The sequence below is a fragment of the Apium graveolens genome, unplaced genomic scaffold (genome assembly GCF_009905375.1).
Source record: "Apium graveolens cultivar Ventura unplaced genomic scaffold, ASM990537v1 ctg9065, whole genome shotgun sequence".
Lineage (NCBI taxonomy): Eukaryota > Viridiplantae > Streptophyta > Magnoliopsida > Apiales > Apiaceae > Apium > Apium graveolens.
In genome coordinates, this window is record NW_027421706.1 from 74,405 (window position 1) to 142,443 (window position 68,039).

The 68,039-nt window shown below is 36.6% G+C and overlaps 3 protein-coding genes across 3 annotated transcripts; all 3 read left to right on the forward strand.

The window, feature by feature from the left end:
- The first annotated feature begins 34,769 nt into the window (after window positions 1–34,769).
- LOC141705585 (uncharacterized) lies at window positions 34,770–36,035 on the forward strand. The gene is made up of 2 exons (XM_074508483.1): window positions 34,770–35,019; window positions 35,167–36,035. Exons 1-2 carry the CDS (start codon window positions 34,770–34,772, stop codon window positions 36,033–36,035), a joined length of 1,119 nt encoding a protein of 372 aa, XP_074364584.1.
- Window positions 36,036–43,274: 7,239 nt separating this feature from the next.
- LOC141705586 (F-box protein CPR1-like) lies at window positions 43,275–44,474 on the forward strand. The gene has a single exon (XM_074508484.1). The coding sequence runs from the start codon at window positions 43,275–43,277 to the stop codon at window positions 44,472–44,474; it is 1,200 nt and encodes a 399-aa protein (XP_074364585.1).
- An 11,751-nt stretch (window positions 44,475–56,225) lies between these two features.
- Window positions 56,226–58,060, forward strand: LOC141705582 (F-box protein CPR1-like). Its single transcript, XM_074508480.1, has 2 exons — window positions 56,226–56,650; window positions 57,995–58,060. Exons 1-2 carry the CDS (start codon window positions 56,257–56,259, stop codon window positions 58,045–58,047), a joined length of 447 nt encoding a protein of 148 aa, XP_074364581.1. The 5' UTR covers window positions 56,226–56,256; the 3' UTR covers window positions 58,048–58,060.
- The last annotated feature ends 9,979 nt before the right edge of the window (window positions 58,061–68,039 follow it).

Below are 68,039 nucleotides of genomic sequence, written 5' to 3' on the forward strand. Positions count from 1 at the left end.
GGTGACAATCGTGTGAAAAAAGTGCTAAGGAATGGACGAGATAGAAGTAGGAATGGACGAGATATAAAGTGATCATTGAAAGCTGTGAACCAATATGCCTGTTGTCCAGGATGGATGAAATAACATGGTTATGGCATTCACGCCTTCATCATGTTAATTTTCGGGCTATGAATGTAGTGTCAAGACAACATGACTAAAGGCTTGCCAAAAATTATCCAACCGAGGGAGATATGCTCGGGATGTCTGATGTCGAAGCAGACCAGGAAAAGATTTCCAGCACAATCAAATTACAGAGCAGAACAAGTGTTGGATTTGATTCATGGAGATTTTTGTGGGCCAATCTTGCCAGAGACTTCAGGTGGTAATAAATATTTTCTTCTACTTGTCGATGATTATAGCAGAGCTATGTGGGTGTATTTCTTGAAGACGAAGGATGAGGCTTTTGATGCATTTAAAAAATTTAGAGCCCAGGTTGAGAGAGATCCAGATAAAAGGGTGAAAAATTTCCGCACAAACAGAGAAGGTGAGTTCTGCTCAAATAATTTTATTTCATATTATGAAAATTTTGGCATATATCGACAGTTTACAGCTTCATATATGCCACAACAAATCGGCATAGTCGAGAGACATAATCCTATAGTAGTTGCTATAGAGAGGAGTTTAATAAACACTATGCAGTTGGCTTCATTTTTGTGAGGAGAAGTAGTTAGGCATTCAGTTTAAATATTGAATTGGCTGCTAAATATGTGCTTTGTCAGATTAACCCGCTTACGAGGTCTGGACAGGGTTAAAGCCAAATCTGGAACACATCAAGGTGTTTGGGTGTGTATGTCACAAGAAAATGCAAGTTTTTAGACAACTAGGTCGGAAGATCGTAGTAAAATTGTTGTTAACGTCGGGAAGGATCCGAGAACAAAAGCTTATCGATTGTTTGATCCAGTGTCAAAAAAAGTATTTGTGAGCCACGATGTTTTCTTCTAAGAGACAAAGACCTGGGAGTGGGAACATTGTGAGAAGCAAGGTACATATCAGTCAAATTAATTTACTATTTCTGGTTTTGAATTTGGTGAAACTAACATAAGTGAAGAAGGAAAAAGTCAAGCCACAATACAAAGTGATAACACTAATTAAAGTTTCAGAGGCACAAGCTCCTGTTACAAGTTAAAGCTCATCAATTTCATCCCAAGCCTCGAGTGTGAGGAGTTCTGCTGGTTCTGGGCAAAGTAGTGAGCCAAGAAACTTTAGATTAATCAGTGAAATATACGATGATACAGAGGAAGTCGAAGCTGTAGATGAACTAATGCTTATGTGGGTGGATGAACCAATAAATTACAGTCAGAGTTGGAGGGAACTGAAAGAAATGGGACGTGAACATTGACACCTTTACCATCAGAGATAAAGGTAATTGGTCTGAAATGGGTGTTTAAACTAAAAAAAGGATACTAAAGGAGAGATAGTGAAGCACAAAGCTTGAATTATAGCAAAAGGTTATGGTCAACAATGTGGAGTTGATTTCAAAGAGATTTTTACACTAGTAACACGCTTGGAAACAGTGTGTCTTCTCCTGGAATTGTCACCAAAAAATGGGTGGATGGTTCATTATCTAGACGTCAAGTCAGCATTTCTAAACGGGGATTTAGAGGAAGACGTCTACGTGTCACGGCCTGAGGGTTTGAAAAATCAGGGCAAGAGCATTTGGTTTATAAGTTGTCAAAAGTACTGTACGGACTCTGTCAGGCTCCTAAAGCTTGGTATTTGAAGCTAAGAAAGTGTCTGGAAAGCATGGGTTTGTCACGGTGTCCTTATGAACATTAAGTATACACGAAAAGATAGGGAGAAGAAGCATTCATAGTGGTAGTGTACCTCAATGATCTTTTGGTGATAGGTACAAGTGGAGATGTCATACATGACTTTAATGAAAAAATGAACAAGCACTTTGAAATGAGTGATTTGGGAAAGCTTTCTTATTATCTTGGCATAGAGGTTGATTCATGGAAAGGCCAACGGTGATGCACATGAATGCTGCTAGGAGAATAATGTGTTATATTAAAAGAACGTTAGGTTATGGTTTGAGTTATTCAAAGGACAGTGGAAATTATTTTTTAACAGGTTCCCAGAAAGTGATTTGGACGGGCATATTGATGATAGGAGGAGCACTAGTGGGATAATATTCTACTAAAATATGAGTGTGATAATTTGGGTCTTGCAGAAACAGAAGTGTGTTGCGCTATCCTCGTGTGAAGCTACAGCAGTAGCTTGCCAATATATACGGTTAAGAAAATTGCCAGGTGAAGTTACTGATAGTTATATTGGACCAGTGGTGTTGTATCGACAACAAATCAGCTATAGACTTAGCAAAAATCCTGTTTTTCATGGGAGTTCTAAGCATATCAATATACGTTATCACTTTATAAGGGAATGCGTGGAGCGAGGCGAAATTATTATAAGGCACGTACAAATTGAAGAGCAACGCGCATATGTGCTCACAGAAGCATTGTCAATTGTCAAGTTTGAGCGAATGCGTCAGTTTCTTGGTGTGAAGAACCTGAAAAAATAAGTTTAGATTAAGGGGGTATTTGTTGGATTTAATCAAAACTTCTATTATGTTTTAAGTCTTGTCTGAGTCCTCTGAATGTGGTTTACCCGTTTTTTATGGTTTATAATGTTCATGAGATTTTGTAGGAGTGTTTTGAATAAGTTTCGGCTATGTGGAGTAATAGGGTTTATATAGGATTCATTCAGTACTTAATTCCTTATTTTTAGCTTAGATAAGTGGTGTTCTCTTTCATAATATTATTTAATCTATCTTGTACTCTTTTGCAAGAATAAGATCAACTTGAATACTTTGTGTTTCTCTTGTTTTACATTGCAAACACATATCTATATATATTACTGAAACCAGGACTGCAGAAGGTGTACACTTTCTTCACAAACACACCCACTAATGGCCCGGTTAAAGTTTAACGTTAATATTGATGATTCTATGAGTCAAATTTGTAACCAATGACCTACTTGAGTCATTTGGCTGTAATGAGTCATCTAATTGATATTTAACCCAAATAATAAATAATATTCATGCACACTAATATATAATATATAATTGAGTTAAAATAAAATTAAAGCTATTAAACCATAAAGACACCGTGCTACACCGTGCATAGCACCGATTCTAAACTAGTAAATTTTAAAGAATGAATTATTATAAACATCTTTTAGTACTTCTAATATAGTATATACATATCCCTCTGCAGGGATGTCTTTTTTGTTTAGGAGGGATAAAAAAACTTCTTATATTATGTAATTTCTTACGTAAATAGATAATTACTTTATTAATCTTTTATATAAATATTTTATAAATATATAATTTTTCTATGAAATTATCTAAATATGTAATTCCAATATAGATATTGGCTCTTGTAATCAATTATCCATTGATATTTGAATGATTTTAAGATACAAAATAAGTGTGATTTGCAAAAGTATTTTTAATTTCACAAATCAATGAACAAAAAGAAACAAAAAAAATATAGAAATTAAATTAAAAAATGATCCTTACTATTATCGAAAAACTTAACAAAATCACTTGCTTATCACTTCTTCGTAAAAGTAATGTTTTCTCTCATTTTCAAGTCATTTGTTCATATTACACGCATTCACAATATATATATGCCTCATTAACATGCGTTTTTATGATTTTTTTTATTTCTTTAAAACTAATATTTTAATTTACATAAAGTGTAATGTATATGCAATATCCGGGATATAACGTGTAATTATTTTTACTATTAAATAATTAATATGTGTGTTCAGTATCTATTCTATGAGTTAATTGTTAAGTGATATATGTACTTGAATATTCAAAAATAATATTAATTGAGTATTTTAATTTTTATATGTCCAAAATAAAATATAGATAATTGTCATATCTTCCTAATTATTTTTATGTTGATTTATAGATTTATAGATTTATAAGAATCATATGAAATTTTTAAAATCTTTTTCCGGGTAATTAAAATTTATTTTATAAAAACGGGAACCAACCGACGTCAACCGTTGTTACGTTTTTGGAACCCGAAACTCTTTCGAGAACTCCTTCCTAACCTAATTGTAATATTCCGAGCATTTTCCATGTTTCGACTTTTTCGATCCGGCGTACGGTTTGTCCTGCGCGAGTCCCGGCACAACATTTTCGATACAATATTCATTTTGGTAAATTAATAAAACCCGTATTTTCGATAAACGGGAGCTTTTTATTAAACTATCCCAATTATCACTTCGTAGTACGTGTAACTGGGTGCTGAGACCAAGACCGCAGTACAAGCTGTACTGATTTGGATAATTATTCCGAAAACCGATACCGTTTGGATCAGTTTTTATAAATAAACGTACCATTTTATATCCGGAATGATCCAACGGGATACTAATTTTCTGTAATTATAAATAGCCTTTTACCGTATTTTATTTCGTATAAAAATCATTTGCAGACAGATAATTATATAATTTTACAAAGAAAAATCTTATATTCATAAACTGTTCTAAGAATCAAACAGCAAAACGAAGGCGTTACCGATCTCTGTTTTCAAAGCTTGAGTAACCAAAACGAAGGATTTGAGGTGTTCTATCAGATTCTGAGCTTTGTTTCACTGCAGAATCAAAGGTTTAATTTCTAAAAATTTATTTATTTTCGAATTTATTTTATTAAAAATATGAATTTTTGTTCGGATGATTATTTGTATGATTTGATGATTGCATGTTGTAGAGCTTGTTTTCCTGATGATTTTCATATGTCATACGTCTGATTTGGAGTTCAATAACATGTTCAAATTCTGAAAAATAGTTTCGAGCTTTAAAATATTATTCTAAATTATTTTCAAGGCTCGATAACTATTCTAAAATTGTTTCGGAGCCAGAATTGGCCAACCGAACCCTGTTTATTAACCCGAAATTGATCCAACGACCCGTTTTAATTCCGAAAAATGTTTTAAAAATTATTTTAAATACCCGAAAGCACATTTATGACCCGAGACTTCTTTATAAATGATATGTCATTGATTACGTGATGTATTATGTGTTATACGTGACCTATTGTTTGACTATCGGTCTATATATTCGGTGTTTACTTCGTTATTGCATAGATTTCAATCCGTTAATCGGATTTGGATAAAACGAAGGGTAGATAGAAGTGTGTGTTGAATATAACTCTATGAGTTGATAATTGATAGATGCTTATGATATGTGAACAGAAAAGGCAAGACGTAGGAAAGGAAAACAGATAGTTGAAGAGTAAGACGGTTGTGATTGGAAGTCAGTGCAGAGTAGTAAGCTAATACCAGGCAAGTGTTCTGAACTTTCTCGAGATATTGTAATTCTTGATAGTCTTGTTGACGTTGCAAGTGCTTTGAAGCACGAAAACCTAAACCCTGATTTCAGTTATTGTTCTTGAGCTATGAACCATTGATTATTGTAAACCCAAACTCGAACCTCAAGTATACGATACTATTCCATAAATACATGCAGACAAAATCCCAAACACTGAACTGAATTACTTGTACATTCAACCATTGTATCCTATGCTTTGAGAGCCCAAATATTTGAAACCCTGAAATATTGATTCTTTTGTTATCCAATTCTTTCATTACCCAGCGTTCAAGCTTTTAAACTACTTTGTTGATCCTTACAAAGATTGAAAACCTTTCATTGTTAAACACTCATTGTTGTTAATGATTTTGGTTATTGTTTATTATTGCATATTCTGTTATTATGTTAGAATTGGATTGTTTTTATAAAATTGTGGACCAGATTCGTGGTCAGACCATATAATGGTCAAGTTAGGCCAATGTGTGCCTTGGATCCAGTAGTTAGAGCAATGCTGTGTGCCTTGCTCGGGGTTAGTGCGTGACTGATCAGCAGCCTAACCTTGGTTTTTAAATTTAAAAGTATAATATCCAATTCTAAATCATAATCCAATGTTCACTTGATATCATAATCATAGTCACTTGATGATCATTATTCTCAGTTTTGTCATTGTGACTTGCTGAGCTAGTTAGCTCATTTGTGCGATGTTGTTTATATTCTTTCCAGTTAAAAAGGAACCAGTTGGTAGTGAGGATCCCCAGTCCAGCGTGAGAGCTAGGGGTTCAGGTTGAGGAAGCTGAGCTAGTAGGCTTCTTTTGGGATAATTTAAGTTTGTAAAAATTTGTAATAATGTTTGATAGTCAGTGTGAGTTTGAAATAGTGGGGATTTGAACGGTTTGTAATATATTAGTGTGTTTGGCTTGTGTGCATACTTTAACCTGTTGCGGTCGGTGGTGGTTGATAAGTAGGGTCACTGCATATATTATTATTATCTTTATTATTATAATAAGCAGGTTATAATTAAGGTGTGTGTGTGGACCCCAAACTTCTGACCCGGGTTTGGAGGGCGCCACAGGTTTGGTATCAGAGCTACAGGTTATAAGTCACTGACATAAGCCTAGGTTAACGGGAATGGGTAGAGGGTTAAGATTAGAAGTAAGGCATAGGATGAGAGAACGTTGAGAGGTTGAGTGCTTCGGTATATCAGGTATTAGTATAGTTTGCGTTATGGAACGAGATTCTTATATTGCGATATGATTTCAGATAGCAGAGATGGCCGACTCTTTTATTCCCGTATCAGCTGATCACTCAGAGCCTTCAGTTGGAGTGCCGTTTTCGCATCCACGTCCTGTTGTTCCACCAGCATTGGCTATTCTACCTCCACCGGTGTTGCAGCCCGTGCCATTGCAGGCTATTCCACCTCCAGGCATGAGGCCACCTGTTAGAGGACCCCCACCAGCTGATTCAGATTCCACTGGGCATTCAGCTGCGAGTGCCCCATTCCAGTCTACATTGCCCCCAGTTCCTTATTACCGGTATGAGGCTCTTCTGTTGGAGCGTGATTACTTGTTGGCTCAGATCAGAGAGTTACAGCATATCATCAGGACTACAGATGTTGATCGTGGTGTGAGGGAGCTTCGAGAGGAGATTCATGTGACACGGAGGGTTCTTGAGGCTAGGCTACATGGAGCTACACTACCTGGCAGAGGCCCTGATGCACTGATGGGCTGGGCTACTGAGGTGATGGAGGACTTTGAGAGGCTGGCAGGACCAGAGTTTCCTTGGAAGCTGAGTTAGAGATTCAGAGATGGAGATGCGGAGCAGTGTTGTATGGTTATATAGCATGTACAGTAGTGTGTAGTGTGTATCAGTAGACTTTTAAGTTGTATTTATAGACTAGCTATGTTGACTAGTGAGTAGGTTGTTGTACCCTTTTTGCTTTTACTTTCGAAGCGTCTTTACGCTTGTACTACCCTAAAACTTTTGATCTATATATATCAGTACCTGTTTCCTTTCCAGCACTGTCATTTATTTTATTGCACCTGTTTTACCTTACCTTATTTATTGCACCAGTTATACCCTGTGATGCCATGTACCCTGTTTTCCATAACTGTTTATATTCTGTAAAAAAGCATGCAATTTACTTAATTACCACTGTTTTCAAAAAGAGATATTCCTATTTTACAAAACTTTTCTTTTATGCAAATATTTGATTCAAAAGCTAAATAAATTGATTGATTCTTTACAGAAAATGCCTCCCAAAAGAAATACCCGCACCAACACCCGAAATGAAAAAAAAAACCAACAACAACAACAATCAAGATGATACAAACCCGAATGTGAACCCAGGACCTATGGACCCAGCAATAGCCCAGATTCTTCAAATCTTGGCCCAACAAACAGTTCACCTAGCACAACAACAACAAAGACAGACCAATCCCCAGGTAACTTTCAAAACTTTTCAGGCAATAAACCCACCAGAATTCAAGGGTTCCTTAGAGCCAATTGAAGCAAATGTTTGGTTAAAGGAAATAGAGAAGGCATTTGCCTTAGTGAAAGTAAAGGAAGAACAGAAGGTTGAGTTTGCAAGTTACTATCTGAAGAATGAAGCCACCTATTGGTGGGAGATGGTGAAGACATTGGAAGGTACAGATGTTATTACTTGGGAAAAGTTCAAGGAATTGTTTCTAGAAAAGTATTTTCCTCAGTTTGTTCAGGATCAAATGGAGCTGAAGTTTTTAGAGTTAAAGCAAGGGAATATGTCGGTAACAGATTATGAGGGGAAGTTTGAGGAATTGTCAAGGTATGTGCCGTCGTATGTTGATACTGATAGAAAGAAAGCTAAGAGATTCCAGCAAGGCTTGAAGCCATGGATCAGAGGGAAGGTAGCTATTTTTGAATTGGATACCTATGCCGGGGTTGTACAGAAGGCTATGATCGCAGAGACAGAGAGTGAGATGTTCCAAAAAGATAAGGAAAGCAAGAAAAGGAAAGTTGAGGGAAGTGAGGGTCAGTCACAAACAGGGAAGTTTCCAAATTTTAAGAAGGGCAAGTTTTAGCCAGGGAGAAATTTTAATTTCAGGAGACAAAATGCAGGAGACGGAGGCCAGGGCAATCGTCCAGCTAATGTGAATCAGCCGAATCAGTTGAGATTAACTTTTCCATATTGTCAAGTTTATGGGAAGAAGCATGGAGGAGTTTGTAATAAGTTGAATGTGGTATGTTTTAAATGCAACCAGAAAGGGTACTATTCAATGGAGTGCCGAAATCAGCCAGCAAATAAGGATCAGCCTATCCGGAATCCAGCAGTGAAGGTTCCAGTCATTGGATTTACATGCTTTAAATGTGGGAAGCCAGGATATATGGCCAGGGATTGCAAGACACCAGCCCCAGTCAGTAATGCATTGAGGATTATGGGATCTACCCCAACAGTGAATGAGACTTCAAGGGCTAAAGTTTTTGACATGTCGGTGAAGGATGCGATCCAGGATACGGATGTTGTGGCAGGTACGCTTAATGTGAATTCTTTATATGCCAAAGTGTTAATAGACTCGGGAGCAACTCGATCGTTTGTTTCACAAGATTTTGTTAGTAAATTAAACTGTCCAGTTGAGTGTTTAAATGAAATAATGACTGTGGAATTAGCAAATCAAGAACGTGTAACTGTAAACCAAGTTTGTGGAAATTGTGAGATTGAGATTTCTGGTAGTAAGTTTTGTGTAGATTTGATACCATTTAAGTTAGGAGAATTTAATGTGATATTAGGGATGGATTGGTTATCTAAGCATGATGCTCAGATAGATTGTCGAAATAAGAAAGTAATAGTGAAAATGCCAGACGAAAGAATAATAACGTTCAAAGGTCAGAAACAAGTAAAGAAGTTCTTAACAATGATTCGAGCCAAGAAGTTACTATGACAAGGATGTGAGCATTTCATAGCATATGTAATCGACAGAAGTCAGGAGCCAGCAAAACTTGAAGATATTCCAGTAGTGAATGAATTTCCAGACGTATTTCCTGACGAGTTACCAGGACTTCCTCCAGATAGAGAAATTGAATTTGCGATCGACTTAGAACCTGGAACAGAACCGGTGTCCAAAGCCCCGTACAGAATGGCGCCTGTTGAGATGAAAGAGCTAGCAAGGCAATTGCAAGAATTGTTAGAGAAAAGAGTAATTAGACCCAGTGTATCCCCGTGGGGAGCCCCGGTATTATTTGTCAAGAAGAAAGATGGAAGCATGAGACTGTGTATTGACTATAGGGAGCTCAACAAGCTGACAATCAAGAACAAGTATCCGTTACCCAGAATCGATGATCTGTTTGACCAATTGAAGGGAGCCAAGTACTTCTCCAAAATTGATTTAAGATCGGGATATCATCAACTAAAGATCAAGCCAGAAGATATACCAAAGACAGCTTTCAGAACAAGGTATGGGCATTATGAATTTCTAGTGATGTCTTTTGGATTGACCAATGCCCCAGCAACGTTTATGGACCTGATGAATAGAATTTTTAAGGAGTATTTGGATAAGTTTGTTATTGTGTTTATAGACGATATTTTAATCTATTCCAAGACGGAAGAGGATCATGCGGAACATGTGAGAACGACTTTGGAGATTTTAAGGAAAAAGAAGTTATATGCTAAACTGTCGAAGTGTAAGTTTTGGCTACAGGAAGTTCAGTTCTTAGGACACATAGTCAGTAACGAAGGGATCAAAGTGGACCCGGCAAAGATCGAAGCAATTACGAATTGGGAGAGACCGAGAACACCCACTGAGGTAAGAAGTTTCCTAGGATTGGCGGGATATTATCGTCGATTTGTTCAGAATTTCTCAAGGATTGCCACATCATTAACAAAGCTTACACGAAAGAATGAAAAGTTTATATAGAACGACAAGTGCGAAGAAAGTTTTCAGGAGTTGAAGCGAAGATTAATCACGGACACCTGTTTTGTCACTTCCAGACGATCAAGGGAATTTCGTAATTTATAGCGATGCTTCTCATAAAGGATTAGGATGTGTTCTTATGCAGCACGACAAGGTGATTGCTTATGCGTCAAGGCAATTGAAACCACACGAACAGAAATATCCTACTCATGACTTGGAGCTAGCAGCTATAGTTTTTGCTTTGAAGATTTGGAGACATTATTTGTATGGAGAAAAGTGTGAGATTTTCACGGATCACAAAAGTTTGAAATATATATTTACCCAGAAGGAACTTAATATGAAGCAAAGGAGATGGTTAGAATTGATCAAGGATTATGATTGCTCGATTAATTATCATCCCGGTAAGGCGAACGTTGTAGCATATGCGTTAAGTCGAAAGGAAAGGTTAAATGTGTTATTTGTACCTGAAGAAATATATAAAGAATTTCAGAAATTAGAATTGGAGGTTAGAATTTGCAAGCCTGAGGAAGCAAAAGTGTACAGTATGATTTTCCAACCGGAGTTATTGGAGAAAATAAAGAAATGCCAGAAAGAGGTAATGGATCAAGATATAAATAGTTTGGTAGGTGAGGAATTATGCACGCAACAAGATGATCAAGGTATTCTTAGGTTTTCTTCAAGAGTTTGGATTCCACCAGTGACGGAGTTAAAGAATGAAATTTTACAAGAGGCACATAGTTCAAGATATTCCATCCATCCAGGGAGTACCAAAATGTACAGAGATTTAAAGAAGAATTATTGGTGGCCAAATATGAAGAGGGAAATTGCGGAATGGGTTAGAAAATGTTATACCTGTCAGAGAGTTAAAGCAGAGCATCAGAGACCAAGCGGATTGCTACAGCCATTGGAGATTCCAGAATGGAAGTGGGAACATATTACCATGGATTTCATAGTTGGATTACCAAGGACAAGGGCTAATCATGATGCCATTTGGGTTATAGTGGATAGACTTACCAAGTCAGCTCATTTTCTGCCTATAAATGAAAGATTTTCGCTCGACAAGTTAGTCCATATGTACCTAAAAGAAATTGTAGTTCGTCATGGAGTTCCAGTGTCTATCGTATCTGATCGAGATCCAAGGTTTAATTCAAGATTTTGGAAGAGTTTTCAAGAATGTTTGGGAACAAAATTGAATATGAGTACGGCCTATCACCCGCAGACGGACAGCCAAAGTGAAAGAACAATCCAGACAATCGAGGACATGCTACGTGTTTGTGCTATTGATTTCAAAGGAAGTTGGGACGAGCATTTACCCCTGGTAGAATTTGCTTATAACAACAGTTATCACGCCAGCATTGGGATGCCACCTTATGAAGCCTTTTATGGACGCAAATGTAGATCTCCATTATATTGGAATGAAGTAGGAGAACGCAAAATACTTGGACCTGAATTGGTGCAACAGACAAAGGAAGTTGTTGAAATTATCCAGAAGAGATTAATAGCCGCACAAAATCGTCAGAGGAGATATGCAGACTAGTCAAGGAAAGACATGGAATTTGAAGAAGGGAGCTTGGTATTATTGAAAGTATCACCGTGGAAAGGACTAACGAGGTTTGGGAAGAAAGGGAAGCTAAGCCCAAGATATGTCGGACCTTTTGAGATCCTAAAGAGCGTTGGCAAAGTCGCTTACGAATTGGCGTTACCTCCGCACATGGGGCACATTCACAATGTTTTTCATGTATCGATGCTCAAGAAATATAATCCAGACTCCAGGCATGTAATAGAATATGAGCCAATAGAGCTTCAGGCAGATTTATCATATGTAGAGAATCCAATAGAGATTTTAGAGGAGAGAGAGAAAGTATTGAGGAATAAAGTGATAAAGTTAGTAAGAGTATTGTGGAGAAACCCAAAGGTTGAAGAGTCAACCTGGGAGTTAGAAAGTGATATGAGAGAAAAGTATCCTCATTTGTTTTCTTAGGAGATTCTGAGGACAGAATCCTTTTAAGGGGGGAAGGATGTAATATCCGGGATATAACGTGTAATTATTTTTACTATTAAATAATTAATATGTGTGTTCAGTATCTATTCTGTGAGTTAATTGTTAAGTGATATATGTACTTGAATATTCAAAAATAATATTAATTGAGTATTTTAATTTTTATATGTCCAAAATAAAATATAGATAATTGTCATATCTTTCTAATTATTTTTATGTTGATTTATAGATTTATAAGAATCATATGAAATTTTTAAAATCTTTTTCCGGGTAATTAAAATTTATTTTATAAAAACGGGAACCAACCGACGTCAACCGTTGTTACGTTTTTGGAACCCGAAACTCTTCCGAGAACTCCTTCCTAACCTAATTGTAATATTCTGAGCATTTTCCATGTTTCGACTTTTTCGATCCGGCGTACGGTTTGTCATGCGCGAGTCCCGACACAACATTTTCGATACAATATTCGTTTTGGTAAATTAATAAAACCCGTATTTTCGATAAACGGGAGCTTTTTATTAAACTATCCCAATTATCACTTCGTAGTACGTGTAACTGGGTGCTGAGACCAAGACCGCAGTACAAGCTGTACTGATTTGGATAATTATTCCGAAAACCGATACTGTTTGGATCAGTTTTTATAAATAAACGTACCATTTTATATCCGGAATGATCCAACGGGATACTAATTTTCTGTAATTATAAATAGCCTTTTACTGTATTTTATTTCGTATAAAAATCATTTGCAGACAGATAATTATATAATTTTACAGAGAAAAATCTTATATTCATAAACTGTTCTAAGAATCAAACAGCAAAACGAAGGCGTTACCGATCTCTGTTTTCAAAGCTTGAGTAACCAAAATGAAGGATTTGAGGTGTTCTATCAGATTCCGAGCTTTGTTTCACTGCAGAATCAAAGGTTTAATTTCTAAAAATTTATTTATTTTCGAATTTATTTTATTAAAAATATGAATTTTTGTTCGGATGATTGTTTGTATGATTTGATGATTGCATGTTGTAGAGCTTGTTTTCCTGATGATTTTCATATGTCATACGTCTGATTTGGAGTTCAATAACATGTTCAAATTTGAGTTTGATTTTTCAAATTTTAAAATTAGGGTTTATAACCCGTATGAATGTTCTTAATTGAAATTTGGGGGTTTCTTATTCTGTGATAGATTGATGTTGTGTTATAGTGGGTTGTGTTCTCTGTGAAATTAGCAATCCAGTCATATAAGTTTCATGAACCAACGAGGTCTGTAGAGAAGGGAGTTGTGTTTTGAATATTTTCGATTTTCGCCGGAAACCGGCGATGTTCTTGGCCAATTTCCGGCCAAAACATGAATGATTATAATGATTTGATTGCATGAATATGTTCCTGGTGAGGTGTAGTTGTGATCTGGACAGTTTGGTGGCCTGAGGTGGCCGGAATCGTGTTCTCCGGCCACACTCCGGCGAAGTCGACGGCGGGGTTGGTAAAATTGCAAACAGACCCCTGTAGTTTTAAAAACGATGCAGTTAGGTCCCTGAAGTTTCCAGACTTTGCAAAAATAGGATTCCTGTTTTAAAAATGTTTAAAAATCATATTTCCCATTTATTTTTATTATAAAAATTAGTTTTTAATTTCTGAAAATTCTAAAAATTATTATTTTAATTCCGAAAATTATTTTTAATTCACAAATAAATCTGAATTAATTAGTTAATTAATTTCAGTTAATTTTTAATTGATTAATTAGTCAATTAATTCGAAAATTAATTGATTAATTGATTTAATTAATTATTAATTGATTTTTAATTAATTATTTAATTAGATTTAATTATTAAAAATGATTTAAAAATTCTGAAAAATAGTTTCGAGCTTTAAAATATTATTCTAAATTATTTTCAAGGCTCGATAACTATTCTAAAATTGTTTCGGAGCCAGAATTGGCCAACCGAACCCTGTTTATTAACCCGAAATTGATCCAACGACCCGTTTTAATTCCGAAAAATGTTTTAAAAATTATTTTAAATACCCGAAAGCACATTTATGACCCGAGACTTCTTTATAAATGATATGTCATTGATTACGTGATGTATTATGTGTTATACGTGACCTGTTGTTTGACTATCGGTCTATATATTCGGTGTTTACTTCGTTATTGCATAGATTTCAATCCGTTAATCGGATTTGGATAAAACGAAGGGTAGATAGAAGTGTGTGTTGAATATAACTCTATGAGTTGATAATTGATAGATGCTTATGATATGTGAGCAGAAAAGGCAAGACGTAGGAAAGGAAAACAGATAGTTGAAGAGTAAGACGGTTGTGATTGGAAGTCAGTGCAGAGTAGTAAGCTAATACCAGGAAAGTGTTCTGAACTTTCTCGAGATATTGTAATTCTTGATAGTCTTGTTGACATTGCAAGTGCTTTGAAGCACGTAAACCTAAACCCTGATTTCAGTTATTGTTCTTGAGCTATGAACCATATTCTTTCTAAACCATTGATTATTGTAAACCCAAACTCGAACCTCAAGTATACGATACTATTCCATAAATACATGCAAACAAAATCCCAAACACTGAACTGAATTACTTGTACATTCAACCATTGTATCCTATGCTTTGAGAGCCCAAGTCTTTGAAACCCTGAAATATTGATTCTTTTGTTATCCAATTCTTTCATTACCCAGTGTTCAAGCTTTTAAACTACTTTGTTGATCCTTACAAAGATTGAAAACCTTTCATTGTTAAACACTCATTGTTGTTAATGATTTTGGTTATTGTTTATTATTGCATATTCTGTTATTATGTTAGAATTGGATTGTTTTTATAAAATTGTGGACCAGATTCATGGTCAGACCATATAATGGTCAAGTTAGGCCAATATGTGCCTTGGATCCAGTAGTTAGAGCAATGCTGTGTGCCTTGCTCGGGGTTAGTGCGTGACTGATCAGCAGCCTAACCTTGGTTTTTAAATTTAAAAGTATAATATCCAATTCTAAATCATAATCCAATGTTCACTTGATATCATAATCATAGTCACTTGATGATCATTATTCTCAGTTTTGTCATTGTGACTTGCTGAGCTAGTTAGCTCATTTGGGCGATGTTGTTTATATTCTTTCCAGTTAAAAAGGAACCAGTTGGTAGCGAGGATCCCCATTCCAGCGTGAGAGCTAGGGGTTCAGGTTGAGGAAGCTGAGCTAGTAGGCTTCTTTTGGGATAATTTAAGTTTGTAAAAATTTGTAATAATGTTTGATAGTCAGTGTGAGTTTGAAATAGTTGAAATAGTCAGTGTGAGCTAGTAGGCTTCTTGTGTGCATACTTTAACCTGTTGCAGTCCGTGGTGGTTGATAAGTAGGGTCACTGCATATATTATTATTATCTTTATTATTGTTATAAGTAGGTTATAATTAAGGTGTGTGTGTGGACCCCAAACTTCTGACCCGGGTTTGGAGGGCGCCACAGGTTTGGTATCAGAGCTACAGGTTATAAGTCACTGACACAAGCCTAGGTTAACGGGAATGGGTAGAGGGTTAAGATTAGAAGTAAGGCATAGGATGAGAGAACGTTGAGAGGTTGAGTGATTCGGTATATCAGGTATTAGTATAGTTTGCGTTATGGAACGAGATTCTTATATTGCGATATGATTTCAGATAGCAGAGATGGCCGACTCTTTTATTCCCGTATCAGCTGATCACTCAGAGCCTTCAGTTGGAGTGCCGTTTTCGCATCCACGTCCTGTTGTTCCACCAGCATTGGCTATTCTACCTCCACCGGTGTTGCAGCCCGTGCCACTGCAGGCTATTCCACCTCCAGGCATGAGGCCACCTGTTAGAGGACCCCCACTAGCTGATTCAGATTCCACTGGGCATTCAGCTGCGAGTGCCCCATTCCAGTCTACATTGCCCCCAGTTCCTTATTACCGGTATAAGGCTCTTCTATTGGAGCGTGATTCCTTGTTGGCTCAGATCAGAGAGTTACAGCATATCATCAGGACTACAGATGTTGATCAGTGGTGTGAGGGAGCTTCGAGAGGAGATTTATGTGACACGGAGGGTTCTTGAGGCTAGGCTACATGTAGCTACACTACCTGGCAGAGGCCCTGATGCACTGATGGGCTGGGCTACTGAGGTGATGGAGGACTTTGAGAGGCTGGCAGGACCAGAGTTTCCTTGGAAGCTGAGTTAGAGATTCAGAGATGGAGATGCAGAGCAGTGTTGTATGTTTATATAGCATGTACAGTAGTGTGTAGTGTGTATCAGTAGACTTTTAAGTTGTATTTATAGACTAGCTATGTTGACTAGTGAGTAGGTTGTTGTACCCTTTTTGCTTTTACTTTCGAAGCGTCTTTACGCTTGTACTACCCTAAAACTTTTGATCTATATATATCAGTACCTTTTTCCTTTCCAGCACTGTCATTTATTTTATTGCACCTGTTTTACCTTACCTTATTTATTGCACCAGTTATACCCTGTGATGCCATGTACCCTGTTTTCCATAACTGTTTATATTCTGTAAAGAAGCATGCAATTTACTTAATTACCACTATTTTCAAAAAGAGATATTCCTGTTTTACAAAACTTTTCTTTTATGCAAATATTTGATTCAAAAGCTAAATAAATTGATTGATTCTTTACAGAAAATGCCTCCCAAAAGAAATATCCGCACCAACACCCGAAATGAAAAAAAAACCAACAACAACACAATCAAGATGATACAAACCCGAATGTGAACCCAGGACCTATGGACCCAGCAATAGCCCAAATTCTTCAAATCTTGGCCCAACAAACAGTTCACCTAGCACAACAACAACAAAGACAGACCAATCCCCAGGTAACTTTCAAAACTTTTCAGGCAATAAACCCACCAGAATTCAAGGGTTCCTTAGAGCCAATTGAAGCAAATGTTTGGTTAAAGGAAATAGAGAAGGCATTTGCCTTAGTGAAAGTAAAGGAAGAACAGAAGGTTGAGTTTGCAAGTTACTATCTGAAGAATGAAGCCACCTATTGGTGGGAGATGGTGAAGACATTGGAAGGTACGAATGTTATTACTTGGGAAAGGTTCAAGGAATTGTTTCTAGAAAAGTATTTTCCTCAGTTTGTTCAGGATCAAATGGAGCTGAAGTTTTTAGAGTTAAAGCAAGGGAATATGTCGGTAACAGATTATGAGGGGAAGTTTGAGGAATTCTCAAGGTATGTGCCGTCGTATGTTGATACTGATAGAAAGAAAGCTAAGAGATTCCAGCAAGGCTTGAAGCCATGGATCAGAGGGAAGGTAGCTATTTTTGAATTGGATACCTATGCCGGGGTTGTACAGAAGGCTATGATCGCAGAGACAGAGAGTGAGATGTTCCAGAAAGATAAGGAAAGCAAGAAAAGGAAAGTTGAGGGAAGTGAGGGTCAGTCACAAACAGGGAAGTTTCCAAATTTTAAGAAGGGCAAGTTTTAGCCAGGGAGAAATTTTAATTTCAGGAGACAAAATGCAGGAGACGGAGGCCAGGGTAATCGTCCAGCTAATGTGAATCAGCCGAATCAGTTGAGATTAACTTTTCCAGATTGTCAAGTTTGTGGGAAGAAGCATGGAGGAGTTTGTAATAAGTTGAATGTGGTATGTTTTAAATGCAACCAGAAAGGGTACTATTCAAGGGAGTGCCGAAATCAGCCAGCAAATAAGGATCAGCCTATCCGGAATCCAGCAGTGAAGGTTCCAGTCATTGGATTTACATGCTTTAAATGTGGGAAGCCAGGATATATAGCCAGGGATTGCAAGACACCAGCCCCAGTCAGTAATGCATTGAGGATTGTGGGATCTACCCCAACAGTGAATGAGACTTCAAGGGCTAAAGTTTTTGACATATCGGTGAAGGATGCGATCCAGGATACGAATGTTGTGGCAGGTACGCTTAATGTGAATTCTTTATGTGCCAAAGTGTTAATAGACTCGGGAGCAACTCGATCGTTTATTTCATAAGATTTTGTTAGTAAATTAAACTGTCCAGTTGAGTGTTTAAATGAAATAATGACTGTGGAATTAGCAAATCAAGAACGTGTAACTGTAAACCAAGTTTGTGGAAATTGTGAGATTGAGATTTCTGGTAGTAAGTTTTGTGTAGATTTGATACCATTTAAGTTAGGAGAATTTAATGTGATATTAGGGATGGATTGGTTATCTAAGCATGATGCTCAGATAGATTGTCGAAATAAGAAAGTAATAGTGAAAATGCCAGACGAAAGAATAATAACGTTCAAAGGTCAGAAACAAGTAAAGAAGTTCTTAACAATGATTCGAGCCAAGAAGTTACTACGACAAGGATGTGAGCATTTCATAGCATATGTAATCGACAGAAGTCAGGAGCCAGCAAAACTTGAAGATATTCCAGTAGTGAATGAATTTCCAGACGTATTTCCTGACGAGTTACCAGGACTTCCTCCAGATAGAGAAATTGAATTTGCGATCGACTTAGAACCTGGAACAGAACCGGTGTCCAAAGCCCCGTACAGAATGGCGCCTGTTGAGATGAAAGAGCTAGCAAGGCAATTGCAAGAATTGTTAGAGAAAAGAGTAATTAGACCCAGTGTATCCCCGTGGGGAGCCCCGGTATTATTTGTCAAGAAGAAAGATGGAAGCATGAGACTGTGTATTGACTATAGGGAGCTCAACAAGCTGACAATCAAGAACAAGTATCCGTTACCCAGAATCGATGATCTGTTTGACCAATTGAAGGGAGCCAAGTACTTCTCCAAAATTGATTTAAGATCGGGATATCATCAACTAAAGATCAAGCCAGAAGATATACCAAAGACAGCTTTCAGAACAAGGTATGGGCATTATGAATTTCTAGTGATGTCTTTTGGATTGACCAATGCCCCAGCAGCGTTTATGGACCTGATGAATAGAATTTTTAAGGAGTATTTGGATAAGTTTGTTATTGTGTTTATAGATGATATTTTAATCTATTCCAAGACGGAAGAGGATCATGCGGAACATGTGAGAACGACTTTGGAGATTTTAAGGAAAAAGAAGTTATATGCTAAACTGTCGAAGTGTAAGTTTTGGCTACAGGAAGTTCAGTTCTTAGGACACATAGTCAGTAACGAAGGGATCAAAGTGGACCCGGCAAAGATCGAAGCAATTACGAATTGGGAGAGACCGAGAACACCCACTGAGGTAAGAAGTTTCCTAGGATTGGCGGGATATTATCGTCGATTTGTTCAGAATTTCTCAAGGATTGCCACATCATTAACAAAGCTTACACGAAAGAATGAAAAGTTTATATAGAATGACAAGTGCGAAGAAAGTTTTCAGGAGTTGAAGCGAAGATTAATCACGGCACCTGTTTTGTCACTTCCAGACGATCAAGGGAATTTCGTAATTTATAGCGATGCTTCTCATAAAGGATTAGGATGTGTTCTTATGCAGCACGACAAGGTGATTGCTTATGCGTCAAGGCAATTGAAACCACACGAACGGAAATATCCTACTCATGACTTGGAGCTAGCAGCTATAGTTTTTGCTTTGAAGATTTGGAGACATTATTTGTATGGAGAAAAGTGTGAGATTTTCACGGATCACAAAAGTTTGAAATATATATTTACCCAGAAGGAACTTAATATGAGGCAAAGGAGATGGTTAGAATTGATCAAAGATTATGATTGCTCGATTAATTATCATCCCGGTAAGGCGAACGTTGTAGCAGATGCGTTAAGTCGAAAGGAAAGGTTAAATGTGTTATTTGTACCTGAAGAAATATATAAAGAATTTCAGAAATTAGAATTGGAGGTTAGAATTTGCAAGCCTGAGGAAGCAAAAGTGTACAGTATGATTTTCCAACCGGAGTTATTGGAGAAAATAAAGAAATGCCAGAAAGAGGTAATGGATCAAGATATAAATAGTTTGGTAGGTGAGGAATTATGCACGCAACAAGATGATTAAGGTATTCTTAGGTTTTCTTCAAGAGTTTGGATTCCACCAGTGACGGAGTTAAAGAATGAAATTTTACAAGAGGCACATAGTTCAAGATATTCCATCCATCCAGGGAGTACCAAAATGTACAGAGATTTAAAGAAGAATTATTGGTGGCCAAATATGAAGAGGGAAATTGCGGAATGGGTTAGAAAATGTTATACCTGTCAGAGAGTTAAAGCAGAGCATCAGAGACCAAGCGGATTGCTACAGCCATTGGAGATTCCAGAATGGAAGTGGGAACATATTACCATGGATTTCATAGTTGGATTACCAAGGACAAGGGCTAATCATGATGCCATTTGGGTTATAGTGGATAGACTTACCAAGTCAGCTCATTTTCTGCCTATAAATGAAAGATTTTCGCTCGACAAGTTAGTCCATATGTACCTAAAAGAAATTGTAGTTCGTCATGGAGTTCCAGTGTCTATCGTATCTGATCGAGATCCATGGTTTAATTCAAGATTTTGGAAGAGTTTTCAAGAATGTTTGGGAACAAAATTGAATATGAGTACGGCCTATCACCCGCAGACGGACGGCCAAAGTGAAAGAACAATCCAGACAATCGAGGACATGCTACGTATTTGTGCTATTGATTTCAAAGGAAGTTGGGACGAGCATTTACCCCTGGTAGAATTTGCTTATAACAACAGTTATCACGCCAGCATTGGGATGCCACCTTATGAAGCCTTTTATGGACGCAAATGTAGATCTCCATTATATTGGAATGAAGTAGGAGAACGCAAAATACTTGGACCTGAATTGGTGCAACAGACAAAGGAAGTTGTTGAAATTATCCAGAAGAGATTAATAGCCGCACAAAATCGTCAGAGGAGATATGCAGACTAGTCAAGGAAAGACATGGAATTTGAAGAAGGGAGCTTGGTATTATTGAAAGTATCACCGTGGAAAGGACTAACGAGGTTTGGGAAGAAAGGGAAGCTAAGCCCAAGATATGTCGGACCTTTTGAGATCCTAAAGAGCGTTGGTAAAGTCGCTTACGAATTGGCGTTACCTCCGCACATGGGGCACATTCACAATGTTTTTCATGTATCGATGCTCAAGAAATATAATCCAGACTCCAGGCATGTAATAGAATATGAGCCAATAGAGCTTCAGGCAGATTTATTATATGTAGAGAATCCAATAGAGATTTTAGAGGAGAGAGAGAAAGTATTGAGGAATAAAGTGATAAAGTTAGTAAGAGTATTGTGGAGAAACCCAAAGGTTGAAGAGTCAACCTGGGAGTTAGAAAGGGATATGAGAGAAAAGTATCCTCATTTGTTTTCTTAGGAGATTCTGAGGATAGAATCCTTTTAAGGGGGGAAGGATGTAATATTCGGGATATAACGTGTAATTATTTTTACTATTAAATAATTAATATGTGTGTTCAGTATCTATTCTGTGAGTTAATTGTTAAGTGATATATGTACTTGAATATTCAAAAATAATATTAATTGAGTATTTTAATTTTTATATGTCCAAAATAAAATATAGATAACTGTCATATCTTCCTAATAATTTTTATGTTGATTTATAGATTTATAAGAATCATATGAAATTTTTAAAATCTTTTTCCGGGTAATTAAAATTTATTTTATAAAAACGGGAACCAACCGACGTCAACCGTTGTTACGTTTTTGGAACCCGAAACTCTTCCGAGAACTCCTTCCTAACCTAATTGTAATATTCCGAGCATTTTCCATGTTTCGACTTTTTCGATCCGGCGTACGGTTTGTCCTGCGCGAGTCCCGGCACAGCATTTTCGATACAATATTCGTTTTGGTAAATTAATAAAACCCGTATTTTCGTTAAACGGGAGCTTTTTATTAAACTATCCCAATTATCACTTCGTAGTACGTGTAACTGGGTGCTGAGACCAAGACCGCAGTACAAGCTGTACTGATTTGGATAATTATTTCGAAAACCGATACCGTTTGGATCAGTTTTTATAAATAAACGTACCGTTTTATATCCGGAATGATCCAACGGGATACTAATTTTCTGTAATTATAAATAGCCTTTTACTGTATTTTATTTCGTATAAAAATCATTTGCAGACAGATAATTATATAATTTTACAGAGAAAAATCTTATATTCATAAACTGTTCTAAGAATCAAACAGCAAAACGAAGGCGTTACCGATCTCTGTTTTCAAAGCTTGAGTAACCAAAATGAAGGATTTGAGGTGTTCTATCAGATTCTGAGCTTTGTTTCACTGCAGAATCAAAGGTTTAATTTCTAAAAATTTATTTATTTTCGAATTTATTTTATTAAAAATATGAATTTTTGTTCGGATGATTGTTTGTATGATTTGATGATTGCATGTTGTAGAGCTTGTTTTCCTGATGATTTTCATATGTCATACGTCTGATTTGGAGTTCAATAACATGTTCAAATTTGAGTTTGATTTTTCAAATTTTAAAATTAGGGTTTATAACCCGTATGAATGTTCTTAATTGAAATTTGGGGGTTTCTTATTCTGTGATAGATTGATGTTGTGTTATAGTGGGTTGTGTTCTCTGTGAAATTAGCAATCCAGTCATATAAGTTTCATGAACCAACGTGGTCTGTAGAGAAGGGAGTTGTGTTTTGAATATTTTCGATTTTCGCCGGAAACCGGCGATGTTCTTGGCCAATTTCCGGCCAAAACATGAATGATTATAATGATTTGATTGCATGAATATGTTCCTGGTGAGGTGTAGTTGTGATCTGGACAGTTTGGTGGCCTGAGGTGGCCGGAATCGTGTTCTCCGGCCACACTCCGGCGAAGTCGACGGCGGGGTTGGTAAAATTGCAAACAGACCCCTGTAGTTTTAAAAACGATGCAGTTAGGTCCCTGAAGTTTCCAGACTTTGCAAAAATAGGATTCCTGTTTTAAAAATGTTTAAAAATCATATTTCCCATTTATTTTTATTATAAAAATTCGTTTTTAATTTCTGAAAATTCTAAAAATTATTATTTTAATTCCGAAAATTATTTTTAATTCACAAATAAATCTGAATTAATTAGTTAATTAATTTCAGTTAATTTTTAATTGATTAATTAGTCAATTAATTCGAAAATTAATTGATTAATTGATTTAATTAATTATTAATTGATTTTTAATTAATTATTTAATTAGATTTAATTATTAAAAATGATTTAAAAATTCTGAAAAATAGTTTCGAGCTTTAAAATATTATTCTAAATTATTTTCAAGGCTCGATAACTATTCTAAAATTGTTTCGGAGCCAGAATTGGCCAATCGAACCCTGTTTATTAACCCGAAATTGATCCAACGACCCGTTTTAATTCCGAAAAATGTTTTAAAAATTATTTTAAATACCCGAAAGCACATTTATGACCCGAGACTTCTTTATAAATGATATGTCATTGATTACGTGATGTATTATGTGTTATACGTGACCTGTTGTTTGACTATCGGTCTATATATTCGGTGTTTACTTCGTTATTGCATAGATTTCAATCCGTTAATCGGATTTGGATAAAATGAAGGGTAGATAGAAGTGTGTGTTGAATATAACTCTATGAGTTGATAATTGATAGATGCTTATGATATGTGAGCAGAAAAGGCAAGACGTAGGAAAGGAAAACAGATAGTTGAAGAGTAAGACGGTTGTGATTGGAAGTCAGTGCAGAGTAGTAAGCTAATACCAGGCAAGTGTTCTGAACTTTCTCGAGATATTGTAATTCTTGATAGTCTTGTTGACATTGCAAGTGCTTTGAAGCACGGAAACCTAAACCCTGATTTCAGTTATTGTTCTTGAGCTATGAACCATATTCTTTCTAAACCATTGATTATTGTAAACCCAAACTCGAACCTCAAGTATACGATACTATTCCATAAATACATGCAAACAAAATCCCAAACACTGAACTGAATTACTTGTACATTCAACCATTGTATCCTATGCTTTGAGAGCCCAAGTCTTTGAAACCCTGAAATATTGATTCTTTTGTTATCCAATTCTTTCATTACCCAGTGTTCAAGCTTTTAAACTACTTTGTTGATCCTTACAAAGATTGAAAACCTTTCATTGTTAAACACTCATTGTTGTTAATGATTTTGGTTATTGTTTATTATTGCATATTCTGTTATTATGTTAGAATTGGATTGTTTTTATAAAATTGTGGACCAGATTCGTGGTCAGACCATATAATGGTCAAGTTAGGCCAATGTGTGCCTTGGATCCAGTAGTTAGAGCAATGCTGTGTGCCTTGCTCGGGGTTAGTGCGTGACTGATCAGCAGCCTAACCTTGGTTTTTAAATTTAAAAGTATAATATCCAAGTCTAAATCATAATCCAATGTTCACTTGATATCATAATCATAGTCACTTGATGATCATTATTCTCAGTTTTGTCATTGTGACTTGCTGAGCTAGTTAGCTCATTTGGGCGATGTTGTTTATATTCTTTCCAGTTAAAAAGGAACCAGTTGGTAGCGAGGATCCCCAGTCCAGCGTGAGAGCTAGGGGTTCAGGTTGAGGAAGCTGAGCTAGTAGGCTTCTTTTGGGATAATTTAAGTTTGTAAAAATTTGTAATAATGTTTGATAGTCAGTGTGAGTTTGAAATAGTTGGGATTTGAACGGTTTGTAATATATTAGTGTGTTTGGCTTGTGTGCATACTTTAACCTGTTACAGTCCGTGGTGGTTGATAAGTAGGGTCACTGCATATATTATTATTATCTTTATTATTGTTATAAGTAGGTTATAATTAAGGTGTGTGTGTGGACCCCAAACTTCTGACCCGGGTTTGGAGGGCGCCACAGGTTTGGTATCAGAGCTACAGGTTATAAGTCACTGACACAAGCCTAGGTTAACGGGAATGGGTAGAGGGTTAAGATTAGAAGTAAGGCATAGGATGAGAGAACGTTGAGAGGTTGAGTGATTCGGTATATCAGGTATTAGTATAGTTTGCGTTATGGAACGAGATTCTTATATTGCGATATGATTTCAGATAGCAGAGATGGCCGACTCTTTTATTCCCGTATCAGCTGATCGCTCAGAGCCTTCAGTTGGAGTGCCGTTTTCGCATCCACGTCCTGTTGTTCCACCAGCATTGGCTATTCTACCTCCACCGGTGTTGCAGCCCGTGCCACTGCAGGCTATTCCACCTCCAGGCATGAGGCCACTTGTTAGAGGACCCCCACTAGCTGATTCAGATTCCACTGGGCATTCAGCTGCGAGTGCCCCATTCCAGTCTACATTGCCCCCAGTTCCTTATTACCGGTATAAGGCTCTTCTGTTGGAGCGTGATTCCTTGTTGGCTCAGATCAGAGAGTTACAGCATATCATCAGGACTACAGATGTTGATGGTGGTGTGAGGGAGCTTCGAGAGGAGATTCATGTGACACAGAGGGTTCTTGAGGCTAGGCTACATGGAGCTACACTACCTGGCAGAGGCCCTGATGCACTGATGGGCTGGGCTACTGAGGTGATGGAGGACTTTGAGAGGCTGGCAGGACCAGAGTTTCCTTGGAAGCTGAGTTAGAGATTCAGAGATGGAGATGCGGAGCAGTGTTGTATGTTTATATAGCATGTACAGTAGTGTGTAGTGTGTATCAGTAGACTTTTAAGTTGTATTTATAGACTAGCTATGTTGACTAGTGAGTAGGTTGTTGTACCCTTTTTGCTTTTACTTTCGAAGCGTCTTTACGCTTGTACTACCCTAAAACTTTTGATCTATATATATCAGTACCTTTTTCCTTTCCAGCACTGTCATTTATTTTATTGCACCTGTTTTACCTTACCTTATTTATTGCACCAGTTATACCCTGTGATGCCATGTCCCTGTTTTCCATAACTGTTTATATTCTGTAAAAAAGCATGCAATTTACTTAATTACCACTATTTTCAAAATGAGATATTCCTGTTTTACAAAACTTTTCTTTTATGCAAATATTTGATTCAAAAGCTAAATAAATTGATTGATTCTTTACAGAAAATGCCTCCCAAAAGAAAAACCCGCACCAACACCCGAAATGAAAAAAAAACCAACAACAACAACAATCAAGATGATACAAACCCGAATGTGAACCCAGGACCTATGGACCCAGCAATAGCCCAAATTCTTCAAATCTTGGCCCAACAAACAGTTCACCTAGCACAACAACAACAAAGACAGACCAATCCCCAGGTAACTTTCAAAACTTTTCAGGCAATAAACCCACCAGAATTCAAGGGTTCCTTAGAGCCAATTGAAGCAAATGTTTGGTTAAAGGAAATAGAGAAGGCATTTGCCTTAGTGAAAGTAAAGGAAGAACAGAAGGCTGAGTTTGCAAGTTACTATCTGAAGAATGAAGCCACCTATTGGTGGGAGATGGTGAAGACATTGGAAGGTACGAATGTTATTACTTGGGAAAGGTTCAAGGAATTGTTTCTAGAAAAGTATTTTCCTCAGTTTGTTCAGGATCAAATGGAGCTGAAGTTTTTAGAGTTAAAGCAAGGGAATATGTCGGTAACAGATTATGAGGGGAAGTTTGAGGAATTGTCAAGGTATGTGCCGTCGTATGTTGATACTGATAGAAAGAAAGCTAAGAGATTCCAGCAAGGCTTGAAGCCATGGATCAGAGGGAAGGTAGCTATTTTTGAATTGGATACCTATGCCGGGGTTGTACAGAAGGCTATGATCGCAGAGACAGAGAGTGAGATGTTCCAGAAAGATAAGGAAAGCAAGAAAAGGAAAGTTGAGGGAAGTGAGGGTCAGTCACAAACAGGGAAGTTTCCAACTTTTAAGAAGGGCAAGTTTTAGCCAGGGAGAAATTTTAATTTCAGGAGACAAAATGCAGGAGACGGAGGCCAGGGCAATCGTCCAGCTAATGTGAATCAGCCGAATCAGTTGAGATTAACTTTTCCAGATTGTCAAGTTTGTAGGAAGAAGCATGGAGGAGTTTGTAACAAGTTGAATGTGGTATGTTTTAAATGCAACCAGAAAGGGCACTGTTCAAGGGAGTGCCGAAATCATCCAGCAAATAAGGATCAACCTATCCGGAATCCAGCAGTGAAGGTTCCAGTCATTGGATTTACATGCTTTAAATGTGGGAAGCCAGGACATATGGCCAGGGATTGCAAGACACCAGCCCCAGTCAGTAATGCATTGAGGATTATGGGATCTACCCCAACAGTGAATGAGAATTCAAGGGCTAAAGTTTTTGACATGTCGGTGAAGGATGCGATCCAGGATACGGATGTTGTGGCAGGTACGCTTAATGTGAATTCTTTATATGCCAAAGTGTTAATAGACTCGGGAGCAACTCGATCGTTTGTTTCACAAGATTTTGTTAGTAAATTAAACTGTCCAGTTGAGTGTTTAAATGAAATAATGACTGTGGAATTAGCAAATCAAGAACGTGTAACTGTAAACCAAGTTTGTGGAAATTGTGAGATTGAGATTTCTGGTAGTAAGTTTTGTGTAGATTTGATACCATTTAAGTTAGGAGAATTTGATGTGATATTAGGGATGGATTGGTTATCTAAGCATGATGCTCAGATAGATTGTCGAAATAAGAAAGTAATAGTGAAAATGCCAGACGAAAGAATAATAACGTTCAAAGGTCAGAAACAAGTAAAGAAGTTCTTTCGAGCCAAGAAGTTACTACGACAAGGATGTGAGCATTTCATAGCATATGTAATTGACAGAAGTCAGGAGCCAGCAAAACTTGAAGATATTCCAGTAGTGAATGAATTTCCAGACGTATTTCCCGACGAGTTACCAGGATTTCCTCCAGATAGAGAAATTGAATTTGCGATCGACTTAGAACCTGGAACAGAACCGGTGTCCAAAGCCCCGTACAGAATGGCGCCTGTTGAGATGAAAGAGCTAGCAAGGCAATTGCAAGAATTGTTAGAGAAAGGAGTAATTAGACCCAGCGTATCCCCGTGGGGAGCCCCAGTTTTATTTGTCAAGAAGAAAGATGGAAGCATGAGACTGTGTATTGACTATAGGGAGCTCAACAAGCTGACAATCAAGAACAAGTATCCGTTACCCAGAATCGATGATTTGTTTGACCAATTGAAGGGAGCCAAGTACTTCTCCAAAATTGATTTAAGATCGGGATATCATCAACTAAAGATCAAGCCAGAAGATATACCAAAGACAGCTTTCAGAACAAGGTATGGGCATTATGAATTTCTAGTGATGTCTTTTGGATTGACCAATGCCCCAGCAGCATTTATGGACCTGATGAACAGAATTTTTAAGGAGTATTTGGATAAGTTTGTTATTGTGTTTATAGACGATATTTTAATCTATTCCAAGACGGAAGAGGATCATGCGGAACATGTGAGAACGGCTTTAGAGATTTTAAGGAAAAAGAAGTTATATGCTAAACTGTCGAAGTGTAAGTTTTGGCTACAGGAAGTTCAGTTCTTAGGACACATAGTCAGTAACGAAGGGATCAAAGTGGACCCGGCAAAGATCGAAGCAATTACGAATTGGGAGAGACCGAGAACACCTACTGAGGTAAGAAGTTTCCTAGGATTGGCGGGATATTATCATCGATTTGTTCAGAATTTCTCAAGGATTGCCACATCATTAACAAAGCTTACACGAAAGAATGAAAAGTTTATATAGAACGACAAGTGCGAAGAAAGTTTTCAGGAGTTGAAGCGAAGATTAATCACGACACCTGTTTTGTCACTTCCAGACGATCAAGGGAATTTCGTAATTTATAGCGATGCTTTTCATAAAGGATTAGGATGTGTTCTTATGCAGCACGACAAGGTGATTGCTTATGCGTCAAGGCAATTGAAACCACACGAACAGAAATATCCTACTCATGACTTGGAGCTAGCAGCTATAGTTTTTGCTTTGAAGATTTGGAGACATTATTTGTATGGAGAAAAGTGTGAGATTTTCACGGATCACAAAAGTTTGAAATATATATTTACCCAGAAGGAACTTAATATGAGGCAAAGGAGATGGTTAGAATTGATCAAGGATTATGATTGCTCGATTAATTATCATCCCGGTAAGGTGAACGTTGTAGCAGATGCGTTAAGTCGAAAGGAAAGGTTAAATGTGTTATCTGTACCTGAAGAAATATATAAAGAATTTCAGAAATTAGAATTGGAGGTTAGAATTTGCAAGCCTGAGGAAGCAAAAGTGTACAGTATGATTTTCCAACCGGAGTTATTGGAGAAAATAAAGAAATGCCAGAAAGAGGTAATGGATCAAGATATAAATAGTTTGGTAGGTGAGGAATTATGCACGCAACAAGATGATCAAGGTATTCTTAGGTTTTCTTCAAGAGTTTGGATTCCACCAGTGACGGAGTTAAAGAATGAAATTTTACAAAAGGCACATAGTTGAAGATATTCCATCCATCCAGGGAGTACCAAAATGTACAGAGATTTAAAGAAGAATTATTGGTGGCCAAATATGAAGAGGGAAATTGCGGAATGGGTTAGCAAATGTTATACCTGTCAGAGAGTTAAAGCAGAGCATCAGAGACCAAGCGGATTGCTACAGCCATTGGAGATTCCAGAATGGAAGTGGGAACATATTACCATGGATTTCATAGTTGGATTACCAAGGACAAGGGCGAATCATGATGCCATTTGGGTTATAGTAGATAGACTTACCAAGTCAGCTCATTTTCTGCCTATAAATGAAAGATTTTCGCTCGACAAGTTAGTCCATATGTACCTAAAAGAAATTGTAGTTCATCATGGAGTTCCAGTGTCTATCGTATCTGATCGAGATCCAAGGTTTAATTTAAGATTTTGGAAGAGTTTTCAAGAATGTTTGGGAACAAAATTGAATATGAGTACGGCCTATCACCCGCAGACGGACGGCCAAAGTGAAAGAACAATCCAGACAATCGAGGACATGCTACGTGTTTGTGCTATTGATTTCAAAGGAAGTTGGGACGAGCATTTACACCTGGTAGAATTTGCTTATAACAACAGTTATCATGCCAGCATTGGGATGCCACCTTATGAAGCCTTTTATGGACGCAAATGTAGATCTCCATTATATTGGAACGAAGTAGGAGAACGCAAAATACTTGGACCTGAATTGGTGCAACAGACAAAGGAAGTTGTTGAAATTATCCAGAAGAGATTAATAGCCGCACAAAATCATCAGAGGAGATATGCAGACCAGTCAAGGAAAGACATGGAATTTGAAGAAGGGAGCTTAGTATTATTGAAAGTATCACCGTGGAAAGGACTAACGAGGTTTGGGAAGAAAGGGAAGCTAAGCCCAAGATATGTCGGACCTTTTGAGATCCTAAAGAGCGTTGGCAAAGTCGCTTACGAATTGGCGTTACCTCCGCACATGGGGCACATTCACATTGTTTTTCATGTATCGATGCTCAAGAAATATAATCCAGACTCCAGGCATGTAATAGAATATGAGCCAATAGAGCTTCAGGCAGATTTATCATATGTAGAGAATCCAATAGAGATTTTAGAGGAGAGAGAGAAAGTATTGAGGAATAAAGTGATAAAGTTAGTAAGAGTATTGTGGAGAAACCCAAAGGTTGAAGAGTCAACCTGGGAGTTAGAAAGTGATATGAGAGAAAAGTATCCTCATTTGTTTTCTTAGGAGATTCTGAGGACAGAATCCTTTTAAGGGGGAAGGATGTAATATCCGGGATATAACGTGTAATTATTTTTACTATTAAATAATTAATATGTGTGTTCAGTATCTATTCTGTGAGTTAATTGTTAAGTGATATATGTACTTGAATATTCAAAAATAATATTAATCGAGTATTTTAATTTTTATATGTCCAAAATAAAATATAGATAATTGTCATATCTTCCTAATTATTTTTAGGTTGATTTATAGATTTATAAGAATCATATGAAATTTTTAAAATCTTTTTCCGGGTAATTAAAATTTATTTTATAAAAACGGGAAGCAACCGACGTCAACCATTGTTACGTTTTTGGAACCCGAAACTCTTCCGAGAACTCCTTCCTAAACTAATTGTAATATTCCGAGCATTTTCCATGTTTCGACTTTTTCGATCCGGCATACGGTTTGTCCTGCGCGGGTCCCGGCACAACATTTTCGATACAATATTCGTTTCGGTAAATTAATAAAAGTCGTATTTTCGATAAACGGGAGCTTTTTATTAAACTATCCCAATTATCACTTCGTAGTACGTGTAACTGGGTGCTGAGACCAAGACCGCAGTACAAGCTGTACTGATTTGGATAATTATTCCGAAAACCGATACCGTTTGGATCAGTTTTTATAAATAAATGTACCATTTTATATCCGGAATGATCCAACGGGATACTAATTTTCCGTAATTATAAATAGCCTTTTACCGTATTTTATTTCGTATAAAAATCATTTGCAGACAGATAATTATATAATTTTACAGAGAAAAATCTTATATTCATAAACTGTTCTAAGAATCAAACAGCAAAACGAAGGCGTTACCGATCTCTGTTTTCAAAGCTTGAGTAACCAAAACGAAGGATTTGAGGTGTTCTATCAGATTCTGAGCTTTGTTTCACTGCAGAATCAAAGGTTTAATTTCTAAAAATTTATTTATTTTCGAATTTATTTTATTAAAAATATGAATTTTTGTTCGGATGATTGTTTGTATGATTTGATGATTGCATGTTGTAGAGCTTGTTTTCCTGATGATTTTCATATGTCATACGTCTGATTTGGAGTTCAATAACATGTTCAAATTTGAGTTTGATTTTTCGAATTTTAAAATTAGGGTTTATAACCCGTATGAATGTTCTTAATTGAAATTTGGGGGTTTCTTATTCTGTGATAGATTGATGTTGTGTTATAGTGGGTTGTGTTCTCTGTGAAATTAGCAATCCAGTCGTATAAGTTTCATGAACCAACGAGGTCTGTAGAGAAGGGATTTGTGTTTTGAATATTTTCGATGTTCGCCGGAAACCGGCGATGTTCTTGGCCAATTTCCGGCCAAAACATGAATGATTATAATGATTTGATTGCATGAATATGTTCCTGGTGAGGTGTAGTTGTGATCTGGACAGTTTGGTGGCCTGAGGTGGCCGGAATCGTGTTCTCCGGCCACACTCCGGCGAAGTCGACGGCGGGGTTGGTAAAATTGCAAACAGGCCCCTGTAGTTTTAAAAACGATGCAGTTAGGTCCCTGAAGTTTCCAGACTTTGCAAAAATAGGATTCCTGTCTTAAAAATGTTTAAAAATCATATTTCCCATTTATTTTTATCATAAAAATTCGTTTTTAATTTCTGAAATTCTAAAAATTATTATTTTAATTCCAAAAATTATTTTTAATTCACAAATAAATCTGAATTAATTATTTAATTAATTTCAGTTAATTTTTAATTGATTAATTAGTCAATTAATTCAAAAATTAATTGATTAATTGATTTAATTAATTATTAATTGATTTTTAATTAGTTATTTAATTAGATTTAATTATTAAAAATGATTTAAAAATTCTGAAAAATAGTTTCGAGCTTTAAAATATTATTCTAAATTATTTTCAAGGCTCGATAATTATTCTAAAATTGTTTAGGAGCCAGAATTGGCCAACCGAACCCTGTTTATTAACCCGAAATTGATCCAACGACCCGTTTTAATTCTAAAAACTATTTTAAAAATTATTTTAAATACCCGAAAGCACATTTATGACCCGAGACTTCTTTATAAATGATATGTCAATGATTACGTGATGTATTATGTGTTATACGTGACCTGTTGTTTGACTATCGGTCTATCTATTCGGTGTTTACTTCGTTATTGCATAGATTTCAATCTGTTAATCAGATTTGGGTAAAACGAAGGGTAGATAGAAGTGTGTGTTGAATATAACTCTATGAGTTGATAATTGATAGATGCTTATGATATGTGAGCAGAAAAGGCAAGACGTAGGAAATGAAAACAGATAGTTGAAGAGTAAGACGGTTGTGATTGGAAGTCAGTGCAGAGTAGTAAGCTAATATCAGGCAAGTGATCTGAACTTTCTCGAGATATTGTAATTCTTGATAGTCTTGTTGACATTGCAAGTGCTTTGAAGCACGGAAACCTAAACCCTGATTTCAGTTATTGTTCTTGAGCTATGAACCATATTCTTTCTAAGCCATTGATTATTGTAAACCCAAACTCGAACCTCAAGTATACGATACTATTCTATAAATACATGCAAACAAAATCCCAAACACTGAACTGAATTACTTGTACATTCAACCATTGTATCCTATGCTTTGAGAGCCCAAATCTTTGAAACCCTGAAATATTGATTCTTTTGTTATCCAATTCTTTCATTACCCATCGTTCAAGCTTTTAAACTACTTTGTTGATCCTTACAAAGATTGAAAACCTTTCATTGTTAAACACTCATTGTTGTTAATGATTTTGGTTATTATTTATTATTGCATATTCTGTTATTATGTTAGAATTGGATTGCTTTTATAAAATTGTGGACCAGATTCGTGGTCAGACCATATAATGGTCAAGTTAGGCCAATGTGTGCCTTGGATCCAGTAGTTAGAGCAATGCTGTGTGCCTTGCTCGGGCTTAGTGCGTGACTGATCAGCAGCCTAACCTTGGTTTTTAAATTAAAAGTATAATATCCAATTTTAAATCATAATCCAATGTTCACTTGATATCATAATCATAGTCACTTGATGATCATTATTCTCAATTTTGTCATTGTGACTTGCTGAGCTAGTTAGCTCATTTGTGCGATGTTGTTTATATTCTTTCCAGTTAAAAAGGAACCAGTTGGTAGCGAGGATCCCCAGTCCAGCGCGAGAGCTAGGGGTTCAGGTTGAGGAAGCTGAGCTAGTAGGCTTCTTTTGGGATAATTTAAGTTTGTAAAAGTTTGTAATAATGTTTGATACTTAGTGTGAGTTTGAAATAGTTGGGATTTGAACGGTTTGTAATATATTAGTATGTTTGGCTTGTGTGCATACTTTAAACTGTTGCGGTCCGTGGTGGTTGATAAGTAGGGTCACTGCATATATTATTATTATCTTTATTATTGTTATAAGCAAGTTATAATTAAGGTGTGTGTGTGGACCCCAAACTTCTGACCCGGATTTCGAGGGCGCCACAGTATAATTGTGTTTTTTAAAAATGTTTTTAAAAATTGATTTTTGAGTAATAGAAATGACCATATTTTGTGATATTTTAGGCTTTTTGGGTGATACTGTGAGCTATTACCCAACAATAAAAAACACTTGTTGCAAACAGCGGTAAACATAATTTCTTTTTTCCCTTATTGTTGGTGTGTAATATAAACTCGTTTTTTTGTTTGAGTATTCACTAAGCCACGTAGCAGCTAGGAGAATAAGTAAAATGTTGTTTTAGTATTTTTAGGATCAGAAACAAATAAGTGGAAGTAGTGGATGTTAGTTAGGAGTTTGATGCTAGTTTCTAGGAGTTAGTCATTTGCATTGTTTAAAGTATCTCAGCATGTATTCAGTTTTTTTTAAGTGTGATATATAAAACTTTGAGCAAGTTTGTTCACTCTCTGTTAAATACACGATAGTATTAAATCTGTAGTGTGCATTCACAGGTGATCCACAAACTGAAACCAACATTTGGTATCAGAGCACGGTTAGTCCAGTGGATGCCAAAATATATGCCAAAAACACAGATGATGGAAGAGCTCAAGAGTAAAAATGGATCTGTAACGTTGAGTTATCCGATGCTGAGTAAGACCAATTACACGGCGTGGTCGCTCAAGATGAGAGTATATAGGCTGGCACACGGAATCTGGGAAGCAGTTGAGCCCACTGATGAGAAGACTGTAATTGAAGATAAGACAGATAAAGTAGCTTTGGCTGCGATCTATCAAGCAATACTGGAGGACATTTTGCTATCCATAGCTGAAAAGAAAACGGCCAGAGGTGCATGGGAGGCCATCAGGACGATGTGCCTTGGAGCAGATCGAGTTAGAAAAGCTCGTGTTCAAACATTAAAATCAGAATTTAAGAATTTGTGTATGAAAGACACATAGACTATTGATGAATTCTGTATAAGATTAAATGGATTAGTGACCAACATCCGTACTCTAGGAGAGACTGTTGTAGAGAGCTATGTTGTGAAGAAAATTCTGAGAGCAGCTCCATCTAAATTCTTGCAGATCACATCCGCGATAGAACAGTTCGGAAATCTGGATGAAATGTCAATCGAAGAGACAGTTGGATCTCTTAAAGCATATGAGGAACGACTACGTGGACAATCAGAAAATAGCAATGGGCAATTGTTGTTGACTGAGGATGAGTGGACTAAGCGGGAAAACATTGAAGGACAGTTGCTGTTAACCAGAGAGGAGTGGCTAAAAAGAAGGCCTCGGAAGCCTCGTGGTACTAGCAGTTATCAAGGTATCCATGATAAAAGTAAAGTAAAGTGCTTTAATTGTCATAATTACGGGCATTTCGCTGCAGGATGCCGTAAGCCAAAACGAGAGAGAGATCAGAAACCTGAAGTAAACTTGACACAAGCCTTAGATGATGAGCCAACACTTTTACTGATAGAATGCAAGTCAGGCAGGAGTAACACACTGTTACTTAATGAAGGAGACATTATACCAAAGCTTAACCAAGACAAAAAGAAAGAATTGGAGTCAAATGTATGGTATTTGGATAATGGCGCTAGCACTCACATGACAGGACAACGTACAAAGTTTAAGGAGCTAGACGAGAAGATAACAGGGAAGGTAAGATTCGGAGATGGTTCCACAGTCGAAATAAAGGGAAAAGGTACGGTGACATTTAAATGCAAAAACGGTGAGGAAGTGACACTTGATGGGGTATACTACATCCCCACTCTTTGCAACAACATCATAAGTCTTGGACAGTTGGCTGAGAATGGCAATAAAGTGATCCTTAACGGAGCATTCTTGTGGGTGTATGATAAATGAGGGAGACTACTCATGAAAGTAAAGAGAACAGCTAACAGACTCTATAAAATTATTCTTGAGTGCAGTAAGTCCATCTGTTTAATGTCTGTGACTGAAGAATCCACCTAGCTGTGGCACTTGCGTTTAGGCCACATGAATTTTAATGGGTTGAAATTGTTATCGGACAAAAAGATGGCTCAAGGTCTGCCTAATTTCATGCAACCTAAGGAAGTGTGTACAGGGTGTTTGATGGCAAAACAGACAAGAAGATCCTTCCCAAATCAGACTGATTTTCATGCTACGAAGGTATTGGAGTTAATTCACGCAGATCTTTGTGGACCAATAACCCCAGAAACGAAGGCAGGTAACAAGTACTTTCTCCTCTTGGTGGATGATTTTAGTAATTTAACACTACTAGAAATTTGTCAATAGACATCGCTTATTAGCCGATGTCTATTTAAAATCCAAGTGATGTCTTTGCATGCGATGAGAAAGGTAGGTGCATTACACATCGCTTATTAGCCGATGTCTATACACAGTTTAGACATCGTTTTTCTTAACAATATGATGTATTTTTCTTCAATGTATACCTTCACTATGGTTTCAGTTATTCATTCATATGTCATGTATATCATTTTAAACTTATCACATATAAAGCAATATTATACATTAACATCGAAAAACTTGTTAAACTAATGTGTAACTTAACATATTACATCAGTCTTTTATCAGAAGCGATGTCGTACCTTTCTTTTTTTAATGAAACCGATGTCTTTGTGTGTGTTTAACATCAGTTCTTTCAAAATGTGATATATATTATATTATTTTACATCAGTCATTTCTTGTGAGCTGATATATATGCCTGCTTATGACATCAGTTTATTGTATGAAATATCTTATTTGACTACATTTTACATCAGTTATTTTGTTCATGAAGTGATGTTTGTTTATTTTTTTTATTCATGAATCCCTTGTTTCAATCAAATGCCCAAAACCCAAACAAGAGTCATCCAAAAACATACCAACTGCCATTTTACCATTCCAAAACTAACAAAACCAAAACAAACGCAAAAACAAACATACATTCATTGATTTACCATAGATTATACCAATTACGTACATATATCCACCACCAACCAAACTTCATAATCCAAACAAACTACATAACTGCAAAAGCAAGTACTAGACATCCACCATCGATCATTTACATAGTTCATCCCAAACAGAAATACATCTGCTAAACCAGCTGAAGCTCTTCTAAAATTTAACAGCTGCTAAACCAGCTGAAGCTCTATATAAATTAAATATGAGTTGAGATGAAACCTCGGCAGCAGCAAATCTCATCTTTGCTTCATCTAGCTCTTTCTGTGATCCCCTGGACGATACCCAGATAGACTACAACAGAAGTTTTTTTTTTAAAAAAACATGAGCTTTACTAGACTATTCACAATGTAAACATATTAGCCATTCCAAATATTGAATATTGGAAACCTAACCAGAACACAGTCATAGGCAAAGGCTCTGCAGAATCAACTATGTTGTACTCGACAGCAACAGATTTGCGGTGTGTCTCTACTATTCCTGCCACAGCCATAGAAATGGCTGAGAGAACGAGTCCAGTGTATAGAATCGCAGCTTGGCTACTATCTGCAGCCTCACATTGAATTATTAGTAATATCTTATGCATCTCAAATATTTGCAGAATTCTGAAGATCCAGTGTAGACTATATGTATACAATTTGATTAGAGAACTCTTAGAATGTAACTTATCATACAATTATTGTATCATTCAACTCAAGATGTTCATATTTCTATGTTATGCAAACAGCTAGATCAAATATGAAGAATTCCAAAAAGATTATGATATAGGGGAGAGTCTACCTGTATGGAAAGGACAACAGCAATTGTTAAGATCTCCTCGGAACATCCAAGTTCATCTGAAGCTAAGATCATTTTTGAGAACATTGGTTCCTACATAAAGTTAAATATTCTGAGTACTAGAAATCATGAAATCAGTATAAATTATGTTTACTATATGGCTAGGTAGGTGGTTTTGCACTTGGATAACAGAGAGAAGTGCAGAAATTATACCAGGCATCTCATGTGTGTGTGCTCAGGAAGAAAGATAAAATTATTCAATTTTTTAAAAGAAAGATATACTGCAACATACTAATGGAATTTCAGTTATTTGGAAACCAGCTGGTGAAGTAAGTTTGGCATCATCATCAATTACAGAGGAAACAAGACTTGTTCCTGAATCTCTGGAATCCCCTCTGTAGACAATTCATTGACGTAATACTCCTCTGTGTAGAGCCTAATATCGTATAGCTCAAATTAATATTATTCAACAAAGTCTTGCTCTCCAGCAAAATCAAAACAAAAACTTAATAAATTTACGAACAAGAACTCATGCAGTGATATTTGAGAAGAATGCCGAAGATGAATTATAATTAAATTCAACCATCCATTTTCAATAACAAAAACACTAAAGAGGTGGAACTTGGACATAATTGCAATAAAAAACAACAGAGATATCCAGTGCCAGAGATAAGCTCAAAAAGTAGAAAGATAAAGACATGCATATACATATGAAAGCGTAATATCAAAATCATGAGTTATCGAGTTGTTAAAACCTAGAATGATCAATCAAAGCTGAAATTAAATATAATAAACACCTACCGACTAGTATTTTATTCATTAAGTCTAGTTGGATGATATAAAGGGAGAAATTATTCAAGACTCGGCCTACACAGGTAACCCCTAATTCAAACCAGGAGAGATGCTATGGAAGATATTCACCCATCAATCTATGAAAATTATCAACTCATATCACGCCCTATTTTTCAAGATCTAATTCACTTCAAACTGTGCACAAAGTAGGCAGAATTTGGACACAGTATCACACCTAAACCATTAAAATCTTCTTGATATTTAGAATAGATAATAATAATAGGCACAACTTCTAAAAAGAAACTATTGTCAATAAAATGAGAACTTCTCAGTTCAGCACCTATAACATTTTCCAGGACGTACTCTTCCTACCCTTCCAACTCTTTGCCTAGTTGATGCTTTTGATATTGGTGCTACTATCAAATTTTCAACATCTGTAATATGCAAAGTTGTAATCAGAGTTATGTTAAAAATCAAAGACAATGCTGCATATTTAAATATAATTTCATATATGATATATCACAAGCAGAAACTGGAGATTACTCTAAGCAAATTTGTAACCAAAAGAAACCTACTGCCCAAAATGCAATATACTACATTTGAACTCTTAATGGCCATGTGGCATCTTTTCGACACTGACACAAACTGAATTATTCTGTCTAGGAAAACTAAGAATATCTGAATACATGATTTTAAGATTATAATATGAATTAGTAAACAGACTAAACACAAATATATTTACAAATGACACAAACACAAATATATACAAGCACTTGTTATTACTTGTAAATCCGTATTTTAACTACACATACAACTACACAAAATACAGCCCAAACATATATAAATAGATATGTAAAGAATAATATACCTAACAAAGTAAGCTCCAAAATCCCAAAAAACACAGCAACAAACTCCAAGACCAAAATCCAACTTAATTAGCTCCGAGATTTAAGCTTTAATAAACCCTAAGCTACAAGATTTAGCTCCAAGAAACTCTACTCCTCACCTTAAACTTCAATGAACACACTTAACTCCTTAATCTTCGAATCTGTCACAAAAATTGAAATAGATGAGAAAAAAAAACATTTGAAAGAAAGACAGTAAGAAATTAAGAGATGAGTTGAAGAAATTGAGAGGTTTAATTGGAGATTCAAGGTCTAATCGGAAAGGGGGGAAAGACAGTAAGCATATATTTGAGAGTTCTAGGTTTAGCAGTCGAGAGAGAAAGGGGGAATGACTGAATGAGTTTTTGTTTTTGTTTTTGTGGAGATTGTAATTTTTTGTTTTTGTTTTGATTTTGATTTATTTTTAATTTTATGTTATAATGTTATTAAAGTGAATGAGTGAATAGGCGGGATGGGAAAATATACTAAGGGGGAAAAAATTTGGCTAAGGGCGGGGAGCAAAAGGGAGAAGCAGCGGGCTCTAATTTTTTAAAATTGAGCTTAGACATCGGTTATTATGTCAACCGATGTTAAAAAAAATTGGACATCGGTTTATATGTTAACTGATGTGACGTAGTTTTTAAAAGAACAACTTAGACATCACTTTACTCAAAAGCTGATGTAAACATACCAAAAAGACATTACTTTTTTTTATTGTGATGTAAAAAAGGCTTTTAACATCAGTGACTTTTCTGACTGATGTCTAATGTGCGATGTCTAATGCTGATTTTTTAGTAGTGTAATGTGGATTTATATGATAAAAAATAAAGATGAGGCCCTGAGCATGTTTAAGAAATTCAGAACATTGGTTGAGAATAGTACGGGGGAAAAGATAAAAATGTTAAGAACTGACAGGGGTGGCGAGTTTTGTTCTAATCAGTTTAACTTATATTGCAAAGAGAATGGAATTGCAAGACATCTTACTACTCCCTATTCACCACAACAAAATGGGGTTGTTGAGCGTAGAAATAGAACTGTTGTGGCGATGGCTAGGAGTTTCTTAAAGGAGATGTGCTTGCCGTCTGATTTCTGGGGAGAAGCAGCTCGATATGCTGTGTACGTATTGAATCGATTACCGACACGGGCTCTGTCAGATAAAACACCGTATGAGGTGTGGAAAGGGTACAAGCCAGACATAAGTCACATCCGAGTGTTTGGTTGTGCTGCACACATGAAAGTGCCAAGTGTGCACACAACTAAACTTGACGATCGCAGCAGAATGGTGGTTCACTTGGGTACAGAACCGGGAACAAAGGCCTGTAGACTCTATGATCCAGAGTTTGGGAAAATAGCTGTGAGCAGATATGTTGTGTTTGAGGAAAGGCGACCTTGGAATTGGAATACACAGCAACAAGAAAGTTTGAATGCTCAAGGTTCATTCACTGTGTCGAACAACTGCTCAAATGGAGAAAATCAGAGTGACACTGTGGAGGGGTCTGACAATTACAATGATGATAACATGGGGGACACAAGTGGACACAACTCGAGCACCATTGAGACATCAAGTGTCAGGACTCCCACCAGGCCAATTACAGCAAATACTAGTGAAGAAGATCAAGGATCTGCTACTGAAAACTCAAGTAGCAGCAATGAAGAACCAAGAAAATTTAGGCTGCTGAGTGACGTTTATGATGAAACACAAGAAATTGAGCTGGAAGAGGAATTACTATTGTGTGGTATAGATGAACCAGGAAGCTATGAAGAAGCTGTGAAAGAAGAGGCCTGGGAACAGGCTATGCAAAATGAGATAGATGCTATTGAAAAGAACAACACCTGGAAACTCGAAGAGCTACCACCTGGGCACAAACCGATAGGTTTAAAATGGGTTTACAAAATAAAGAAGGATACAAACGGAAAAATTATCAAATACAAAGCAAGACTTGTGACGAAGGGATATGTGCAGAAGCAAGGGGTCGATTTCGAGGAGGTCTTTGCTCCTGTTACCCGTTTGGAAACAGTGAGACTTCTTTTGGCACTAGCAGCAAAGAATGGGTGGGAGGTGCATCACCTAGATGTAAAATCAGCCTTTCTCAATGGGGATTTGGAGGAAACCGTATATGTAACTCAGCCCAAGGGTTTTGTGAAATTAAATAGTGAACACATGGTATATCGATTAGTTAAGGCATTATACGGATTGCGTCAAGCACCCCGTGCTTGGTATACCAAGTTGAGTAGATGCCTGGAGAAGCTTGGGTTTACTAAATGCCCATATGAAAATACAGTATACACCAAACGAGAGGGGGATGAATCATTGGTAATAGGTGTGTATGTTGACGATCTCCTGATCACTGGTACAAGTCTCTCAAATATTCAGAAATTCAAGAAGCAAATGAGTGAGGAATTTGAGATGAGCGATCTCGGAAAGCTATCTCACTACTTGGGAATCGAGGTCAGCCAGGAGAAGGAATGCATAGGACTAAACCAATCTGCGTATGCAAAGAAGCTGTTGAAAAAAGCTGGCCTAGCAGACTGTAATCCATCCAAATATCCAATAGAGGAAAAAGTACAACTGGTTAAGGACGAAAGTGGGAAGCCTGTCAATCCCACGTTGTTTAAGAGCCTTGTTGGAGGTTTAAGGTATCTGGTCCATACACGACCAGATATTGCATACTCAGTAGGGGTAGTCAGCAGGTTCATGGAGCGTCCTACTACCATGCATCTAAATGCGGTTAAACGTATATTACGTTATGTCAAAGGGACAGTAAACTACGGGCTGATTTATTGGAGAGGAACATGGAACTACATACTATCGGGTTACTCTGATAGTGATCTTGCTGGGAATATTGAAGACAGATGAAGCACCGGAGGTATGGCCTTTTATTTAAACGAAAGTTTGATAACTTGGGTGTCACAGAAACAGAGATGTGTGGCTCTATCCTCCTGCGAAGCTGAATTTATGGCTGCAACTGCAGCAGCATGTCAGGGAGTGTGGTTACAAAATCTGCTTATGCAAATAACTGATATGAAGCATTGTCCGGTCACTATATATGTTGATAATAAGTCCGCGATTGATTTAGCAAAAAATCCTGTTTTTCATGGACGGAGCAAACACATTGATATCCGTTATCACTTCATTCGGGAATGTGTTGAGCGTGGTGAAATAACTATTAAGCATATACCTACTGAAGAACAGTGTGCTGATATTCTGACTAAAGCCATGTCCACTGCGAAGTTCGAGAAGATGCGTACCCTGTTGGGAATCCAGAATCTGCAGAAAAGAGTTTAAATTACGGGAGAGCATGTTGGTGTGTAATATAAACTCGTTTGTTTGTTTGAGTATTCACTAAGCCACGTAGCAGCTAGGAGAATAAGTAAAATGTTGTTTCAATATTTTTAGGATCAGAAACAAATAAGTGGAAGTAGTGGATGTTAGTTAGGAGTTTGATGCTAATTTCTAGGAGTTAGTCATTTGCATTGTTTTAAGTATCTCAGCATGTATTCAGTTTTTTTTAAGTGTGATATATAAAACTTTGAGCAATTTTGTTCACTCTCTGTCAAATACACGATAGTATTAAATCTGTAGTGTGCATTCACAGGTGATCCACAAACTGAAACCAACACTTATTACCTCAAAAACACTCATTTCGATCTCTACTGTTTTCACTCTTAATCTTCCCCATCTTCATCTAAATTAAACTCTAAAAAAATGTCAGATGAACTGCTTGCCCTCATTTTCATCCACCTACCGGTGTTCATTCTAATGAGGTTGCGCTGCGTTTCAAAGCAATTTCGTGACTTGATAGACATTCCATATTTCGCCAACGTGCATCTTCGTCATTCGGTGAGAAATCGTTTGAATCGAAATATACTTTGCAGAAGTATGGATCCCGATCTAAATTGCAAAAGTGTGGGTCTACATTGTGTTGAAATTGATACACTCCGTTGTTTTGAACCAAAATGTTTAGGGGGATGTTATAATTCTTCTACTCAATTAATTGGTATGTGTAACGATATTGTTTTATTTTATGATCAATGTATTAAGGAAATCACATTTTGGAATCCAGCAATTCGCACATATATTGATGTGATTCTTCCTCGTGTTAGTATTCCTCAAGGTTCTTTTTATAATCATACATATAATAATCTGGGGTTTGGGTACGATCATGTTAATGACCATTATAAAGTTGTAATGACTGTTCAGTGGTATCGTACTACTCGATCTAATGGTGCGCAGAATGATAAGGAAGTTCATGTTTATAGTTTAAAATCAAATTCATGGAGAAGAATTGGGAATTTTCCTTATCCAGTAAATTGTGGACGATTACCTGCTACTTTTGCTAATGGTGCTTTGTTTTGGATGTGTTCTGAAGAAACAGTTGAGTCAAATCATGGAAAATATATTGCTGCCTTTGAGCTTGCAACCGAAGAATATAGAGTGGTACCAGCACTACCTGCGCATGATGATACAAGTTGCAATGTTGACAATTATATTGGGTCCATGGATGGTTTTCTTTGTGTTCAGTGTTATGTTTATCATCCAGAATGTGATGACGAGTTGGCGGAAATGGGAGACATATGGTTGCTGCAAAGGGATGGAGAAGAGGATACTTGGACCAAGTTAGTTTCGTTTAATAGACCATCTACAGTTTACCAGCCATTGGCATTTTCGAAGAGTGGCAATCATTTACTTTTGGCAAGCCAAGAAATTTTTTTGTGGTACGATCTTGTCAAGGAAGAAGTACGAGAGGAATTCAGAATTAGGGGTCTGCCTCAATACTATGAGTTAGTTGATTATATTGAGAGTCTTGTTCATCTTGATGGTGGTACAAGTGCAGAAGAGAATCAACTTATTCGAGAGAAAAAGGTGGCTGAAGACGACGAAAGTGATGAAGGTAATGCTGCTTAATCTTTCTATGTGAAGTTTAAATGCAAATTTATGTTGTTTGAATTTTGTTATTACATATATATGGTAAAATACAAGGAAAACAGTTTAAAAGACAATAATTAAATTTTAAGATGGGAAGTAATTCCCATATCAAAAGTTAGGCTTTGGCTCTCTGTGAAAGAAAAACAAGAAATATAATGTCTGAAATATAATATCAGAGTCATGCCTGTTCTTGAGCAAGTGTTTCAGTTAATGCCAAAACTTCCTAAACAAATATAATATAAGAGCCATGCCTGTTATTGAGAAATTGTTTCCGCTCTTGCCAAAACCTCCAAAACCTTCCTAATAATCTTCTTGATATATTTATAATCTGTTTGCATTTCTTTTTAACTGGGGGTATTTTACAAAATCATTGCATAAAAAGTATATTTAAGGCTGAGTTGTATAGTAGTCCTTTCATCATAGATATGTGTACTTTTTCCAGCTTCTGTTACACGTGGCTTAGGTTTTTCCTTGCATCTCTTGTTGGACAATGATATTTTCCTTGATATTCATTTCCTTTCTTTCTTAAGTTTAAATTTCTATTAGGGCTTAAAGATAGACATTAACATAATTAGATTACTTCTTTACCTGTAGGAGTAAACTTTCAGATTTAATTACCTCTCCAAACTAAAAGTATATATTATACATCTATTTTGATTATATGTGCATCAATTCACAAGCTTTATCTTCCTTCATTTCATTCCCATAAACTTTTATTCCTTCTTTCATTCTAATCATGTTTTTAAGCATATTAAATATTGTTTTCAAGCCCCAAGCAAAATCTTTATCTTTTTGAGATATAGTTCAAGAATACTAAGTGATCATATGACTTTTTAAAATCTTAGTAGGCCTGTTTGGGCACCACTTATAAGTCAACTCATGACTTCTCCTCTAAAATAACTCAATCAAATCAAAGGCCAACAAAAAACCCCTTATCCCAGAACGCAAGTCCCTGAAGATTAAAACTTGGAGTAAAAAAGCTACACATCTTTTCAATTATAGGCAAGTACAATAACTCAAACAAGATTTTTTTCCCTTAGGTAAACCAACAATAATCAGATAAAGGAGTCAAATTTATCTTTAAAATATTGAACTGAAGTTGTAGATAATTGTGGGCAAATAAGTATGTATGAGTGTAAGTATATTAAAGTGAGAAAATATCGGGAAGAAAAAACTTACTACAATAATGGTGGGTTGAACTGGAACTCTTATAGTTCGGATCAGTGAGAAGATGGGCGGGGGAGGGTGTGGTTGGGGGGTTATAGTTAAAAAAATATTGTTTTTAGTTTTCTTTAAACATTGTTAAAGAAATATTGTTAAAAAAATCATATAAGACTTATTGTTAACATAAAAGCCACCAAATTCGGTTGTTTTCATTGTTTCCAATATTTATAATTTTTGGAGGGAAATTTCCCGCCTATTTTTATTAAATTTAATAAAAATAAAAGTACAATTAAAATTTAATTCCACCGACTAAAAGCGCCGACTATAAATTTCACCTATTAAAAGTGACCGAACTTAAATTTCACCGCATGCGGTGGATTTTATTCATTCGTCAACAAAAATTTTAGTTGATTTTAAATTCCACCGAAATAGGTGGAATTTAACTTCGGTGGCTTTAAGTTGGTGGAATTTAGTTTTTTTTTGTTGTAGTGTTGGTGGATTGGTAAGGATGGTAAGGGGACTGTGATACAATTAAGTTCCAAAGGCAAGCCTCGAAGAGCGCAACTAAATATTGCTGAAGCAATAGGAGTAAAAGAAGGGGGAGTTAGATAAAACACACTAACATGAAACAAATAGTAGAATCTGTCTGTCAAGTGGTAATGTGTGCGGTGAACGCTTCACTTGAGATGAATTCTCCCATTTAGTTTCCATTTGGCATGCTATACTTCAGAAAAAATGTTTATACTTTAATCAATGTTCCTCGAGTTAATATTTATACATTAAATAATGTTTCTAAAGTTCATGTTAAACGGTCCACGAACAAGGGTGTCAATTGTTTAGCTGGTTTTTGTTCTTGTTTATCAATTGTCATAACTGTTATATATCCCATGTTACACATATTAAAAAAAAGATATATATATATCTATATATCTATAATTTATAACATGTAACTCTATAATTTATAACATGTAACATACGTAATAACTTTTATTGAATCATATAGGAGTGTAAAATAATACAAATTATTACATGATAATAATATACCTATCTACATCGTGCAACATAACATGTATAGTAGCACATGCTAAGAAATAAACATAGTGTACATTATATTTGGGGTACATGAAGAATAACATGTATAGTAGTACATGCTGAGAACTAAATATAGAGTACATTATATTCCGGGTACATAAAGGATACTATAAATGATCATCCAGTGAGTCGAACTCTGCACCAACACTTTGTTGTCTGGTATAATGTATAATGTCATACAAGCAAAGATAGTACTATATTTATAAAAAATATATATGTTGATGTACAATTTAAACAATCTAAGGAAAAAATATAATTGAGAATTAATTATTTATATAATAAACAATCTTTTGACTGTTATTAAGTACTTTAGTGGCAAACATATATGTTTGTATCTCTATATATGCCTAATTTTTTTAATTACTTGAAATTTGAATGAAAGCCATAAGATCGTACAAGTAAGATGCTTTTATCAAATTTATATAAATCTATAGAAGAAATCTGTTTTTAAAAGATTAGATGACAGAATTTGAAAATATCGTGATTTATAACGAGGTGATACTAAGAGAAGGAACAACCATTGCACAATTTCCGGATAGACTTAAGAAAAAAAAATCTTTGCAACATTTCTGGACTTATCAAGATGTTTGTAAGCGTTCTTTCAAGCTGTAATGATGAGTTCTCAAAACAAGCTTTTGGTTTAAATTATCGAAGTGTCTTAATAAAATTTCCTCACAACGATAAGGTATTAGCTTATAAAACATCCAAAAAAAATAAAATGATACGTACATCTGGAGCTAGTCGAGAAAGTATCACAAAAGCCGCAATAAAGTATTTTAAATACCAATATTTTATTGACAGAACCTCTGATTATCCAAACCATAAAGTCATCACAATTTTCGACAAAGAAATAAATGAAAAGAATACATTGAATAATAACAACATATTCTTTAATGTTGGTAATATTATCATTAGCATAAACTCACCGAAATTATAGATTTTAGCATCAAAAGTCAGAACATGATAGTTAATAAGAGGAGAATTAAGCACTAGAGTGTGTGAATCAAATGTGATGATACCATAACATCCAACACTTACATAAAATTTTACTACTTACATAAACATCATACATTACTTGTCACAAACATAAGCAATGGACTTAATTAACCCTCGCTCAAATTTTTTCCAACGTTACTCTTGGAAAAAAGACATTAACATAAGCCTTATCAAAATTGCAAGGAGAGTATTCAAATTCTTTTGGAGAATGCAAATTTGAACCAAACATTTCTCATGAAAGAACAAATTTCCTCTTGGAAGATAAAGGCGTAGCTTGTAGAAGCATCATAGGACACAACATCAGAAATGAGAGGTGAACTTCTACGAAAACATATATACCGTGCCATCATTACCTACCAACAAATCCACATTTGAAGAAGGTGTTTTCTTGCAAGTATACATAGAATAGGTGGTTCTTGTATAACATGAGTTTCAAGAGTTGTTTACAAATCATAAGAATGTAAGAGTCCGGAAGGTTCTAGTGGGCTCAACTCATTATTGTTGTTTTCATAACTTCTTTGTGAGGAAGGTTCGTACTACCCAACTTTGAGGGCTAGATTTTTGTGTGTCGGATCCACACAATGATTAATTTTTAATAGGCATCTCCTTTAGACATTCTATTCTAGTATTATTAATTAGTTAATACATTCCACAATTTCCTTATCCTTTAGAATTAGTTAATTAAGTTTAGCTTCTTTGTTTCTTTTCAAATATTAGAGTACTAAGTAACATATGTGATTTACTCCTTGCTTCCACTCACTGCTGCTACTTACATCAGTACTGCAGCTAGCTCCTATACTCTGCACTCATAATTCATATATATAAATTATTTACTTTTGCGTTTTAGCTAAATAAGACCACTGATCTAGGTTGGTTGACAAAAACTCACTAATTTACATCTTCAATTTCTGAAGATTCCGATGTGAACTTCTCCTTAGATTTCACTGTAATACAAGTGGGTTGTAACTTGACCTTATCATTTCAGTTTTTTAAGATACAGATTCACATTCATTTTTCTTACAATTTCACTTAGTATAATTTAATGGAGACACCTGATTTCTCAAGCAAATTTGCAGGTAACAACAATCATAGTGTATGTTTTATCACGTACCCCGCGAGTGTTGTCTTTTCCTCGAATTCTTGATCCTGACTATGCATTTATTCCTCCTCCGTTTCTCCGCTTTACCCATGCATAACATGTTGATAACTCCGGTGAGTGGGCGGCTCCGTCCGATGGCGTTCCTGGACAATTTATGCGGGGGTGAGGTGTAGCTGCTGGTTGGGCGCCTGCAAAACAACACCGGAAGGGAGTTTGGCTCCCACGGCGCCTCCGGTGTGAGAATAAGAATAGACTTTGGAGAAGATGAAGGTATATATGTTTATGTAATTTTGAGGCTGCTGTGTATGTGTGTTTATATGTGATGGCTGCTGTGTGTTTTTGAGTGTATGATAGTGTGTGAGTGTAAGAGTAAAAATATTTTCCAACCCCTAAACCCTTCGGTCTTGGGGGTATATATAGCCCCAAGGTAGGGTTTAGGGGTAGTTACCTCTAAATCTGGGCCGTTGGATCTTGGGAGCGGAGGACGCCTGGCTTGGGCGGATTGCTTACACGTGTCCAGGGGAGGACCACCTACAGAGTGTCCTAATGGCCTCTGACACGCGTCGTGCTTTTCTGGATTGTTGGTTGTTGATAGCTGTTATAGTCACATGCCCACGTACCCCTCCTTGGCGGGTTTTAGGATGTGCATGCTTTTGCTGGGACCCCGCTCATGGCCGTCTGAGTCCGGATCCGGATCCGGGTAGGCATTAGGTCAGGGCTTCCCGTCGGATCCGGATCCGGGTAATGCGATGGGGCCGGGCCTGGCCTCTCCATTTGATTGTTCTGGGAGAGGGGGGTCTCGGACCATCGATCGAGGCTGGTGTCCTTTAGATCCAGGTTATATCCTGAACGGGTCTCTTATACCCTATCATTCGCCCCCCACTCCCTTATGCGGATTTTCTGGATGAGGGAGTAGAGTAGGATTACATGGTTGGCTTGGGAGAAAAATTTCTGCTCCTGGTTGCCCCCCAATGCGGATCTGGTATAGTAGATGCCAATCCGGATTAAGGTAGGATGGTTGATGCCTTAGAAAAATTTCTGCTCCTGGTTGCCCCCCAATCCGGATCTGGTGTAGTAGATGTCAATCCGGATTAAGGTAGGATGGTTGATGCCTTAGAAAAATTTCTGCTCCTGGTTGCCCCCCAATCCGGATCTGGTGTAGTAGATGGCAATCCGGATTAAGGTAGAATAGTTGCTGCTTCTAGAAAAATTTCTACTCCTGGTTGCCCCCCAATCCGGATCTGGTGTAGTAGATGGCAATCCGGATTAAGGTAGAATGGTTACTGCTTCTAGAAAAATTTCTGCTCCTGGTTTCCCCCCAATCCGGAACTGGTATGGTAGATGCCAATCCGGATTTAGGTAGAATAGTTGCTGCTTCTAGAAAAATTTCTGCTCCTGGTTGCCCCCCAATCCGGAACTAGTATAGTAGATGCCAATGCGGATTAAGGTAGAATAGTTGCTGCTTCTAGAAAAATTTCTGCTCCTGGTTGCCCCCCAATCCGGAACTGGTGTAGTGGATCCCAATCCGGATTAGGGTAGAATTATTTCAAACATGAAACTGTTGACAATGATCCAGACTATTGTTATTGATCCGGTTCCTGGGCTATGGAATTCGAAAGGTTTGGGAATTTAAACGGTTTTGCTCATTTTCCCCCCTTCGAATTTGAATTTTGGGCAGTTACTTTACTTGATAATTGGGCCATAATGATGACTTGATATAAATGTGCATTATGTGTATATATTAATATACATATTTGTCTCTTTTTTTTTGTAACTGCTGGGATAACCAACCCCTGGCTGCCACGTGGCAGGGGTGGTTTCTCTCCCCTTCCCCTATAAAAGCCGCAGCCTCCTTTCTTTTTCTCTTCTTATTTTCATTCTTTTCTCTGATTTCTTCTAACTTTTTCTTTCTGGTTGCTTCTGTCTCCTTCTTACTAGGCTCTTTTTGATTCTTTTTTGCCTTAGCCCCAATTCGGTCGAAGACAGATCTCCTGGATTGCTGAGAGTCTCCGGACTCTTCTTGCTCATCATCTTGTTCAAATTCCATCTGAGCCCGAGCTTGTTCATCTCTGTAGAGCCTGATTGCTTCAACAAGTTCATGGCTTGTTAAGTTAGCCATATGCTCCTCTACAACTGGAACATTTGTGTACTTGTATTGATTTAGCTCTATGACATTTCTAGCATCCCTGATCGGGGTATGCTGTGTCAGTGGTTGCTCCTGGAAGGTCTCCCTGTCTCCTCCAAGTTCTTGAACTTGAGAGGGGTCTTGATCCTGAATATGGGTATTGGCGGAGGTCCTACCAGCTGTACTTTTTCCTGCTCTTGCCATCACCACAAATGTACAAACAACTGACCAAGATTTGAGGCTATAAATGTGGATCTGAGGTTGTTTTTTTGAAGATTACAAAAAATTTCCAGAATAACAGCAAGCAAATTTTCTGGGTTTTGCTAACAACAATACTAAACAAGAACAACAGCCTCTTGAACACAAAAGAAAATATGCAAGCTAAAACAATTCTGGGTTTTAAAATTACCAAGACTATCAAACCCCAGGCTTCAAGACTATCAAGATTATCAAACTCTAAACAACCAAAACTTAACAAGAGCGGGCTCACACAAACATGGCCTAAAGTAACGAGTTCACACAAACGTGGCTAAAATAAACATTCATATTGAAGAAAGGTTTTGGTTGTTTATGTTCTTACAGTTTTGAAAGTGGACTCTCTCAAGAGTTTGCTGATGAAGATGAATCCAGGGGCACCGAGACCCAAGAATGGAGCGCCCCTCCTTCTAGCACCAAATGATAACTCCGGTGAGCGGGCGGCTCCGTCCGACGGAGTTCCTGGACAATCTGTGTGGGGGTGAGGTGTAGCTGCTGGTTGGGCGCCTGCAAAACAACACCGGAAGGGGGGTTTGGCTCCCACGGTGCCTCCGGTGTGAGAATAAGAACATGCTTTGGAGAAAATGAAGGTATATATGTTTATGTAATTTAGAGGCTGTTGTGTATGTGTGTTTATATATGATGGCTGCTGTGTGTTTTTGAGTGTATGAGAGTGTGTGAGTGTGAGAGTAAAAATATTTTCCAACCCCTAAACCCTTCGGTCTTGGGGGTATATATAGCCCCAAGGTAGGGTTTAGGGGTAGTTACCTCTAAATCTGGACCGTTGGATCTTGGGAGCGGAGGACGCCTGGCTTGGGCGGATTGCTTACACATGTCCAGGGGAGGACCACCTCCAGAGTGTCCTAACGGCCTCTGACACGCACCGTGCTTTTCTGGAGTGTTGGTTGTTGATAGCTGTCATAGTCACGTGCCCACGTACCCCTCCTTGGCGGGTTGTAGGATGTGCATGCGTTTGCTGGGACCCCGCTCATGGCCGTCTTAGTCCGGATCCGGGTAGGCATTAGGTCTGGGCTGTCCGTCAGATCCGGATCCGGGTAATGCGATGGGGCCGGGCCTGACCTCTCTATTTGATTATTCTGGGAGAGGGGGGTCTGGGACTATCGATCGAGTCTGGTGTCTTTTAGATCCAGGTTACATCCTGGCCGGGTCTCTTATACCCTATCACATGTCAATAGAAGTTTCCCATCTTCCTTTTCTCTTTTAGCCCACTCCTCTTTAATAAGCAATAGCTATCTGTCGTTGTTCTCAGGTTTACCTCGAAGTCTCTCCTTGTTAGTTTTCAAAGAGCCGATAGTTTCTTCCACTTTCATCTTCTCCAAGTCTCCGAATTGTTCCATGGTAGAGGAAATTTGAAGGAAGTTTGAGGGCACCGCTCTTAGCAGCTTCTTGACCATATATGATTCTGCGATTTCTTCACCAAGTGCACATATGTTAACCACGAGTCCACTCATTTCCAGATAGAAGTCGTCAAGGGAATCTGTATCCTTCATGATCATTGCTTCGAACCCACTCCTTAGAGTTTGTATCCTCGCCTTCTTCACGCGATCAACATCTTGACACGTGACCCTTACAGCTTCCCAAGCTTGTTTTGCAGTCTCTTTCTCTGCCAATGACAGAAGAATATCTTCGGGGATGCCATGATATATAGCCGCAAGAGCAATCTTGTATGACCTGTTATCGACCACTACATTTTTCTCCTTCGATTCTACAACACCCAAACACCATGGGCCTGCAAGTAGACTTTCATTTTCATTGCCCATGTTGTGTAATTTCCTCTTGACGATATGGGATAATTTAAGCTCACTGCACCATCCTTATTTTTTCCCGTTTCCACTGTCAACATCTTGGGCATTCACTGGGGACACCCGAGCCCTTATAACAGAATGTTGAATAAATACAAAACAATCTTACATATATTACTAAGGTTTAATTTGAAACTATGAAAAATAAGATGCACGTTCAACTCGTCTTTTATTCAATGAGAATATACAAGATAAATTGCCATGCTAGAAAATAGGAACTGCAGAAACTAATTTTTTAATACAACTCAAACTCACCCGCTGTATACTTATTGACTCCTAAAAACTCTCCATGCCTCCAAAGATCACGTCCAACTACAAGACTCGCGGTTTACAGAGTAACAGGATAACAAGCACACATTTTAATAAATCAAATAAATAAAAACAAGTTTAGAAGAAAATCCCAACAATCTCAACTTACATCAGGGAACAATCTTTCTTTATCTTGTTTAACTAATTTGTTGAATTAGGGAATAAGAACTCTTCAATGTGTGCCTCTAGATTCCGTTTAGCACCTCCATCATACTCATCTTTCGATATATCATCCTCCATCATACTCATCTTTCGATATATCATCCTATCAATATAGGATATGCTTACTAATCCTAATGATGATTATGTGATAATCCTGATGAGAAATCGAAAAGAAAAAGAGGAGAAAAGAAAATAAAGACTTACAGATTTGTAGCACGGCAGAAAAACGGAGAACAGCGAAAGCGAAGAACAAGATCCAAGGCTTCAAAATCTCGAAAATGACTTCGAAAATGCTCAGCAATGGGAGAAGAAAATGGCGACTGTTGTTTTTTTTTTATATGCGAACAGAGAATAAAAGGGGGAAGAGAGCAGCTTTTTATAGGGGCTGGGGGAGGACAACCACCCCTGCCACGTGGCAAGGTGCAATTGGGCCTAGGAGCGGTTACCAAAAAATGTATATATACATTTATATATGCATATTTAAAAGCTCAATAAATCCCATAATCATTATGGGGCGGTTTTCTAGGGAGTTACTGCCCAAAACTTCTATTATGTTTTAAGTCTTGTCTGAGTCCTCTGAATGTGGTTTACCGGTTTGTTATGGTTTATAATGTTCATGAGATTTTGTAGGAGTGTTTTGAATAAGTTTCGGCTATGTGGAGTAATAGGGTTTATTTAGGATTCATTCAGTACTTAATTCCTTATTTTTAGCTTAGATAAGTGGTATTCTCTTTCATAATATTATTTAATCTGTTTTATACTCTTTTGCAAGAATAAGATCAACTTGAATACTTTGTGTTTCTCTCGTTTTACATTGCAAACACATATCTATATATATTACTCAAACCAGGACGGTAGAAGGTGTATACTTTCTTCACAAACACACCCAGTAATGGCCCGGTTAAAGTTTAAGGTTAATATTGATGATTCTACGAGTCAAATTTGTAACCAATGACCTACTTGAGTCATTTGACGGTAATGAGTCATCTAATTGATGTTTAACCTAAATAATAAATAATATTCATGCAGACTAATATATAATATATAATTGAGTTAAAATAAAATTAAAGCTATTAAACCATAAATACACCGTGCTACACTGTGCATAGCACGGATTCTAAACTAGTAAATTTTAAAGAATGAATTATTATAAACATCTTTTAGTACTTCAAATATAGTATATACATATCTCTCTGCAGGGATGTCTTTTTTGTATAGGAGGGATAAAAAAACTTCTTATATTATGTAATTTCTTACATAAATAGATAATTACTTTATTAATCTTTTATATTAATATTTTATAAATATATAATTTTTCTATGAAATTATCTACATATGTAATTCTAATATAAATATTGGCTCTTGTAATCAATTATCCATTGATATTTGAATGATTTTAAGATACAAAATAAGTGTGATTTGCAAAAGTATTTTTAATTTCACAAATCAATGAACAAAAAGAAACAAAAAAAATATAGAAATTAAATTAAAAAATGATCCTTACTATTATCGAAAAACTTAATAAAATCACTTTGCTTATCACTTCTTCGTAAAAGTAATGTTTTCTCTCATTTTCAAGTCATTTGTTCATACTACAGGCATTCACAATATATATATGCCTCATTAACATGCGTTTTTATGATTTTTTTATTTCTTTAAAACTAATATTTTAATTTACATAAAGTGTAATGTATAATTGTGTTTTTTTAAAAATGTTTTTAAAAATTGATTTTTCAGTAATAGAAATGACCATATTTTGTGATATTTTGGGCGTTTTGGGTGATACTGTGAGCTATTACCCAACAATAAAAAACACTTTTTGCAAAAGCGGTAAACATAATTTCTTTTTGCCCTTATTACCACAAAAACACTCATTTCCATCTCTACTGTTTTCACTCTTAATCATCCCCATCTTCATCTTCATATAAATTAAACTCTAAAAAAATGTCAGATGAACTGCTTGCCCTCATTTTCATCCACCTACCGGTGTTCATTTTAATGAGGCTGCGCTGCGTTTCAAAGCAATTTCGTGACTTGATAGACAGTCCATATTTCGCCAACGTGCATCTTCGTCATTTGGTGAGAAATCGTTTGAATCGAAATATACTTTGCAGAAGTATGGATCCCGATCTAAATTGCAAAAGTGTGGGTTTACATTGTGTTGAAATTGATACACTCCGTTGTTTTGAACCAAAATGTCCAGGGGGACGTTATAATTCTTCTACTCAATTAATTGGTATGTGTAACGGTGTTATTTTATTTTATGATCAATGTATTAAGGAAATCACATTTTGGAATCCAGCAATTCGCACATATATTGATGTGATTCTTCCTCGTGTTAGTATTCCTCAAGGTTCTTTTTATAATCATACATATAATAATCTGGGGTTTGGGTACGATCGTGTTAATGACGATTATAAAGTTGTAATGACGGTTCAGTGGTATCGTAGTACTCGATCTAATGGTGCGCAGAATGATAAGGAAGTTCATGTTTATAGTTTAAAATCAAATTCATGGAGAAGAATTGGGAATTTTCCTTATTCAGTAAATTGTGGACGATTACCTGCTACTTTTGCTAATGGTGCTTTGTTTTGGATGTGTTCTGAAGAAACTGTTGACTCAAATCACGGAAAATATATTGCTGCCTTTGAGCTTGCAACCGAAGAATATAGAGTGGTACCAGCACTACCTGCCTATGATGATACAAGTTGCAATGTTGACATTTATATTGGGTCCATGGAAGGTTTTCTTTGTGTTCAGTGTTATGTTTATCATCCAGAATGTGATGACGAGTTGGCGGAAATGGGAGACATATGGTTACTGCAAAGGGATGGAGAAGAGGATACTTGGACCAAGTTAGTTTCGTTTAATAGACCATCTACAGTTTACCAGCCATTGGCATTTTCGAAGAGTGGCAATCATTTACTTTTGGCAAGCCAAGAAAAGTTTTTGTGGTACGATCTTGTCAAGGAAGAAGTACGAGAGGAATTCAGAATTAGGGGTCTGCCTCAATACTATGAGTCAGTTGCTTATATTGAGAGTCTTGTTCATCTTGATGGTGGTACAAGTGCAGAAGAGAATCAACTTATTCGAGAGAAAAAGGTGGCTGAAGACGACGAAAGTGATGAAGGTAATGCTGCTTAATCATTCTATGTGAAGTTTAAATGCAAATTTATGTTGTTTGAATTTTGTTATTACATATATATGGTAAAATACAAGGAAAACATTTTAAAAGACAATAATTAAATTTTAAGATGGGAAGTAATTCCCATATCAGAAGTAAGGCTTTGGCTCTCTGTGAAAGAAAAACAAGAAATACAATGTCTGAAATATAATATCAGAGTCATGCCTGTTCTTGAGCAAGTGTTTCAGCTAATGCCAAAACTTCCTAAACAAATATAATATAAGAGCCATGCCTGTTCTTGAGAAATTGTTTCCCCTCTTGCCAAAACCTCCAAAACCTTCCTAATAATCTTCTTGACATATTTATAATCTGTTTTGCGTTTCTTTTAACTGGGGGTATTTTACAAAATCTTTGCATAAAAAGTATATTTAAGGCTGAGCTGTATAGTAGTCCTTTCGTCATAGATATGTGTACTATTTCCGGCGTCTGTTACACGTGGCTTAGGTTTTTCCTTGCATCTCCTTGTTGGACAATGATATTTTCCTTGATATTCATTTCCTTTCTTTCTTAAGTTAAATTTCTATAAGGGCTTAAAGATAGACATTAACATAATTAGATTACTTCTTTCCCTGTAGGAGTAAACTTTCAGATTTATTACCTCTCCAAGCTAAAAGTATATATATTATACATCTATTTGATTATATGTGCATCAATTCACAAGCTTTATCTTCCTTCATTTCATTCCCATAAACTTTTATTCCTTCCTTCCTTCTAATCATGTTTTAAGCTATTAAATATTGTTTTCAAGCCCCAAGCAAAATCTTTATCTTTTGAGATATAGTTCAAGAATACTAAGTGATCATATGACTTTTTAAAATCTTATTAGGCCTGTTTGGGCACCACTTATAAGTCAACTCATGACTTATAAGCGGTAACAGTTTATTGACCAGTGTTTGTCGACCCAAATTATAAGTTGAATTTTTAAATTTATAATTTATAAGCTCATAAATTGAATTTTACTAGCGATGTACTTTTTCTTAACTTATTTTGATTTTTCACTTTTTATTAACTTTATTTTTTAAATATATGTTTTAAATGTTATTCTAATTTAAAATTCATGAATGAAAATAATTATATTTCAAAATTATCTATTTGGGTTCATTTAATTAAAAAATCTGACTCATAAGTAAAATTATTAAAACATTCATTTTAAATCATAAGTTAAAATTATTGAAAATTCACTAACTCAATCTTATTACAAAAAATTTGTAATGCAAAATTTATATATGTAACCCTTGATTTTGTCAATTGACTAGTATTAATTTAGAAATTTTCATGTTTTTGCCAAAGGTCTACGGCTGCTAAGTAGCATGGCTATGGAGATCCTTGAAGATGCAGTTTGAGTGGGCTTGCTCCTGAAGGTTTTCTTACAATTGTCAACTCTTGTGCTAAAGCCTGTTTGTACTATGGATAATGAGATGACTATGAGAGTTTGATGATTTTAATCATGTATTGTTTTGTATCAAATATCTGTATCTTTGCAGTCCAGAATGTTTTGGTTTATGCCTTAGTCTAGATCATGTGCATGCCTCTGGAATAGTATAGATCATGCGGAGGCTAAGTATATTTCTGTTTTGCAGAAACCTTAGTAATTTAATACCCCCTCTGATCATGGTGAGAATATATTCATGCTGTAATAAAATTAAATTTGAATGTCTTAGCATTATTATGACAAATTTTATAGCATCGCAATTGTCTAAAATTTGATGATTTATATTTCATGCTATATTTCATTACAAATTAATATATCTAATTAAGAAGAATTAATTTCTATATAGAATTAGTAAATTGTAGATTTCTTAGACCAAATTTCCAGCATTAATAGATCCACATTTCATCTCTGAATTAGATTAACGAAAAAATTGTGTCAATAGTAAATTAAGACGTATATGGGTATATTGCTAGAGATGAGTTTGCATATTAAAACGTATATGGATGTATTGCTAGAGATCAGTTTGCATATTGCACTACAAGAAAAATTACTAAAATCCACCACCAAATATCGCTGGAATTTAGCTATAATCGACCATATTCTGTGGAATTTAGTATAAAATCGACCGAAGCATGTTGGTGGCTTTTAAGAGGGTGGATTTTAAGTTTTACGGTAGAATTTATATAAAATCGACCGAATCATTGGTCGCTTTTATAAAATTTAAAATTTGAAGTTCAAAATTTTGTGAAAATTTGAATCTCCCACCCGAGAATAAATTACACCAAAATCGGTCGATTTTAGCATAAAAATGTTTGAGAAAAACAATAAAGAACCACCCCACCCATCAACCGTGCAACCACCACCTACCACCGGGAAAAAATTCCGGTGACTCCATCTCTCACCATTTCGCTCTCCGTTTTGCTTCTCCTTTCTCGATCTATCTCTTCGTCCCCTTCTTTCTAGCTCACTCTCACTCAATCACCATCTCTCCTGATTCTCTTTCATAATCTCTCCTCAGTCTCCCAATTCATCTCTCATATAAGTGAGCCAAATAAAATCTGCCAGCACCCTACAACAACCTCAACTCAAACCAACAAATAAAATCCCTCCACTTCTCCTCTAAAACAACTCAATCAAATTAAAGGCCAACAAAAAACCCCTTCTCCCAGAGCGCAAGTCCCTGAAGATTAAAACTTGGTGTAAAAAAGCTACACATCTTTTCAATTATAGGCAAGTACAATAACTCAAACAAGATTTTTTTTCCCTTAGGTAACCCAACAATAATCAGATAAAGGAGTCAAATTTATCTTTAAAATGTTGAACTGAAGTTGTAGATAATTGTGGGCAAATAAGTATGTATGAGTGTAAGTATAGTAAAGTGAGAAAATATGGGAAGAAAAAACTTACTACAATAATGGTGGGTTGAACTGGAACTCTTATAGTTCGGATCAGTGAAAAGATGGGCGGGGGAGGGTGTGGTTGGGGGGTTATAGTTAAAAAAATATTGTTTTTAGTTTTCTTTAAACATTGTTAAAGAAATATTGTTAAAAAAATCATATAAGACTTATTGTTAGCATAAAAGCCACCAAATTCGGTTGTTTTCATTGTTTCTAATATTTATAATTTTTGGAGGTAAATTTCCCGCCTATTTTTATTAAATTTAATAAAAATAAAAGTACAATTAAAATTTAATTCCACCGACTAAAAGCGCCGACTATAAATTTCACCTATTAAAAGTGACCGAACTTAAATTTCACCGCATGCGGTGGATTTTATTCATTCGTCAACGAAAATTTTAGTTGATTTTAAATTCCACCGAAATCGGTGGAATTTAACTTCAGTGGCTTTAAGTTGGTGGAATTTAGTTTTTTTTTGTTGTAGTGTTGGTGGATTGGTAAGGATGGTAAGGGGACTGTGATACAATTAAGTTCCAAAGGCAAGCCTCGAAGAGCGCAACTAAATATTGCTCAAGCAATAGGAGTAAAAGAATGGGAGTTAGATAAAACACACTAACATGAAACAGATAGTAGAATCTGTCTGTCAAGTGGTAATGTGTGCGGTGAACGCTTCACTTGAGATGAATTCTCCCATTTAGTTTCCATTTGGCATGCTATACTTCAGAAAAAATGTTTATACTTTAATCAATGTTCCTCGAGTTATTATTTATACATTAAATAATATTTCTAAAGTTCATGTTAAATGGTCCACGAACAAGGGTGTCAATTGTTTAGCTGGTTTTTGTTCTTGTTTATCAATTGTCATAACTGTTATATCCCATGTTACACATATTAAAAAAAAGACGTATATATCTATATATCTATAATTTATAACATGTAACTCTATAATTTATAACATGTAACATACGTAATAACTTTTATTGTATCATATATGAGTGCAAAATAATAAAAATTATTACATGATAATAATATACCTATCTACATCGTGCAACATAACATGTATAGTAGCACATGCTAAGAAATAAACCTAGAGTACATTATATTTGGGGTACATGAAGAATAACATATATAGTACATGCTGAGAACTAAATATAGAGTACATTATATTCCGGGTACATAAAGAATACTATAAATGATCATCGTGCACCAACACTTTGTTTTCTGGTATAATGTATAATGTCATACAAGCAAAGAGAGTACTATATTTATAAAAAATATATATGTTGATGTACAATTTAAACAATCTAAGGAAAAAATATAACTGAGAATTAATTATTTATATAATAAACAATCTTTTGACTGTTATTAAGTACTTTAGTACCAAAAATTATGTTTGTATCTCTATATATGCCTAATTTTTTTAATTACTTGAAATTTGAATGAAAGCCATAAGATCGTACAAGTAAGATGCTTTTATCAAATTTATATAAATCTATGGAAGAAATCTATTTTTAAAAGATTAGATGACAGAATTTGAAAATATCGTGATTTATAATGAGGTGATACTAAGAGAAAGGAACAACCATTGCATAATTTCCGGATAGACTTAAGAAAAAAAATCTTTGCAACATTTCTGGACTTATTAAGATGTTTGTAAGCCTTCTTTCAAGCTGTAATGATGAGTTCTCAAAACAAGATTTTGGTTTAAATTATCGAAGTGTCTCAATAAAATTTCCTCACAACGATAAGGAGAATTAAGCACTAGAGTGTGTGAATCAAATGTGATGATACCATAACATCCAACACTTACATAAAATTTTACTACTTACATAAACATCAAAGTTACATTACTTGTCACAAACATAAACAATGGGCTTAATTAACCCTCACTCAAATTTTTTCCAACGTTACTCTTGGAAAAAAGACATTAACATAAGCCTTATCAAAATTGCAAGGAGAGTATTCAAATTCTTTTGGAGAATGCAAATTTGAACCAAACATTTCTCATGAAAGAACAAATTTCCTCTTGGAAGATAAAGGCAGCTTGTAGAAGCATCATAGGACACAACATCAGAAATGAGAGGTGAATTCTACGAAAACATATATACCGTGCCATCATTACCTACCAACAAATCCATATTTGAAGAAGGTGTTTTCTTGCAAGTATACATAGAATAGGTGGTTCTTGTATAACATGAGTTTCAAGAGTTGTTTATAAATCATAAGAATGTAAGAGTCCGGAAGGTTCTAGTGGGCTCAACTCAATATTGTTGTCTTCATAACTTCTTTGTGAGGAAGGTTCGTACTACCCAACTTTGAGGGCTAGATTTTTGTGTGTCGGATCCACACAATGATTAATTTTTAATAGGCATCTCCTTTAGACATTCTATTCTAGTATTATTAATTAGTTAATACATTCCAAAATTTCTTTATCCTTTAGAATTAGTTAATTAAGTTCAGCTTCTTTATTTCTTTTCAAATATTAGAGTACTAAGTAACATATGTGATTTACTCCTTGCTTCCACTCACTGCAGCTACTTACATCAGTACTGCAGCTAGCTCCAATACACTGCACTCATAATTCTATATATAAATTATTTACTTTTGCATTTCAGCTAAATAAGACCACTGATCTAGGTTGGTTGACAAAAACTCACTAATTTACATCTTCAATTTCTGAAGATTCCGATGTGAACTTCTCCTTAGATTTCACTGTAATACAAGTGGGTTGTAACTTGACCTTGTCATTTCAGTTTTTTAAGATACAGATTCACATTCATTTTTCTTACAATTTCACTTAGTATAATTTAATGGAGACACCTGATTTCTCAAGCAAATTTGCAGGTAACAACAATCATAGTGTATGTTTTATCACGTACCCCGCGAGTGTTGTCTTTTCCTCGAATTCTTGATCCTGACTATGCATCTATTCCTCCTCTGTTTCTCCGCTTTACCCACTCATAACATGTTGATAACTCCGGTGAGCGGGCGGCTCCGTCCGACGGCGTTCCTGGACAATCTGTGCGGGGGTGAGGTATAGCTGCTGGTTGGGCGCCTGCAAAACAACACCGGAAGGGGGTTTGGCTCCCACGGCGCCTCTGGTGTAAGAATTAGAACAGGCTTTGGAGAAGATGAAGGTATATATGTTTATGTAATTTAGAGGCTGCTGTGTATGTGTGTTTATATGTGATGGCTGCTGTGTGTTTTTGAGTGTATGATAGTGTGTGAGTGTGAGAGTAAAAATATTTTCCAACCCCTAAACCCTTCGGTCTTGGGGGTATATATAGCCCCAAGGTAGGGTTTAGGGGTAGTTACCTCTAAATCTGGGCCGTTGGATCTTGGGAGCGGAGGACGCCTGGCTTGGCGATTGCTTACACGTGTCCAGGGGAGGACCACCTCCAGAGTGTCCTAACGGCTCTGACACGCGCCGTGCTTTTCTGGAGTGTTGGTTGTTGATAGCTGTTATAGTCACGTGCCCACGTACCCCTCCTTGGCGGGTTGTAGGATGTGCATGCTTTTCTGGGACCCCGCTCATGGCCGTCTGAGTCCGGATCCGGATCCGGGTAGGCATTAGGTCCGGGCTCCCCGTCGGATCCGGATCCGGGTAATGCGATGGGGCCGGGCCTGGCCTCTCCATTTGATTGTTCTGGGAGAGGGGGGTCTTGGACCATCGATCGAGCCTGGTGTCCTTTAGATCCAGGTTACATCCTGGCCGGGTCTCTTATACCCTATATTTTCCCCCCACTCCCTTATGCGGATTTTCCGGATGGGGAGTAGAGTAGATTACATGGTTGGCTTGGGAGAAAAATTTCTGCTCCTGGTTGCCCCCCAATCCGGATCTGGTGTAGTAGATGCCAATTCGGATTAAGGTAGGATGGTTGATGCCTTAGAAAAATTTCTGCTCCTGGTTGCCCCCCAATCTGGATCTGGTGTAGTAGATGCCAATCCGGATTAAGGTAGGATGGCTGATGCCTTAGAAAAATTTCTTCTCCTGGTTGCCCCCCAATCCGGATCTGGTGTAGTAGATGGCAATCCAATTAAGGTAGAATAGTTGCTGCTTCTAGAACAATTTCTGCTCCTGTTGCCCTCCAATCCGGATCTGGTGTAGTAGATGGCAATCCGGATTAAGGTAGAATATTTGCTACTTCTAGAAAACTTTCTGCTCCTGGTTGCCCCCAATCTGGAACTGGTTTAGTAGATGCCTATCCGGATTAAGGTAGAATAGTTGCTGCTTCTAGAAAAATTTCTGCTCCTGGTTGCCCCCCAATCCGGAACTGGTATAGTAGATGCCAATCCAGATTAAGGTAGAATAGTTGCTGCTTCTAGAAAAATTTCTGCTCCTGGTACCCCCCAATCCGGAACTGGTGTAGTGGATACCAATCCGGATTGGGTAGAATTGTTTCAAACATGAAACTATTGACAATGATTCGGACTATTGTTATTGATCCGGTTCCTAGGCTGTGGAATTCGAAAGGTTTGGGAATTTAAACGGTTTTGCTCATTTTCCCCCCTTCGAATTTGAATTTTGGGCAGTTACTTTGCTTGATAATCGGGCCATAATGATGACTTGATATAAATGTGCTTTATGTGTATATATTAATATACAAATTAGTCTCTTTTTTTTATAACTGCTGGGATAACCAACCCCTGGCTGCCACGTGGTAGGGGTGGTTTCTCTCCCCCTTCCCCTATAAAAGCCGCAACCTCCTTTCTTTTTCTCTTCTTATTTTCATTCTTTTCTCTGATTTCTTCTAACTTTTTCTTTCTGGTTGCTTCTGTCTCCTTCTTACTAGGCTCTTTTTGATTCTTTTTTGCCTTAGCCCCAATTCGGTCGAAGACAGATCTCCTGGATTGCTGAGAGTCTCCGGACTCTTTTGCTCATCATCTTGTTCAAATTCCATCTGAGCCCGCTTGTTCATCTCTGTAGAGCCTGATTGCTTCAGCAAGTTCATGGCTTGTTAAGTTATCCATATGCTCCTCTACAACTGGAACATTTGTGTACTTGTATTGATTTAGCTCTATGACATTTCTAGCATCCCTGATCGGGGTATGCTGTGTCAGTGGTTGCTCCTGGAAGGTCTCCCTGTCTCCTCCAAGTTCTTGAACTTGAGAGGGGTCTTGATCCTGAATATGGGTACTGGCGAGGTCCTACCAGCTGTACTTTTTCCTGCTCTTGCCATCACCACAAATGTACAAACAACTGACCAAGATTTGAGGCTATAAATGTGGATCTGAGGTTGTTTTTTTGAAGATTACAAAAAATTTCCAGAATAATAGCAAGCAAATTTTCTGGGTTTTGCTAACAACAATACTAAAAGAACAACAGCCTCTTGAACACAAAAGAAAATATGCAAGCTAAAACAATTCTGGGTTTTAAAATTACCAGACTATCAAACCCCAGGCTTCAAGACTATCAAGATTATCAAACTCTAAACAACCAAAACTTAACAAGAGCGGGCTCACACAAACGTGGCCTAAAGTAACGAGTTCACACAAATGGCTAAAATAAACATTCATATTGAAGAAAGGTTTTGGTTGTTTATGTTCTTACAGTTTTGAAAGTGGACTCTCTCAAGAGTTTGCTGATGAAGATGAATCCAGGGGCACCGAGACCCAAGAATGGAGCGCCCCCCTTCTAGCACCAAATGATAACTCCGGTGAGCGGGCGGCTCCGTCCGACGGCGTTCCTGGACAATCTGTGTGGGGGGAGGTGTAGCTGCTGGTTGGGCGTCTGCAAAACAACACCGGAAGGGGGGTTTAGCTCCCACGGCGCCTCCGGTGTGAGAATAAGAACAGGCTTTGGAGAAGATGAAGGTATATATGTTTATGTAATTTAGAGGCTGCTGTGTATGTGTGTTTATATATGATGGCTGCTGTGTGTTTTTGAGTGTATGAGAGTGTGTGAGTGTGAGAGTCAAAATATTTTCCAACCCCTAAACCCTTCGGTCTTGGGGGTATATATAGCCCCAAGGTAGGTTTAGGGGTAGATACCTCTAAATCTGGGCCGTTGGATCTTGGGAGCGAAGGACGCCTGACTTGGGCGGATTGTTTACACGTGTCCAGGGGAGGACCACCTCCAGAGTGTCCTAACGGCCTCTGACACGCGCCGTGCTTTTCTGGTGTTGGTTGTTGATAGCTGTCATAGTCACGTGCCCACGTACCCCTCCTTGGCGGGTTTAGGATGTGCATGCGTTTGCTGGGACCCCGCTCATGGCCGTCTGAGTCCGGATCCGGATCCGGGTAGGCATTAGGTCCGGGCTCCCGTCGGATCCGGATCCGGGTAATGCGATGGGGCCGGGCCTGGCCTCTCCATTTGATTGTTCTGGGAGAGGGGGGTCTCGGACCATCGATCGAGCCTGGTGTCCTTTAGATCCAGGTTACATCCTGGCCGGGTCTCTTATACCCTATCACATGTCAATAGAAGTTTCCCATCTTCCTTTTCTCTTTTAGCCCACTCCTCTTCAATAAGCAATAGCTATCCGTCGTTGTTCTCAGTTTTACCTCGAAGTCTCTCCTCGTTAGTTTTCAAAGAGCCGATAGTTTCTTCCACTTTCATCTTCTCCAAGTCTCCGAATTGTTCCATGGTAGAAGAAATTTGAAGGAAGTTTGAGGGCACCGCTCTTAGCAGCTTCTTGACCATATGATTTACGATTTCTTCACCAAGTGCACATATGTTAACCACGAGTCCTCTCATTTCCAGATAGAAGTCGTCAAGGGAATCTGTATCCTTCATGATCATTGCTTCGAACCCACTCCTTAGAGTTTGTATCCTCGCCTTCTTCACGCGATCAACATCCTGACACGTGACCCTTACAGCTTCCCAAGCTTCCTTTGCAGTCTCTTTCTCTGCCAATGACAGAAGAATATCTTCGGGGATGCCATGATATATAGCAGCAAGAGCAATCTTGTATGACCTGTTATCGACCGCCACATTTTTCCTTCGATTCTACAACACCCAAACACCATGGGCCTGCAAGTAGACTTTCATTTTCATTGCCCATGTTGTGTAATTTCCTCTTGACGACATGGGATAATTTAAGCTCACTGCACCATCCTTATTTTTTCCCGTTTCCACTGTCAACATCTTGGGCATTCACTGGGGACACCCGAGCCCTTATAACAGAATGTTGAATAAATACAAAATAATCTTACATATATTACTAAGTGTTTAATTTGAAACTATGAAAAATAAGATGCACGTTCAACTCGTCTTTTATTCAATGAGAATATACAAGATAAATTGCCATGCTAGAAAATAGGAACTACAGAAACTAATTTTTTAATACAACTCAAACTCACCCGCTGTATACTTATTGACTCCTAAAAACTCTCCATGCCTCCAAAGATCACGTCCAACTACAAGACTCGCGGTTTACAGAGTAACAGGATAACAAGCACACATTTTAATAAATCAAATAAATAAAAACAAGTTTAGAAGAAAATCCCAACAATCTCAACTTACATCAAGGAACAATTTTTTTTATCTTGTTTAACTAATTTCTTGAATTAGGGAATAAGAACTCTTCAATGTGTGCCTCTAGATTCCGTTTAGCACCTCCATCATACTCATCTTTCGATATCATCCTCCATCATACTCATCTTTCGATATATCCCTATCAATATAAGATATGCCTACTAATCCTGATGATGATCATGTGATAATTACAAGCACTATTGATAGTGCGTTCATAGGACTTTAGATTGCTAATGAGGAAAAATCACTATTGTTTGATATTATAATAAATTAATATAGATAAATTTTCTTGATTCTTATAAATCTACTATTATCTATGGAAAAAGTTCCACAACCACGGTTGGCTCCACCTGGCTGTGGAACCAACAAATCTGGGCGTTCAAACTGCAGCAATAATTATTGCGGAAGCCACATCATCTTCCACAATGATTCATTGCGGAAGCCACGTCACCATCCGTTATGATTCATTGCGGAAGCCACGTCACCTTCCGCTATGAATCATTGCGGAAGCAAGTCACCTTCAAATTAAATTTTTTACTAGATATACCTAGTATTATGTTCTAATTATGTTATAAATATTAAATATTTTAATTAAAATAAAAATTATTATTTTATAAATTTTATAAAATTATGTAACTTGAAATATAAAATTATAATATAAATATTATACACTATTTTAGATTATTTCAAGAAATGCGTACCCCGGATGATTTTTGGTTCATACATATTATGGTTTTTGATTCATAAACTGAACTCATAAGTTTATGATGAGTTTATATATCAAAAACCGTCTCGGTTATACGTTTTTCCAAATTATCTAATAGTAGTATTACTGAAACGAGTATTATTTAATAAAAAATATTAATTTACTATTAAGAAAAAATGTTACGACAATTTCATAAAATATTTTTATAAGGATATAGATGTGAACATAATAAGTGTACTTCCGAAATAACTTATCTAATATATATTTGATAAATATTTATGTGTTTCAAATTTTAATGTACAAAATACTATATTTCAAAGAAAAGA

Bases quoted from the DNA above. Each gene is read 5' to 3' on its own strand.
- LOC141705585 (XM_074508483.1), top strand. From the start codon at position 34,770: ATGGAAGAGCTCAAGAGTAAAAATGGATCTGTAACGTTGAGTTATCCG. The intron at 35,020-35,166 runs GTGCATGGGAGG...TAAATGGATTAG, and splicing joins TGAAAAGAAAACGGCCAGAG to TGACCAACATCCGTACTCTA.
- LOC141705586 (XM_074508484.1), top strand. From the start codon at position 43,275: ATGTCAGATGAACTGCTTGCCCTCATTTTCATCCACCTACCGGTGTTC.
- LOC141705582 (XM_074508480.1), top strand. From the start codon at position 56,257: ATGGAAGGTTTTCTTTGTGTTCAGTGTTATGTTTATCATCCAGAATGT. The intron at 56,651-57,994 runs GTAATGCTGCTT...TTTTTGCCAAAG, and splicing joins AGACGACGAAAGTGATGAAG to GTCTACGGCTGCTAAGTAGC.